Source organism: Bos indicus, chromosome 15, assembly GCF_029378745.1.
Source record: "Bos indicus isolate NIAB-ARS_2022 breed Sahiwal x Tharparkar chromosome 15, NIAB-ARS_B.indTharparkar_mat_pri_1.0, whole genome shotgun sequence".
Taxonomy (NCBI): domain Eukaryota; kingdom Metazoa; phylum Chordata; class Mammalia; order Artiodactyla; family Bovidae; genus Bos; species Bos indicus.
Window position 1 is genome coordinate 47,402,574 of NC_091774.1, and position 69,749 is coordinate 47,472,322.

General features: G+C 46.4%; 3 protein-coding genes across 10 annotated transcripts in view; 1 reads left to right on the top strand and 2 right to left on the bottom strand.

Annotated features, from left to right (window-relative positions):
- Positions 1 to 7,515: 7,515 nt before the first annotated feature.
- On the bottom strand, positions 7,516 to 18,342 carry CCKBR (cholecystokinin B receptor). The gene is made up of 5 exons (XM_019975875.2): positions 18,104 to 18,342; positions 9,917 to 10,168; positions 9,516 to 9,765; positions 9,061 to 9,233; positions 7,516 to 8,936 (listed from the first exon to the last, which is right to left on the bottom strand). Exons 1-5 carry the CDS (start codon positions 18,252 to 18,254, stop codon positions 8,398 to 8,400), a joined length of 1,365 nt encoding a protein of 454 aa, XP_019831434.2. The 5' UTR covers positions 18,255 to 18,342; the 3' UTR covers positions 7,516 to 8,397.
- A 14,406-nt stretch (positions 18,343 to 32,748) lies between these two features.
- Positions 32,749 to 39,145, bottom strand: CNGA4 (cyclic nucleotide gated channel subunit alpha 4). Its single transcript, XM_019974523.2, has 6 exons — positions 38,872 to 39,145; positions 38,639 to 38,740; positions 38,330 to 38,436; positions 37,382 to 38,027; positions 36,262 to 36,611; positions 32,749 to 34,542 (listed from the first exon to the last, which is right to left on the bottom strand). The coding sequence occupies exons 1-6, from the start codon at positions 38,931 to 38,933 to the stop codon at positions 34,082 to 34,084; spliced, it is 1,728 nt and encodes a 575-aa protein (XP_019830082.2). The 5' UTR covers positions 38,934 to 39,145; the 3' UTR covers positions 32,749 to 34,081.
- A 4,450-nt stretch (positions 39,146 to 43,595) lies between these two features.
- Positions 43,596 to 69,749, top strand: part of FHIP1B (FHF complex subunit HOOK interacting protein 1B) — a 33,908-nt gene continuing 7,754 nt past the window's right edge. Inside the window, exons 1-12 of one of the 8 annotated variants that reach the window (XM_070803769.1) lie at positions 43,596 to 43,720; positions 55,814 to 56,142; positions 56,272 to 56,910; positions 57,263 to 57,421; positions 57,618 to 57,704; positions 57,911 to 58,111; positions 61,901 to 61,980; positions 62,188 to 62,393; positions 62,785 to 63,564; positions 66,035 to 66,213; positions 66,373 to 66,535; positions 69,260 to 69,749. The exon at positions 69,260 to 69,749 is cut by the window's right edge and continues 7,754 nt beyond it. In XM_070803769.1, the coding sequence (XP_070659870.1) occupies positions 56,005 to 56,142; positions 56,272 to 56,910; positions 57,263 to 57,421; positions 57,618 to 57,704; positions 57,911 to 58,111; positions 61,901 to 61,980; positions 62,188 to 62,393; positions 62,785 to 63,564; positions 66,035 to 66,213; positions 66,373 to 66,535; positions 69,260 to 69,624 (2,997 nt within the window). In that variant the 5' untranslated portion in view covers positions 43,596 to 43,720; positions 55,814 to 56,004 and the 3' untranslated portion in view covers positions 69,625 to 69,749. Of the gene's footprint in view, positions 43,736 to 55,813; positions 56,143 to 56,271; positions 56,911 to 57,262; positions 57,422 to 57,617; positions 57,705 to 57,910; positions 58,112 to 61,900; positions 61,981 to 62,187; positions 62,394 to 62,784; positions 63,565 to 66,034; positions 66,237 to 66,372; positions 66,536 to 69,259 lie in introns of those variants that run through there. The other 7 variants (XM_070803768.1, XM_070803774.1, XM_070803771.1 and 4 more) reach the window with 7 other exon arrangements.

Below are 69,749 nucleotides of genomic sequence, written 5' to 3' on the forward strand. Positions count from 1 at the left end.
CAGCAGAGGTCTAGGCTACTACCTGGGCTTCCTACGTGGCTCAGTGGTAAATGCAGGAGGAGCAGGAGACTCAGGTTCGATCCCTGGGTTTTGAACATCTCCTGGAGGAGGAAGTGGCAGCCCACTGCAGTATTCTTGCCTGGAGAATCTCATGGACCGAGAAGCCTGGTGGGCTATAGTCCATGGGGTTGCAAAGAGTTGGACAGGACTGAACGGCTGAGCATGCAGGCATGCAGGGCACTTTCGAGGAAAGATTATATTTTGAACAAAGGCATAAAAGGTTGCTCTCTTTGCAAACCCCTCTAAAAGAAGGGATTTCCTGAAAGTGAGATAAAGTTAGGGAATTGGATTTCTTCATCTATGTATAATGTGTCCCCATCTCCTATGCTCTGTTCCTCCTCTGACAGCATACTGAGGTTTGTCTGATCCCTTAACTGGGTTTAAAGGGATTTTTGTGTGTGTGTGTGAGGTATAAATCTTCAGAAAAGGTGAGAAAAAAGAGATTATGAGAAAATTTTGGAAACTGAAAAATAGATAGATAGGTGTCTAATGACTTAGTTGACCTAAGTAAGCAGATATAACAGGGGAAACCAAAGAACTGCCACACCTAAATGGCAGAACCCTCCAAAGGCCTAGGAATTGGTGGTTCAAGATATTTCTGGAAGTTTAGGGGGTGGGGAATAAAAGAAGATTGGTTGAAAGCTGTTGAAAAAAAAAAAAGATTTCTAGATCCCTTAGCTAACTCTCTACTGTTCTTCTCTTTGGCAGAAGACAGGAGATCTGTCTGGAGAAGATAAAATTGAAGGTCCTTCAGGCACATTTGAAGACAGGGATACCATAAAACAATCTTAAGTATCCATATGCACAGTAAATGCCCCATCAAGCCTACTCCCATGCCAAAGTCTTTTCCCACTGGCTCTCCAAATGCTGGAAACCAGGTCTTTATTCTCTCCAGGAAATTGGAGAAGTTCTCTAGGACATCTCACCAGCCAATGAAGAAAGAACTGAAGGTCTTAACATCTGGAGATTCCAACAAATAGCTTAACTATATCACCCTATAAAGAAGCTCCCAGAAGACAAGCTCCATCCACTGCTCAGACTTCCAATCAGCTATCAGTCCTCCACTGTTAAACTAAGTCCTGCCCTACTGTGAGCAGGATGGACCTGTACAATTCCAAATTCCAAAATTAATAGCCACTATTGTAGAGCAAAGGATCAGAAGTCAAATGACTTTGGTCTTCAAAAGCATATCTTCAAAATATAGGTTAAAAAATTCCCAACCTGGAATTCTATATCTGGCCAAACTAGGAATCCAGTGTGAGGGTGAATTACATATATAGATATAAAGACTTCCCTGGTGGCTCAGATGGTAAAGAATCTGCCTGCAATGCAAGAGACCAGGTTTCAATCGCTGGGCCAGGAAGATCCCCTGGAGAAGGCAATGGTTACCCACTCCAGATTCTTGCCTGAAGAATTCCACACACAGAAGAGCCTGGTAGGCTACAGTCCATGGGGGTCGCAAAGAGTTGAACATGACTGAGCAACTAACACTTTCAGACATAAAGATTACTTTCCTAAAGTTTACTTTCCATGAATTCTTTCTCAAGAAGCTATTAGGATATGTAAGGGCCAAGACTAAGAAGCTTTCTTGTTTTGGGTGAAAGACTTAAAAGAGCATCAAAAAATTTAATGATCAACATTAAAAATACTTTGTGCAATATTAAAAATGTTAAAATTTATGCAAAAAAATCCACGATGAACAAAAACATCAAAATGTTAAAGACAAAATCCAACAGGGTTGGATTAAGGTAAAGTGAGTTAGGCCAAGTTGTACAAGTGCAGAGTGGGATCCCATTTTTATTAAACACTCTGATATTTTGTTGGTTACGTACACAGCCTTGTGAAGTGAAACAGGATGACAAAGGGCTGGAATACAGGGAGGTGAATATCACTGAGGATCATCTTTGTGCCTGGATGTCACAATAACAAAAATTATGCTATTATTTTGGAGAAAGAAATGGCAACCCACTCCAGTGTTCTTGCCTGGAAAATTGCAGAGGAGCCTGGTAGGCTATAGTCCTTAGGCTCACACAGAGGTGGACACAACTTAGTGACTAAACAACAGCAGTGATATCTTATTATTTTATTGGGTGAGAAGGTGATATAGGAGTGTGTGTGTCTGGTTGGTGGAAATGAGAGTTAAACCCTCATCTTCCTTGGAGAGTGGCCAATAGATAATACTGCCAAACAGAAGAACCAGAAGTAATATTAGCATGTTATTAAAAGACATGGTAATAAATACTAGGAAAAAATGGATAAGAGATTTGAAAGTAATTCCCTCTGTAGGAGGGGAAACGAGCAGGTTAGAGGTCTGGGGACTGCTGTTTGTCTTGATATCGTAGAATACATGATTCTTTAAACTGTATGTGTGCTCAGTCGTGTCTGACTCTTTGTGACACCATAGACTAAGGTCCACCAGGCTCCGCTGTCCATGGGATTTTTCTGGCAAGAATACTGGACTGGGTTGCCATTTCCTTCTCCAGGGGCTCTTCTTGACCCAGGGATCGACGCCACATCTCCTGAATCTCCTGCATTGGCAGGTGGGTTCTTTACCACTGACCAACCTAGGAATTTCCTTTAAACTATGTGTATATATGACTAATAAAAATATTAAATAAGTAAATCAGTGTTTGAGATTAAAAAAAAAACTCTAAAGTACTCCTCATGGGAAAGGCAGAAGTTTACTGGACTTTATTACATGATGTTATTATTCAGTATTATTTTTATTTTGGATTACTTATGGCAGTGGCTACCAGCATGATCTCAATGCTAGGGTGTCTAATAATCTTCTGAGCTTGTGCATTTCCTTGGAAGACAGCTGCTCCAGCTCACGTAGCCTTCACAACTATATAGCAAGTCATGAAATATCTCCAAGTGAGGGATACCAACAGATGAGGGAAAGTGAGGCTCAGAAATAGAAAGTAACCAGTCAGAGCCAGTCACTCCATAGTTAATGGCATTGGGGCGTACTGGGTACCAGATCCTTCCAGTGAGATCGGTTTTCAGACCAAGTAACTGTTGTTAGCTCTTTACCCTGGAGCTGCGTATTGGTCTCCTTTGGCCAGATCCCCACTTTTGCTGCTAATTCTGGTTTGACCTGCATCACCTTTCAAGTTGGTGGGTGCAGCTGTTCCCTGACAATGTGAGGGCCCTCTACCTCTCTGGGTGCACTTATAGCCAGGCTTTCTACCTCAGCCACCCTATACGCTTCTCTTTTCTGGGATGAACTACAGATCCCCACATATAGGCAGCCCAGGGGCTGGCCTTTAAATTTCCTGAATTGCTGCTTGTTACTTCCTGGAGGGTTGTACGTGTGTGCTTGAGCTCAGTTACTCAGTCATGTCTGACTCTTTGTGACTCCATGGACTGTAGCCTGCCAGGCTCCTCTGTCCATGGGATTTCCCAGTCAAGAATATTGGAGTGGTTTGACATTTCTTATTCCAGGGGATCTTCTTGACCCAGGGATCAAACCCACGTTTCCAGCATTGGCAGGTGGATTCTTTATCACGGAGCCATCTGGGAAATCCATATGCCTAAATTTAGAAGGATCAAGGGATTATCTCTGGTTTAAGGCAAAAAAGTAGATCCCTCCGCACTCCCCCCTCCTCCGGGGATCCCCCCCCTCCTACAGATTGAGTCCCACCTGGAACACTCTGTCCCTGTCCAGGTGGAATCTTTGCACCTGCCTTTCCTTGCCCACGTGCAGTGTTAGCCCTGTTCCCTGACACTTAGATGGAATCTTGTATCCTGTCAGGTAATGTCTTGTGTTCTGCCTTTCCCTCATTACTTGAAGCCCATTTGTTTCACCCTGAGAAATTTACTCAAACCAGCCTTACCATTTAAATAAATGTAACTTCCTCAAGAGCCCTTTCATGTCTTATCTCTTACTACTGACCCGTCAGGTGAGTATTCTGGAGCCCCAAACTGTTTTACTAAGACAAAGCGCCCAATTTGATTAAGACAATGTGCCTGTTTGGTTAAGACAAAGTACCTAAGACAAAGGGCCTATTTGGTTAACTATTTCCTTTCTCAAGATGTGGATACACGGCTGGGCTAGAATTGTTTCCAAAAGACTGAGCCCTACCTAAAGGGAGGTGTTAATCTTCATGACTGGTGCTAGCAACAGACCAAGCATCTGACTGAACAAGTGCCCCATAAGGTTGGGGGACAGTGAATGAGATTCAGAGAACAGGAAGCAGACAGAGAACCACGGTTAGAATCTGCAATAGGGACTGCCGCTTCCAGCATGGCCCCACTTATAGGCATTACATCCCAGCCCAAAGCTTTGACCTCAGATGGGGCCTGCTTGCTTCTCCACCCTTTCCATTTTCTTTTCTTCCTTCCCACCTCTCCTCTCACAGAGATAACTTGAAGGAACAGTCTTTCCTTAAAGAATCCCTTGCTTTCCACTAATCAGACCTGAGTAACCAGATTGTATGGTTGTCCAAGGCTCTGGCTTGAGTTGTCTGTGAGAGTTGTCTGGCACAAGACCCCCTGTGCCTGTTCACTGTGAGACTGTCTCTTTTCTGGTTTGTCCCCATATCTGAGACTTAGCTGGAAACCTGCCTTCTTGGAAGGTTTGAGGGGGATGAGATTTCCAGCACAACCGCCATCCTCAAGTTTTGTGGAACTGGCCTCCCTTTGGTGGCTTCCTTCCAGGCATGGAGATGCTAGAACTGGGGCTTCTGAAGGATCAAAAAAAATTAAAAAAAAAGCCTCTTGATGAAAGTGAAAGAGGAGAGTGAAAAAGTTGGCTTAAAGCTCAACATTCAGAAAACGAAGATCTTGGCATCCGGTCCCATCACTTCATGGGAAATAGATGGTGAAACAGTGGAAACAGTGTCAGACTTTATTTTTTTGGGCTCCAAAATCACTGCAGATGGTGATTGCAGCCATGAAATTAAAAGACACTTACTCCTTGGAAGGAAAGTTATGACCAACCTAAACAGCATATTCAAAAGCAGAGACGTTACTTTGCCAACAAAGGTCTGTCTAGTCAAGGCTATGGTTTTTCTAGCGGTCATGTATGTATGTTAGAGTTGGACTGTGAAGAAAGCTAACCGCTGAAGAACTGATGCTTTTGAACTGTGGTGTTGGAGAAGACTCTTGAGAGTCCCTTGGACTGCAACGAGATCCAGCCAGTCCATCCTAAAGGAGATCAGTCCTGGGAGTTCATTGGAAGGAATGATGCTGAGGATGAAACTCCAATACTTTGGCCACCTCATGCAAAGAGTTGACTCATTGGAAAAGACCCTGATGCTGGGAGGGATTGGGGGCAGGAGGAGAAGGGGACCACAGAGGATGAGATGGCTGGATGGCATCACCGACTCGATGGACATGAGTTTGGGTGAACTCTGGGAGTTGGTGATGGACAGGGAGGCCTGGCATGCAGCAATTCATGGGGTCACAAAGAGTCAGACACGACTGAGCGACTGAACTGAACTGAACTGAATACATTAATATATATTTCTTATAAATCACAATATTGCAGAAGACAATGTAATTCTTCCTATTTTACAGATGAGACTGAGACTCATTGAGATAAGTTGCACAAAATCACACAACTTTTAAAAGGCAGGACCACTGGTACCCAGATCTTCAACGTTTGAAGGAAGGCAAAACAGCTTAATGGAAGGAAACAAAGCTTTAGAGGCAGAAACCTGAGCTCAGTTCCTGTCTCCCTTCTAGCTGCAGGGCCTCACGCAACTCCCTTAAGCTTTCTCAGCTTCACTTTCCTCTTCTGTCAAATGAAGAGAAATGTTCTGGAGAAGAGTTTTGAGAATGAGATGAATTAGTATATATAAACTCCTGTCACACAGAATCAAGAAGCATTGGATTTCACCCCTACCCACTCCATCACTCCACCTTCTAGGCCCAGGCTCAGTCATCTTCCCATGACATCATGCTGTTCCCTGCCCAGGATGGGAAATCAGGCAGGAACATAAATAACTATGCTAGAAGAGAGAAAGCAGTAAGTACTCTATGAGCAGACAAGCTTTGTGAGGATGACCAAGCAGGACTTCACGGAGACAGTGATATTAAAATCTAGACCTGAAATGTTCTGTCAGATCTCCAGAGATGGAAAATAGATGGAAGGACCCCAAATTCCACATCAGGTAACTAGATCGGGCACAGGGTGACGGATGTGTTAAGTATTCTGTAGAAGAAAAGACTGCGCAGTGTGGGAAATGGCATTATTCAGGCTGTGCCTATGTGCTAGGTTCTAGGGTAGCCCTGGACCACCATACTTGAGCTCATATTCCAGGCTGAGAGGCTTGGAGTATGAGCTCTCCGTGACCTCATGAGCTATGAGTACCAGCCCTCCCTTGCTGAGCTCCCCACCACCATCTGACGGACATTAGGAACCTGGGCCCAAGCCGGAAGGACTGACAGTGGGGGAGCCTCTTCAAGGCTGTATCTCCTTCAGAAAGGATGGTGGGAATGAAGATCAGAGAGTGCCGTGAAGGCTGTGGGCAAACCTACTCCCACCCCCTGGAAAAGCTGGCATGAGTGAGCAAAGCTCAATATCTTGCTTTCCACAACTCCGACCAGCTGGGATTCTATTTTTAACCAGTACTGTCTTAGTTGACAGCTTGGAACGCCTTCTCCCTCCTTTTCTTCCTTCCTCCTGCCTCTTGCAGCCGAGAGCCCTGCAGAAAGGATGGATAGGAGCAGCTCAGAACTGGTAAACAGACCACTCTCCTTTCTCACTGCCCTTCACTCCATCCAGTGTTTGTTCCATGTTGTTAGTGGGTGGATTTTAGAGGCATTATTGGCTGTGAAGCTAATGGAGCTTACATCTCAGGGATCCTCACTTGCAGGGATCTCTTCCAAGGCCCTGGACAGTGTCCTAGCAATTTTGTAGCTGTAATTTTGAATTTTTTTTCTTAAAAAAGGGACACCCAATTTTATAAGCTCAAGGCCCACAAAGTTTGGGTCTGACACCAGAGGGTATGGCTTCTCTTCCACCTCCAGCTCAGTGTCTACTTCAATAAGATTATTCCTGTCTTGCTTTAATTTCTTGTATGACCTTGAGCTGCTTTCTTTCTTGTGCTGGGCCTCAGTTTCTCCACCTGTTACAAGATGAAGTGTCAAGGAGCCCTCTCCTAGCATACCACACCTCTGTCTATTTCTGTGCGTTCCCTCGGTGAGATCATCTGTTCTTCCTGGTTTGTCACTGTATGTGTGCAGGGGTGATTTGCTATCTCTGCCTCTCTCTGGGGCTGGATCAGTCTTATGGTCAACAGGGAGACTGATTTCCAGGACTTTCATTTAGGTTCAGCACCCCCCTACCTCCTTTCCCACTGCACCTCTCCTTGTTGCTGGCCAGTAAAAGGTGCTTCCACAGGTAACAGTGCATTAAAAGGTCCGACTCTAATTCTGTATATCTGTTATGTTCTGGCCCCATATTATTACAAATACACAGTGAATAAACTGAGTCTTAACATACAGTGCTTCCTTTTTTCATTAAAATTTTAATAAGCATCTATTAATACAGTACCCTAACAAGGGGACCACTTTAGGACAGTGTGCTTAGGAATGATGATGTGCCATGCGTATTCCACCCCTAACCTTATTCTCAGCTTTGTGACTCTGGTGTGAGGTGGGTCCAGGTTGACCACTCAGAGAGAATTCACACAGCCTCATCTAGACTCAGACCATGGGCTTTTTGGCAGGGGGTCATGCACAGGAGTGAGCAGCAGGGGGAGGGACCTGACAGAGAGGACTCCCAAATCCCATGCCCCCTCACATGCCCCAGAAAAGTCCAAAAAGGAAATTGAGGGGGAAACCAAGTCATTTATCATTTCTTGAAAAAGTCCGGTGAGGGGATTATTTAACTGGAAAGGAATGAAGGGACTTCTTAGTGCAAAACAGCTCGTTGGTCCGGGGAGTGTGAGATTAGGCAGGTTGGTGTTTGCAGCACTGATGGGGAAGGGCACTGTGAGGTCAAACTATGGGCACAGCGGAGCATCTCAGGAGTCATTCCTGTGCCAGGCTCCAGAGCCCTGAAAGATTCAATGCCCCTGCTATACGTGTGAGAGGCAGGTCAGCCCCTGTCGGTTTCCACAGTGTGGAGACAGTCCACGGCTAGGGACGCTGGGTCTGTCCAAGGTCAGTGCCATGGCTCTGTGTGCCAGGCTCAGTCCCTCATTGAGTGCCTCCTTTTCTGTGTGAGGGTCTGGTTTGTTTCCTTAGTGTCAGGTAAGCCACCCTTTCCTGGCCATTGGGGTTAGTCAGTCTCTCGTGTCAGCTGGTCTGCGTCTCTTGTGTGTTTGGACGGGGCTGAGCTGGTAGGAATCCGTCTGTCCTGCCTCAGCCCCGCTCCCGCTCCACCCCTCAGCCAGGCCCCAGCGTGCTGATGGTGGTATAGCTCAGCCTGGACAGTGAGGCGATGGAGGGGGTGGGAGGGTCCTCGTCCGGCAGAGGTCTGGGGCGAGCCCTTGGAGGCCGAGGACAGCAGCGGGTGCAGGTGTCAAGGCAGGCCTGGCGAAAGCGACGGTGCATGAAGCAGTAGACCAGGGGGTTGACACAGGCAGAGGCGTAGCTTAGCAAGTGGATGAAGGAGATGGGCGCACCCGAAAGTGCACGATGTGCGCCTGGGCCGTCGAAGGCGCGCCACGTGTTGGCGCTATACACGGGCAACCAACACAGGAAAAAAAGCACAACGATCACCAGTAACATCCGCACCACGCGCTTCTTAGCCAGCAGCTTGGCCTGGGCAGGCCGGGTGCCGGATCCTGGGCCAGGCGTGGGCGCGGTCAGCGCAGACATCTCCAATGCAGGCCGGGAGCGCGGAAGCTGTACATAACAGCCGTCGCCGTCCTCACCAGCCAGCCGGGTCTCAGACCGGCAACGTCCGTTCGCCTGGGCAGGACCTGAGCACAGACCGTGGGCGGTCAGATTTGGAGGCTGAATCCTTCAAAGCCCGCACATTTCCGCCCCACCCACTTTATGTCCCGCCCCTTCCCAAAGTCCCGCCCTCTCCTGGATTTCACACACCTTGTCCTGTGCCACCGGGCAGCCCTCCCTGACTTCCGACCCGGCTCTGGCTCTCGCTGTCACTGTCACCGTCAAAGCGAAGCCCTAAGTAGAGCTCACGGGAGATAAGCCCGTAGGCCACCGCCATAACCACCCCAGGCACGAAAAACAAGAGCAGGAGCAGCAGTACCGACCTGGAGACAGAGCGCAGACCAGTCAGTGCGGATCCCTGTCCAGCTATAATCACTGATGGAGGAAGACTGAACTGGTGTATCTAGGGCTGGTGACCACGTCCTAGAGGTAGAGGTAGGATTCGGGGTACAGCTGGTAAGGGCTAGAGAACTGGGGAGGAGCCCCGAATGGGGATCCCAGGGTGGTGGGTCGTGATAATTGTTGGAGCAAGATTCTGGGTAATGCTTCTGACTGATGGAAATAAGAGAAGGGAATTCTCAGGAATGGGTAATAGGCACCCTCACCAGGTTTGGCGAACCCGCGCACTGGGCCACCGGTGCATGCATTGCAAGACACGAGGCCCCGCTGGCTGCACGGCAGTGTACACTGGGTAGGGCACCATGAGCAGTCCCGACAGCATCCACGTGGCTACGATCACACGAGCCGCGTGGGAGCGCGTCTGCCACACTCGTGCCTGCAGTGGTCGGCAGATGGCGCTGTACCGCTCGAGGGCGATGGCCACGAGGCTTAGCGTGGACACGCTCACAGACACCCCTAGGAAGGAAGAGGAAAGGGTTACCTAGGAAACTTGCGCTACACATTCCCCAGTGTGACTTCCACACTCCAGACGAAGACAAACCCCTACATTCGGCAAGGACTTTAGGGGAGGAGAGGGCTAAGGGAGGCAGGGCGATTGTTCACCTACCCATGAAGTAGGAAACCGCCTTGCAGACGACTGTGCCGAAGATAAACGTGCCCATGAGATTGGGTAGGAGGGTGAAGGGCATGCAAGCCACAGCCAGCAGAAGGTCGCTGACTGCCAGTGAGAGCAGGAAGGCATTGGTGACGGTCCTCAGACGGCGGCTCAGCCCCAGGACCACGATGATGAGCACGTTTCCTCCAACACTCATCAGAAAGATCACAGCATACAGGGTGACCCTAATGGCCAGCTCCAATTCTGGGTAGGAAAGAGGTGAGGTGGCAGCAGGGGGTCTGGCCCCCACTCAGCTGGGCTGTCCAGTCTCACTTATTCCCAAATCTTTAAGCCCTACTACCCAGCCAGATCCCCTGATTCCCAAATCCTCCCCCTTCCCCACTGGCCCAGGACCCACTCAGTAAATGGTGAACTTGAATTTGTTACCCTTTTAACCTCTAGAAGCCTAGTTGAAGTGGCCTAACTCTACCCTTCCTTAAGAAACCCTATCTGTTCTCAAGCTTTGCTCCAAATCCTTCTTTCTCTTTGCAGCCAAACTTCTTGAAGAGATTATTTGCATCTTTTCATCCACTCCTCAATCTATTACAATCCAGTGATCTCTTCCCCATTACTGTTCATAAGTGTTCATTACACTTCTTTTCATGGTTACTAAGCTTTAACTACCAAATCCAAAGGTCCCTTCTCAGCCTATTCTACTTAATGACCTCCTGGTATCATTCAACCCTGCTGACTGCTATCTTTTGAGACACAGGTCTGATCGTGTCTTTAATGTCTTAAAAAACAACAATAATCACTAAACAGACAAGCCAAAGACCCTTTACCTACTCTCAACTGTCTTCAGCTTGTCATCAAGATTCTCCCAGAACTGGCCTTTTCTTCCTCTCACCTCATTCCTGCAATGCACTCATTTAAGCCACCAGATGACTCAGTTTCTGGGAGGCATCAGGTGCACTCATGACTCTCCTTTGCTCACGTTGGTTTCTCAGCCTAAACTGATCTTTCACTGCTCCCCCACCACTGTTCATACCCTCCTCCCCCCATTGAAAGTGAAAGTGAAGTAGCTCAGTCGTGTCTGACTCTTTAGGACCCCACGGACTGTAGCCTACCAGGCTCCTCCGTCCATGGGATTTTCCAGGCAAGAATACTGGAGTGGGTTGCCATTTTCCTTCTCCAGGGGATCTTCCCCACCCAGGGATTGAAACCAGGTCTCCCGCATTGTAGGCAGATGCTTTACTGTCTGAGCCACCAGGGAAGGACTCTCAATATTAAACTTGTTTTCTGTTATCTGGTGAACTACTTAACCATTGTCATTCAAGACTAGGACTGACTGCTCCCTCCTCTATAAGGCCTCTCTGGAAACCTTATTTGGAGCTAATCTCCCCTTCCTCTGACCCATGCATGTTCCCTACACACCTGTTAGAACGGCCTTTACTTTCTGCCTTGTATTTTAATTATCTATAAACATTCCCTCTCACTCCACAAGCATTTGCAGAGGATTATCTTTATACTAGGCACTGGGGACAAAGATGAACATGACAAATGCCCCGAGAGCTGTCATCTGAGAGCTCACATTCTAGAAGTCTAGAGGGAAACTCAGACATATAAATAGATATCTGTCACACAGTGTGGTAAGAAGTGAGGTTGAAGAATAACAGAATGCTCTGGGAGCTCACAGGAAGGACACGTAGCACTGCTGGGCTAGACAAAGGGCTGACCCCGTTCACTTGTGTCATTGCCTGTTGGGGGGAAGGATTCATCACTGGGCTGCCATATCACAACCAAGACAAAACTGATTTGAATTAAACTGGACCCAGTCACCCCTGCCCATGGCCTCAGTGTGAGGGAAACTGGAGGTTGGAAGGAAAGAGGGCAGGGACAGAGCCTACCAGGTTGGGGAGATGGAAGGGCCCAGAGCTGCATCATTCTCCATAGCCCCATACATTGGCTGACTTTTGCCTTAACTCCCAAATTAAACTGTTTTCCCCCCCATATCAATAGTTACATACTTACCCAGAAGTTGTTGTAGACTTCAAGGAAGTACTATTTACAAGAAATCTCCTAACTGAAATGCCTGCAATGCAGGAGACACAGGAGATGTGGGTTCGATTCCTGGGTTGGGAAGATCCCCTGGAGAAGGAAATGGCAACCCACTCCAGTATTCCTGACTGAAAAATCCCATTGTCAGAGGAACCTGGCAGGCTACAGTCCATTGGGGTCGCAAAAAGTCAGACATGACTGAGCGACTAAGCAGTACAGTACCCTCCCTGAATCCGGGAATGACATTACTTTCTCAGAGCACACAGCAAGTGAGGAGCCGAATCAGAACAGAATCTTGTCTCTACATTTCCAAAATGCTTTGTCTCCTGCTGCTCCCTCACTTCTCTGTCATTCATCACGCTGCCACTACCAGACTCTACCCTGGCATTTCTTACCGTATTATGATGTTCATGTTCTGTCTCTGCCACTAGACTATGAGCTCTTGAGGGCAGGGGCAATGCCCACCTTGTTCTTCAGCATGTCCCTAGCATTTGGCATAATGCTTCCTGCACAGGAGGTGTTAACACCTGCTTGCTAATGAATCTTAACTGGATCTCTGTCACTGTCCACATACACGCATCTGCTCTGCTTCTCCTCATCCCTCCTTCATCTCTGTGCTTCTAAAGCTCCAGCATGCACTCTCCTTGCTGCCTCACTGCCTCTGTTTCTTTGGAGACCCATGTTGGAGAATCTTTTGGGTGGTACAGGGGAAGGGGTCAATAACAGGCTGTGATTTGGAATGTGTTACTTTTACTATTATACACAAACTGTCTATGTCTCATTTAGAAGCTGGGATCCCTCTCTGCAGGGGAGGCTTATGGAAGGTGTGCATGTGTATGTGTGTGTATAGGGGGAAATAAAGAACATTTGGGAGGGGGGATCTCTGTCAGAGAGGTCCTTGGACCCAAGAAAATAGAACAGGTGGTCTATCTTGCATTTTTGTGTGTGTCTCCTTTCAGTTCACTGCCCCTCTATGCCCTTCCCCTCTCCTCCCATCCCTTATCTCTCTAGTTCTGTCATCTCTCTCACATCCTCCTCTGTCCTCTGGATGTTTCTCTTCAACTAGATTTTTCTTTTTTTTGGCTGCACTGTGGCGCCCTGGCAGTGACAGCACTGAGTCCTAACCATTGGACCACCAGGAGTTCCCTTTCTACTAGTTCTTGATTCAGTAACCACACCTAAAGTTTGGATGACACTATAAATTGTGAAAAGCTCATTTCTCATTTATTCATCTGGGGTACAGCCATCAGTGCCTTGACAGTCTACCTGTGGGTGTCATTCTGCTGGGGATGAATATGTGCTAAATCACTCAGTCATGTCGGACTCTTTGTGACCCTATGGACTGTAGCCTGCCAGGCTCCTCTGTCCATGGGATTCTCCAGGCAAGAATACTGGAGTGGGCTGCCACACCCTCATCCAGAGGATCTTCCTGACCCAGGGATTGAACCCGTCTCCTACGTCTTCTACATTGGCAGGTGGGTTCTTTACCACTGTGCCACGCCAGCAGATCAGAAATCAGACCAGGGGACTCAGAAGACTGGAACAGTTCAGTTCTGCTTCTGGTATCTAGAGCATCTGCATTTGTTCTGTCCAGATGAGGGCATACAAGTGTGGGTACAAAAATCCAGATGAGTCACATAAAACAAGAACAGGCTTTTCTAAGAAATGATTCCACAGAACAGTGAAGCTGCTGATGCCTCAGATCCTGCCGTTCACTGGTGTCTTGGATTTGGTTACCCATCACACAGACATCAAAGTAGTACCCATGCTTCTGTGGTGAGCATGCGTATCATCCAGCTGATTGTGAATGAGAGCAGAGTAAGCCTTGGGAATACTTGAGTATTAGAGATGATATCTGGGTGGGTGAGATTGACACATATTTCTGTGGGCAATATCTGGAGAAGGGTAACAGCTATGTGTCTATAGGTAATATCTGATTGAGTGTGGGTTACCTTTAAGTTTAGATAATATCTAAATAAGTGTTGTAACATTTGAATGAGCCAGGGTCTACAGATAACATCTCATTTTGTAGGTAACATCTACAGGAAGCATGGGTTACATTCAGAGGTCTGTATGTGAATGAGGGAAATATCCAGCTGATGGTGGTCCTAGATGACTGAGCAGAAGTAATATGAAAGTGTATGTGGGCAATATTTAAGTGAGTGTAAATATGAGATGTTAACAGATTAGGATGTTAACCTGATTGAGTAAAATAACAGCGTCTGAGTGACCACAGGTAGTATTTGAGTCTTTGCAGGTATTATCTGAATATGTAAGAGTTATATCTATGACTTTATAGGTAATACCTGGAGATGGGTTCCTTAAGTAAGCATGAGTAATATTTGATTATATGTGGATAATAAAAAGTGAAAGCGTGTGTGTTTGATGGATGAGTAACATCGAAATGACAGTGGGTAATATTAAAGTAAGTGTGGGTGGCGTCTGTTTTTCTGTGGGTAGCTTCTTTTTTTCCCATTTTATTTATTTTGTAAATTGCAGTATAATTGCTTTACAATGTTGTGTTAGTTTCTGCTGTACAACAACATGAATTAGCTGTGTGTATATGCACGTCCTCTCCCCCTGGAGCCTCCCTCCCACCCCTCCTCCTTCCACCTCTCTAGGTCATCACAGAGCTGAACTCCCCGTGCTATACCGTAGCTTCCCACTAGCTATCTGTTTTACAAGTGGTAATGCATATCTATCAATGCTATTCTCGCAATTTGTCCCACCCTCTCCCTCACGTTCTGTGTCCACAAGTCCTTTCTGTGTGTAGTTTCTGAGTGAACATCGGAAACATTTAAGTGTATGTGGATTATATCAGAATAATGTGGGTAACAGCCACGTTTCTACTGGTAGCACTGGGTGAGCCTGGGTGAGATGTGTCTGCAGGGGTTATAGCTGAGTGAGTGTGGCTGACAGTCTCTGCCGGGTGTGTGTAGGCAGCAGCATCTAGATGACTTGGGCTCTGAATCACTGCACATTCTGCTTGCTCAAGGTCCCTTACTCTATCAACTAGCCCCTCTTCTGCGCTTCAACCTTCCTCTCTCTTGGCCCATTCCCCATCAACATTTAAAAAATGGTTTTTTCTCTGCAATACATACACATTCAAAAGACAAACTATATGTGCAGGTGCATGTACACACACACACACACACTTCCCCAACCTCATGTTATTTCTAGAACTATCCTGTTTTTTCTTTGTCTCTCTATCTTCAAAACATATGGAAGTTTTTATCTGCATGCCTTGGTTCACTTCTCATAACCCCTTTTCCATGGCCCAAACTTCAACTGACCGTAGTCAGTAATAATACCCTAACCCTAACCCCACAGCTCCTCCTAGGATGTCCTTTCCATTGAATCTGAAGGATGTTATTCTGACCTTATCTGACTTATACTGGCAGCATGTGATACCTTGTTTGAAATTTTCCTTTTTTTTTTTTTTCTTCCTTGCCTTCTTGTCTCTCTAATGGTTTCATCTAGATCTCCTTCATGGACTCCTCTTCTTCTGCTTGGCTTTTAAAAATTGGTCTTCCTCAAGGTCCTATCCCAGGACCTCTTTTTTTTTTTTTTAATCTGACACAATCTTTGTATGATTTAATCTAGTTTCATGGCTTTCATTACCTCCTCTAGACAAACAAAAACCTTTCAAGTCTGCATTTCCAGCTTGTATCTCCCAGATCCTTGGATTTAATAGCTTACTGGGCAACTCCACCTGGATATTTCACTGGCATTTAAACTCAGTGGGTTCCAAATTGAATGGATAATGTCCTCCTTCAAATCTATTTCTGCTTCCTTATTATCCTCCATATACAGCACAACAACCATCTAGTTGTCTAAGTCAGAAACCTAGATGTCATCCCTTGACCTCTTCTTCCCTCTCCATTTCTAATAAATCATCAAGTTCTGTGGATTACACTTCCTGAAGTGTTTCTCCAATCCATCCAGTTCTCTCCATCTCCACTGCCAGTAGCTTAGCCTAAGCCAGTACCATCTTTCACCAGGGCCAATGTAACATAATAGCCTTCAAAGGGATGCCCCTCTGCCCATCTCTTGTCCTCCAATCCACCCTCTTTACTACAGAACTAATCCTGGCAGCACTACTTCACCTTTCAGCAGTTTCCATTGACCTCGGGATAAAATCTATACTCCTTAGACAGTTCCATACATTTTTCTGGAATCTCTCTAGGCTGGTCTTCATCCTGAGTGTTCATTATTCCTCTCTTATGGTACATGTTCCAGGCGCTCAGAAACTGTGATACACTGAACGAAAGTGCCATGGATTTAAACTCCGGGCTGTTTATACATACTGTTCCTCTGCTTGAGATGCTTTTTGCCTTTTCTGCCCCTTCATTTGGCTGACTTTCCCTCAGCTTTTTTATTTTTAAATTTTTCATTGGAGGATAATTGCTTCACAGTATTGTGCTGTTTTCTGCTATACATCACCACAAATCAGCCACATGTATACAATATGTCCCCTCCTTCTTGAACTTCCCTCCCATCTCCCACTGCCTCCCACTCTAGGTTGTCACAGAGTAGTTCCCTCAGCATTTTAATTTTTATTTCAGTTTACCCTTTACCTCCTCAGCAGGCCAAATTTGATTCCCAAGGCTAAGCTAGGCTAGAGGTGCTCCTCTTCTGAGTTCCCACATCCCTCTCAAGTCACGGCCCTCTTTGTCTGGCAATTCCCTGCTTACTTGTCTGTCTCTGCGGCTGAACTGTGAGCTCCTTGAAATAAGAACGGTGTCAGTTTTGTTTTACTCCTGTCCCTAGTGCCTAGCACAATCTCTGATTCAATAAATATTTGTTGAGTGAAAGTATCCAAGTGCAAGAATGAGAGAGTATATAACAATGAGCTGAGAAAGTATTTGATATTTTATGGAGGTAAATAAATCCTTCAATTACAATTTATTCCCACTTTCCCTTCTAGAGCATGGAATAATTTCCTTCTGTTTAATGCTGTTCCCTCTCCTGGAATCCCACTTATTACTTTTCTGCCTCCTGAACTCCAACTTCAAGATTCCCTCTGTGAAGTTTTCAGATCCCATCTCCTTTGGGTGCCCACAATTTTGTCCCTCTTATGGGAATTCTAAATGCTGACTGTGGTTTCTCAAATTGGTTTTTGTCTCTTTCCTGCATTGAAGATGAGAGTCCAGACTGGCTCTAGTTTAGTCCTGTGTGCCTGGCACCTAGCCTAGGGACTATAGTAGCAGCTGTCTAGTAACCACTTAAGGAAAGAAAAGGTATGGGAAGGGGAAAATATGACTGGAGCTGGGTCATCAAGAAAATGTAGATGTTGAGTGACGGGAGGAGTGAAAGTCATTTCCAGGACTGGGTGAGTGAGAGCGGCCTGAGGATGGGAGGGAAAGGTGGCACAAGGGGATGGGATGATGAATGGGGCAGCCAGGCTCTAGAAGGGTGAAACCTAAGGAAAGGCAGGTTGGAGAGGGGGCTTGGAAGGGACCTAGAGACATTACTTGGAGACACCAAAAGAGAGAGGGTATAGAGCCTTGAGAAGAACTCCAGCTTGGGAGACAAGGAGATTTGAGGAAGAGGGCAATGGAGAGCAGATCCCAATCCAATGTCCAGCCTAATTCAGGTTAGGAGATCTCTTGGGGAAGGCAAAGGGTTGGGGTGGGCAACACAGGAGACTGTAATTGTTTGTAATTGACTGTAACTTCCCATTCCCATTGTAACTGCCTCTGCCCGCAGCCAGTCCCCTTCATCCCCCCAATCTTGCCTTTCTTCCTTCCTTTCCTTTCCCAGTGAGGCTCCCTGAACTGACTGCAAAAGGAAAGGAGAGACTTGGAAGGGATTGGCCAGAGGAGGTCCTTGCTTTCCCACTGTCTCTGTCTAGCAGTGGGCTGTGTGTTGGTGAAGGTGATGCGTTTTGGGGGTGACCAAGAGCTCTGGGGGTGGCGAGGGGGCTAGGGTGTGAAGGGACTCTGACCAGGTAGTGTGAAGCTGGGATGGAGTTTTATGAGCTGTGGAGGACAGATGTGTCAGGGGAGCTGTCTGGGGACGGAGGGAGTACTATGAAGGGATAGTGTGGGCTATCCCTTTGAGGAGGCTATGGGGGCCTCTGTGAGTGTTGTGGGGTGCAGTGAGAAGGAGCTCGCGGAGGGGGCTTAGGGAGGCACCCACCTCGTGTCCCGGCTCCGCGGATGCGTGGGGGCTCACAGCTGAGGTTGCCGGTGCCGCTGCCGTTGAGGAGGGGGCCCCCCGAGCGGCACAGGGAAGCCCCCGGCCCGGGTCCGGATCCCAGCACGCTCCGGTTTGGCTTTAGCAGCTCCATTGCCACGGCTCAGCCGCCGCCTCCCAGTGCTCGCCCGGGCGAGCTCCCGCTGCGGCTCCACCTGCTCCCGCCGCGATTCCGGCTGAGGCTCGCGCCCCGCCTGGTTCCCGCCCCCAGCCTTGGCCCCTGTCCCTCCGCTCTTCCTCTGCGCGCCCCGCCTCTGCTCGCCTCCCTCCCAAGCTCGGGACCGCCTCTGTCCTGCCAGGTGACTCTCCGCCCCCCTCTCCAGCTCCTGACTTACCAGCGCCCCTCCGCCCCTCGCCCGGGGGCTGTCTTGCTTCCCGCCCGGGGGGCTGTCCGCACTCCACCCCCTAGATTTCTCCCTTCTTCTCTTAGAGATTTCCTTCCCGTCCACTCCCCTTCACCAGCGTCCCGGTTCCGGGGAATTCTCGGGAGCGTGTGTATCTGTGTGTGTTGGCGAGGTTTGGGGAGAGGTTAGTAGTGGATGGAGAGGTAGCGGGGAGAAGGGAGGCTGGGTAAGAAGGCAGCGTTAAGAGGGACAGGGTAAGGCGCGGCTGCCGCAGGGTTTAGCATCTTTTCCTGGTGGGTCGGGGAACCAGGAGGTGGCCACCGAGACGCTGGGATCACCGGCTGCAGCGCAGACACCTTAGCCCGCGGGAAGCGCCACGGTACCCAACTATGCCGCAGTGGCCGCAGTGACCGTGACACCATCGCTGGTCGTTCCCTGCAGCTCTTTGCCTCGGGGCAGGGGTAGCCCCTGCATCTGTTCCCCGCACCCTCACCTCCTACATCAGGCCCAACACCCAGGCTTCCACGCAAAGCGCCCAAGGAACCCTCCCCAGCGGGCAACGATGTGGAATGGGGCAGCATTTCCGCCCCGCTGGGGAAAAGGGCTGCCTGGAGGAAGAATGACTTGGGGATCGAGGGGCGGCCGGGGTAGCGGCGAGAACTCCCCGGGATAAACAGGAGTGAGGTGGGGTGAAGGTGGGGTATGGTTCGCCTCCCAGCCCAGCGCAGGCTTAACCCGGGAGGAGGCGGCTGACTTTCTCTGTGGTCTCCAGGCAGCGCCCACCCTCACCCGACGCACTGAAGCTCCCTGTTTGTTCTCAGCGCAGGTGTAGCAGCCGGTGTAGGGAGTCAGGTTCCCACGGTGGGGCGGGGGGTTGAGGGGGTTGGGGACTGGAAGGGGAGCACTGGGGTGCACCAGGAACACAGCTGAATGGGGCATGCGCAGGACTGCGGTCGGTTCAGCTACTTGGGTAGGACTTGCCTCCACTAATGTTTTCCCCCTGCTCGATGTCATTCTTCTTCATTCCAAAGAAACTTCAACTAACGGGGAATTTCATTCTCTGGCCTGACAGCAGTAGCTGTCAGAGGTGGGAGTTATCAAAGAGAACATTAGACTGGGGGCGAGGTCTGAGTTTATGGGGAATTCAGAGACTTATCCAGTCAGTCTTTGGAAGAGGACCTGATCCAGCTAGTACTGAGTTTATAGAGGCTAAAGATATTGAAAGAGGATTTAAGCCTGTGGTCAGTGGGAATGTCGTCAACCCAACCCCCCCTCTCCTGGCACTGCCTGCCTTCCCCACCATAGCAGCCCGATTTGCTGTTTGTTCAGCTCCAGCACAGGTGAGGGCTCAGATAACCTGCTGAACTTTTCCCATATTGGATGAAGGTAGGGTGTGGGGGCAGGGAAGCAAAGGTAATGTAGGTGGGAGGGGAGTGGAAATAGAAATAGACTGGCATTCACTTACTCAGCAATGTGCCAGGTATAGGGCTGTACACTAGCTGTCCAATACAGTCTGTGCCAATTTCCCAAGCTAGTAGGGGAAAATGATAGGTAAACCTATGATGACAACATATGGTCATAAGTGCACCCATCAAGATGCACAGATCAGAAATTTACAGATCATCTTGAATGCTGTACTCCCTTATGCTCCTGCACCCCTATGGTGAAGGTTGTGATGAAAAAAAAAAGAAGGATTTAGTCTCCTTTTTCACTGGAAGATAACCCTCAACTGTCAGTCCCTTCAAGAGTTGCCTGAGCTGAAGAAAGCTAGCTCATTCAAGATCAGGTTCCCTTTCTGAGGCATCCTACAGTCAATGACTGATCAGCAGAAAGATATAAAGATTCACTTCCCTTACTCTGACAGAGGACAACTTTGAAAGATGTTCCCAGCTCCTCTCTGGGGTTGACTGAGGTCTTTGTTGGGCTGCTCAGCTTCTCCCTTTCCCCGATCCCACGTTCATCCTCTTTCTTACACAGGTGTTGACTCCGAGAGCCCTCCTTAGTAAACATCCTCCACAGTAATCTCTGTCTTAGAGCCTGCTTCCTGGGGAACATAATAGCTTCTCTCCCATGTTCAATCAATCACGAAGTGCTGTTGATTTTAGCTACTGAGTGTTCCTTGAACCATTATGCTTGTATCTCTACTGACATTGCCCATTATTTCTTGTACTACTCTCCCAGCTTCCTAAGTTGTCCACATTTTAATGGATGCCTCTTTATATCCACCCTCCACCTTGTAACCAGAGTGCTATGTTTGGAATACAAATCTGATTATGCCATTCTTTGGACTTCTGCTGTGGGAATAAACCAAGAATTTTAATAGAGTCTATGAAGTCTTGGACTGCAAGGAGATCCAACCAGCCAGTTCTAAAGGAAATCAATCCTCAATATTCATTGGAATGTCTGATGCTGAAGCTGAAACTCCAATACTTTGGCCACCTGATGAGAAAAAGACCTTGATGCTGTGAAAGATTGAAGGCGGGAGGAAAAGGGGATGATAGAGGATGAGATGGTTGGATGGCATCACTGACTCGATGGACATGAGATTGAGTAAATTCCCTTACATGAGATTGAGTAAGGGAGTTGGCGATGGACAGGGAAGCCTGGCGTGCTGCAGTCCATGGGATGGAAAAGAACTGGACACTACTGAGTGTCTGAACTGAACTGAACTGATGAAGTCTGCATGGCCTGACTACTACTGACCTCTCTAACTACCTTGTTTCAAATCACTATGGTTCTTGTTCTCTCCACTGAAGACACCGGCCTTCTTTTTGTTTAGTTTTCAGATATATGTCTTTTAGTTACATGTCCTCTGCATGTTCCCTCTGGAAGATTTCCTTCCTTACCCAATTAACTTCTACTCATCCTTCTGATCTCAGCTCAAGATCTCAGTATTTCTCAGGGGTGTTTCTCCCTGCTTTCCCTCTTGGGTGGGCAGAATTGCAAGATGATTCCTAATGACTGTCACTCTTGTATGATCTCCTTCCCTTGGGTGTGGGTGGAACTTGTGAATGTGATAAGACATTACTCCTAAGACTATGGTACGTGGGCAAAAGGGATTTTTGTGAATATAATTAACAATGCTAATTAGTTGACCTTATGATAGATTATCCAGTTTGTCCTTATCATATGAATCCCTTCAAAAGACACAAGTTTTCTCTGGTTGGCAGCAGAAGAGGAAGTCAAAGAGATGTGAAGAACAAGATTTGATAGAGGGTAGCTGGCTTGAAAATGGAGGGGGCAATGAGGCAACAAATGGGGGTGGCTGTAGTTAGCTTGAGGATGGAGGAGGGCATACAACAAGTGCCTGAGAATGGCCTCTAGTTGAGAGCCATCTCTGGCTGACAGCCAGCAAGAAAATAGGGGCCACAGTCCTACAACCACAGAAATTGGATCCTGCTAATGACAAGAATGAACCTGAAAGCAGATTTCCCCCGAGAGCCTCCAGAAGAGAATTGAGTCTGACTGACACTCTGAGTTCTGCCTGGTGATAACCACTCTGAGCAAAGAACCCAGCTTTACTGTCTGTGAGCTAATAAATGGATGTTTTTAAGCTACCAATTTCATGATAATTTGTTACTGTAGCCCTAGAAAATAACACACCTCTCATCTCAGGAGATAGCAAATGCAGACTCTTGCAAGCCATGCAAGGAAGAAGTGAGGGCACTGGAAATTTGTTAAGATTTAGAAAACCTTGGAAAGATTGCAGTAGCAACTGGTGTGGAGAGCAACTTTAGGAGTGGGATCAATTGGGAATCCATGACAGTAATTCAGGGAAGAATTGACAGTGGTTTGAACTAAAGTCATGGAAGTAGTGGAGAAGATGGCTCTGAGAGATACTTAGAAGGAAGAGGGACAGAATTTATTTATTTATTAAATGTTTATTTATTTATTTGGCTGCATCCTTGTGTCTTTGTGGCATCAGGCGGGATCTTTTGCTGTGGCACGGGGCTCTCCAGCTGTGGCGCGTAGGCTCAGTGGTCGCTGTGTGCCTGCTTAGTGGTCTCTGGGCATGTAGAATTTCAGTTCCCTGATCAGGGATCGAACCCGTGTCTCCTGCCTTGCAAGGCTGATTGAGAGACAATTTAGAGGCCATTTGTTTGTGGAAAGTGACAGAGAACAATGAAATTTAAAATGAATAATATTTCTGGTGAAAGTTTGATAATCACCTACTGTTCCAAGCATATTGTCTTTAATCCTCACAAAAAAACTACAAATTTGAGCACAATATTATCAATTATCATTTTAAATGAAAAAACTGGCTGAGAAAGAGTTTTAGTAACTTATCCAAAGCCACAAAGCTTTGGATATAAAGGTATAAAAAAGCCACAATTCAAAGCCAGGGAGTTGGGAAATCAGAATTCAGGTGGTCCTAGTATGCTGCTTCCCAGAACGAGTAGAATTTTTATTGTTTCTCTGGTCACCGTCTTCTCATTTTGCAAATTTTTTTTCAAATTTTCTTGATTCATAAATTCTCTTACTGCATCTCTAACTCTGGTGAGTGCCTGTACACACACACACTCACACACACACACACCAACTTTTACTCACAACAAATAACACAGCCCCTGACTTCATAGAGAAAGTAATAGCTATCAGACAGAAGTTCCCACCAGAGAATCTGGTCCACTTTGGACAAGTATAGTTTCAGATGCCTGTCAGACACATAGGTAGTAATTCCAGTAGAAAGCTGAATACATAGATCGTAGGAATTAATGCAAACCATAGAATTAACAAGAGTATGTTGAATAAAGAGAAATGAGGACCAGATGAGAAGTCTGGGAAAGACCATTGTTTGAAGGCTGGATAGAGAAAGATCAACCTGCAAAAGAGCCCAAGAAAGAGCATTTAGAGGGGTGAGGGGAGAACAAGGGGAGAAAGGCATCATAAAAGCAAAAAGAGACACGCTGAATATATTCAAATGCTGCTTCTGGACCAAGATAATGAGGATGAGAAATGTACTCAGAATTCAGGGACCTAGAGAGCCTTGGCCACAGAAAGAGCCATTTTGGTGAGGTCCTAGAGCTTCCCTGATAGCTCAGTTTGTATAGAATCTGCCTGCACAGCAGGAGACCCCAGTTCGATTCCTGGGCTTGGAAGATCCCCTGGAGAAGGGATAGGCTAACCACTCCAATGTTCCTGGGCTTCCCTTGAGGCTCAGTTGGTAAAGAATCTGCCTGCAATGTGGGAGACCTGGGTTTGATCCCTGGGTTGGGAAGGTCCCCTGGAAAAGGGAAAGGCTATCCTCTCCAGTATTCTGGCCATGCGGTCACAAAGAGTTGGACATGACTGAATGATTTTCACTTTTCACTAGAGACAAAAGATGGATCCGATGTACTGAACACTGAATGTGATGGGAGAAAGTACAGCAGGTGACTTTAGACAAGTCTTCTTGAATAGTAGTTATTAAGCAAAAGAAAAAGGGTAGTAACTGGAGGGGGATGTAGAATTAAAGATTTTAAAGATGGAAGAACTAGAACTTTTTTAGTGGCAGATCAAAATACTGCAATGTGTAGAAAAGACTGAAGGAGAGAGAAAGACAGAGACAGAAACTGAGAGGCAGAGAGAAATAGAGACACTAATGCAAGTTTCTTGAGAACAGGCAGCGAAGTATGGAACCCAGTGTACATGTGGAGGGTTCTACTTTTTGATGTAAGTAGAGACTCAATTCAGAGAAGGCAATGGCACCTCACTCCAGTACTCTTGCCTGGAAAATCCCATGGACGGAGGAGCCTAGAAAGCAGCGGTCCATGGGGTTGCTGAGGGTTGGACACAACTGAGCGACTTCACTTTCACTTTTCACTTTCATGCATTGGAGAAGGAAATGGCAACCCACTCCAGTGTTCTTGCCTGGAGAATCCCAGGGATGGGGGAGCCTGGTGGGCTGCCATCTATGGGGTCGCACAGAGTCGGACACGACTGAAGTGACTTAGCAGTAGCAGCAGAGACTCAATTGTAAAAAGCTAGTAGAAAAGAATAATTTTAGAAGAAAATGTCATGGCAACCAGATTACAAGTATATAGATGAAAATGTCATGGCAACCACATTGAGTATGTTTCCTAGATTTTTGTGGTTAAGTGTGGCTTTATGACTACATTCTGGACAGAGGTTGTGGATGGAAGCCTTAAGTACAGCTTCCAGATCAAGTTCTTAAAGGAAAGGAGTGGATTCTCTCTTCTTTGTTGCCCTTTCTTGCAGGTGACTGTGGGTGTGGATAAGCCACCTTCAGTCATGCAGTGACTAGCTTTATTTAACAGGGCAATTGAGAGAGTGTTCAAAGAAATTGAGGATATGAGAGTTTGCTAATCTTGGAAAAGGAGTTACGGAAAGCTGAAACTCCTCTGAGAAGCTTTCCTTAACCCCACACATCTGGATTAGGTGCCTCTTAACCCATAGACTTCTGTAACACCTGTATCTCTCATTCATTATGGTAATTCTCACAATTACATGTCTTTAAAAAATTTATTTATTTTATTTTTAGTTGTTTTCCGTCTTTGTTGCTGCACGCAGGCTTTACTCTAGTTGGGGTAAATGGGGTCTACTCTCTATGGCTTCTCTTGTGGCAGAGTACAGGTTCTAGGGCGAGTGGGCTTCAGTAGTTGGGGCACATAGGCTCCAGAGCGCCACCTCAGTAGTCCTGGCACATGGGCTTAATTGCCCCGCTGCATGTGGGAATCTTAGTTCTTGGACCAGGGATCCAACTCGTGTCCCCTGCATTGGCAGGCGGGTTCTTAACCACTGGACCACCATGGTAGTCCCACAATTAACATGTCTTGTAATCACCCCTTTGCTTGTCTATATTCCAAGTGTCTAGCATCTATCCTTTTCTCCAACAGTTTCTCAAACCACTCCCCACACTACTCTCATTTCTATTTTTTTATGCTTAAGGAACCTTGAGTTGCTTATAATTTTGTGGTGCCTTCCATATTGTTCATCACCTATGTACCTTGCTCAGTTTCTCCCCTCTAACCAAGTGCAGATGGGTAATGGGAGGTGAAGATCAGGAGTTTGTGGGTGTAAATTGTTTCAAGAATATGGTTTGTAAAGAGGAAAAAGTCATAGATACTAGTGGGGTTATCTGGTGGTTCAGTGGTAAAGAATCTGCCTGCATTGCAGGAGACTTGGGTTCAGTCCCTGGGTTGGAAAGATACTCTGGAGAAGGAAATGGTTACCCACTCCAATATTTTTGCCTGGAGAATTTCATGTGGGCTACAGTCTATGGGGTCTCAAAGAGTTGGACATGACTGAGTAACTGATGCTTTCACTTTTTTTCACGGGGGAGGAGGGACATACCATGAGAGGAGGAAGAAGGAAGAGAGATTAAAATGCAACACGAAGGGGAGTCAAACCTCATTGCTCAAAATCAGGAGATTCCATCTGTGCCAGGGATTAAGCCAGCATTTGGAGAGAATGTGAGATTGCTGAGGGCCAGGAAACAGGGGAACGTTAGATGACAGCTGAAGGAGAACTTCAAAGTCAATATGAGTAGACAGAGGACAGAAACCTGGACCCTTATTTCAGAACAAGTCAGAAAGCTAGATCAAGGAGGCAAGTGCAGGAGGCCCTTAAATAGGGCCAGGTTCAGTCCTCAGGGAAGCTGCCTTTCTGACTCAGGCCTTGTCCTGTCAAGGTTGTCAGTTTTCTGTTTTTTGGTGCCTGCCTGTGTGTGTGTGTGTGTGTGTGTGTGTGTGTGTGTGTGTGTATGTGTGTGCGCGCGCATGAATGCATGCATGCATGCACATGTGTGTCTTGCAGGGGGTGCTGGTCCACCTTGCTTGACTCTTGTGGCTTAGAACAATCTACCTTTGCCTTGGAGAAGTTTGAGCCACCCATGCTACTGCTCAAGGTGGGCACATGATCCTTCTTTCAATATTCTATATCACAGTTGAGATAAGAGGGGAATGTTTAAATAAACAATACATCAGTAAATATGCAAGGGAGAGAATGCAAGAGAAAAGCACATAGTGTCGAATGCACAGCCAAATAACCTGCTTGATAAGGTAGGGCTTATTCCAGGTAGCCTGAAGGTCCACAAAACATCAACACTTTCCCTGGGGAGCCCAGTGTTCACGCACGTGGTCAGGAACACACTCTGCCTCCACAGCCCTGACCCTGACACACATGCAGCTGGGATCGAGAGCTAGGAAGGAAACCAGTCATTTACTCCTTGGGGAGCCTGCTGGCCCAGTGGCTTAATCTCTCCCCTGTGACTGTGTGGGTTGCCTCCTCCCCTCACCTTTCAAGGCCTTCTTTTCTCTGCATTTCTGTGATGTGCAGATATGCCTCTCTGCTGAGCTCCTGCCCACACACTCCCTGCCCACATTGAAGGTCCTTCCCTTGGCATGATTAAACAAAGAGGCAATGAGCTGAGAAGACAGACAGGCAAGAACCAGAGCATGTAGGGATGTTGGGCAGAGGATAGAAACCAAGGGAAGGACCAGCCTTCCAGAGCCTGGGGCTTATGCTGTGGGGAGCAGAGCGTACACTGGGGACTGGCTCCCACTGGAAGGTTACATGTGGCTTCAGATGTGGGCTTTCACAGGTAGGCTACAGGGTCCTGGAGACCCCAGGTCAGGGCCTTACTTGAGGGCTAAAAGGGCCATAGGAAGGCTCACCCGGGAGGTTAAACAGAGAAGGCGTCTAGGAATACATTCGTGCCTCTGGGGCCCTGTGAGACCTGCTGGTGGAGGGCACGGCTGAGGACAACAAGCCAAGGTACTGAAAATGGAAAAGCAGTGGCAGACACAGAGAGGGTCCATGCATCCTGGGTGAAAAGCACAAGAGTTTTCAAACTGGGAGACGGCAGTCCTGAATGATCCCAGCCATTCCATGTGCTGCCCTCAACAGGTATTCATACCTTGGGCTCTGATTTAGCATAACTTCCTCAGTAATGTCTTTCAGCCGCACCACTGCTGTCTTCGCTAGAAAATTTGAATAAGGTTTTTCTTAAATCAGTCAAGACTCGGGTTTTAAGATTCCATTTCTCCCTGGGTAATTCTCCCAGCTGTGCAAGGAAAGCACTCCTGAGGCCTGGGAGGGAGCTGGGAGGAGAGAGAAAGAAAGAGCTTCGCCCTCTGCTGGCCAGATTTAGCATTGCCAGCACAGCCCCTAGGCCCAAGGCCAAGGAGGGCTGCACAACACCCATGAGCCCCAGGACCCTCAAAGGCATATTCTTACCTGCTGCGGCGGCTGCTGCTGCTGCTAAATCGCTTCAGTCGTGGCCCACTCTGTGCGACCCCGTAGATGGCAGCCCACCAGACTCCCCCGACCCTGGGATTCTCCAGGCAAGAACATTGGAGTGGATTGCCATTTCCTTCTCCAATGCATGAAAGTGAAAAGTCAAAGTGAAGTCGCTCAATTGTGTCCAACCCTCAGCAACCCCATGGACCGCTGCTTTCCAGGCTCCTCCATCCATGGGATTTTCCAGGCAAGAGTACTGGAGTGGGTTGCCATTGCCTGCTCCCATTCTTACCTGCTAGAGCGGTAAGAATAATGGTCTTAACTATTATTCATTGTTAAGCAGTTGCTTTCTGTCAGGCACTGATAGACAGTTTACATTCATAATCTCATTTACATTTTAATTCTCCAAGCATTTCTTTCAATTTTCTTTCAATTTTGTAGGAGGCTGAATCCCCCAGCTACTAAGTGATGTTTCAGAACTACCATCTGACTCTGATTGACTATCAGCACATTTTGGCCCCAAACTCTTATTTTTTGTGCTTTTAGGCCAGGCTAATACCTGCACTGACTTGGGCTATGCCCTGACCCAAGTTTCAACCCAGCTTGATCATCTACCTCTGATCCAAGCCTCAAGCCAAACCCTAGCTTCACCCGCAAGCTGGGATCCACCCACCTGTCCTCCTGCTCCTGGCTCCTAGTAAAAGAAAATTCAGATCTTCTCTGGATTGGATGGCCAGACTCCCTGTGAATCTGATTTCCTCCCAAGCTGGCTACTTTATTTCCATCTGTCTTTGCCATTAGCAGTCAAACCCTCAGTAAGAAAAAGGTGAAGCAGGGTGGGCTGAAGAAACTCCTGTGGGGAAATGGCTAATTGGAAACACTGAGGAGGAATGTACATCTCAAATCTTAGCCAGGCCAAGGTGTTCTGAGGTTAGTGACCCAGCAAGGGAAATGGGTCCTACAGAGGTGGGGATGGAGGTGGGGTGGGAAGAGCTAAGCCAGAAGCAGCTGAGCTATCAGCAGAAGGGCCCGGTTTTGAAACCCCTTAAGGAATCTGGTCGTGACTCCGGAACTCCTCCCACAGCTGCATGCATGAGGGCAGACAGCTGGAACTAACAGCTCTTCTCCAGAACAGTGGGTGGTCCCTTGTCTAGGTATGTAGCCTTGAGATCACACTTCAGCACACTGGCTTGCTGGTGATTCACAGGCGCCGCTCTGCACCATGACTAGCTCCCTCTCCCCTGGTTACTACCTGGTTACCACCGTTATAGCCTGCAACAGTCATTCTCAAGAAAAGAAGGAGCTTGCCTGGCCTTGGCCTCAAGCTGAGGCAGTTCCATTTCTTAACTCCCTAGAAGAAACAGACAAACCTAGGTTTCATTCCATGTGATTTAGGAGCCCTGTGTTACTGGACAAATTACCTAATCTCCCAGAGCCTTTGTTTCCTCATTTCAAAATGGGGAAATAATAGCATGTTTCTCATAGTTATAAAGATTAGCTGAGACAATGCACTTAGCCCAGGACCTGGCATAAACAGCTTTACAATTTTGTTGCTGTTGCTTAGTCACTAAGTTGTGTCTGACTTTTTGTGACCCATGGACTGTAGCCTGCCATGCTCCTCCATCCATAGGATTTCCCAGGCAAGAATACTAGAGTGGGTTGCCATTTCCTTCTCTTGGGAATCTTCTTGATCCCGGGATCGAACTTGATCCCAGGAATCTTCTTGATCCCGGGAATCTCCTGCAATTCTCCTGCATTACAGGCAGATTCTTTACTGCTGAGTCACTGGGTAAGTCCAACTTTACAAAATCCTATGTAATTTTTTTAGCTGCTCTGTGGGCTTCAGTTTCCTATTTAGAAAAATTAACATAAAGCAATGTAAGTTTCCTAATATTGCTATAAGGACCAAATGAGATAATTTACATATAGCAGTTAAAAATGACTGCATTTGTGCTCAGGCAGTCATGTTTGACTCTTTATGACCCTATGGACTGTAACCTGCCAGGCTCCTCTGTCCATGAGATTCTTCTGGCAAGAATACTGGAGTGCATTGCCATTTCCTCCTCCAAGGGATCTTCCCCACCCAGGGATCAAACTCGTGTCTCCCAAGTCTCCTGCATTGGCAGTGGATTCTTTACCACTAGTGTCATAACTGTGTGTAAAAAATTGGATTTTTCCTTAATTCTCTAAATTAGACAATTGTCATCTAAACATTTAACCACCTATCTTACTGAAAGATTTAATCTCCCTGTGTTTTGTGACTTTCTTTCCATTCTCTCGTCCTCCAAATTTAGGGTCTTATAAAAATATCTGTGGATTTTATGTTGGACAGAGTATCTGGAGACCAGGAGGCTCTGTGGCAGTCGGACCATGTTGGTAATGCAGGTCTGCACCTCATTCACTCAAGCCTGAGCTCCCTCTAGTGGATGCTGCTTTGAGACTCCAGTATGCCCTGGGGCAAAGTGATCTTCCTGCAGTTTCCAAAGATTTGATCCTTAGAGTTCCTTCTAAGCCTGGGCTGAAAGTGTGGTCCAGGCTGCTTTCCTTCCCAGTAGCCCTGTGATAGGTAGAATTTTGGCTCCCATTATCTTTGCCCTCTGGTGTTATTTCTGTGATTATGGCAAAAAGGGACTTTACAGATATAATTAAGGTTAATAACCTGCTGACCTTAATTAAAATATTGAGATTATTTTGGATTATCTGGGTGAGCCTAATCTAATCATATGAACCTAAAAAGCAGAGGTCTCTCTCAGTCTTAGAAGCAGGAGTAAGAGATTTGGAGAATGAGAAAGACTTAACATGCCTTTAGTGGCCTGAAGATAAAGGGGCCATGTGTCAAGGAAATAAAGATCTCAGTTCCACGAACAAAAGACACTGAATTCTTCGAATAACCTGAATGATCTTGGAAGCAGACTCTTCCCAGAGACTTCAGATAACAGCCCAGCCCAACTGACACCTTGATTTTGGTTTTGGGAGGCCCAGTTGAGCCAGAGGACCCAGTTGAGCCACACTATGCTCAGATTTCTGACTCAGAATTGTGAGATAATTAATGACTACTGTTTTAAGCTATTATATTTGTGGCAATATGTTACTTCAATAAAAGAAAACTAATATAATGTTCAAGAATCCCATTTCTTTCCTTAGTCTTAGAGAATCTCCTTCCTCAGAAGTACAGACACTTCTGCTTTTTCAACTCTAAGCCATCACAGACAGCTGGGCACAATTCACCCTTAGGTGAATTTTTTGTGAAAACCTTGGAGCCTTGTTTTTTTTCTTTTTTTATTATAGTATATTGTTATAATTGTTCTGTTTTGTTATTTTTAAATTTATTTTTTTTAATTGAAGAATGATTGCTTTACAGAATTTTGTTGGTTTCTGCCAAACATCAACATGAATCAGTCATAAGTATACATATGTCTCCTCCCTCCTGGGAGCCCTGTTTTTATAAACAAAAGCTAGGGCAGAGAGTTTCTGAACATTTCTGTTTTGACACTGCAATTTGAAAAGCTTTAAGTCTAGGGGATACAAAACTTTAGGTACTTTTTTACGATGAGAGGAGGGATAAAATGAACAAAACCCAAATGAATACCTCTGTGAAGTTTCCTGCCACATATATAAATGCTTAGCCTAGCAATTGACATACAGTAAATTACACTCTTTGGACTAAAAGATTGTTTTTGTTGATGTTTTGTTGTTGTGATTCCAGAAACTTAAAATTGTGTGTCCTGCTGCCCATCCTGGCTCAATTCTATCCAACTTGTTCCCTAATTGTCAAAATGCTGTTTCCCACACAGGAGGGGTGTCAGTCTGCAACTAGAGGGCCTCAACATGGTTATTCAAGATGTCTTGTGGTATAGTTGCTCCACCATCTTCCCATCCTGGAAAAGCGGAGACACCAAAATGCACAGCTGACTCCAGAATTTTGCTCCTGCTTCTAGGATAGGCAAGATGGCCAGTTATCACCCTCCTTGTGCTCAGAATTCTGCCAGGTGGCAGAAGCCACCTGTTCTAGGAGAGCCTTCTCTTGGGACAAGTATGTACATTATAAATGAAAAGCTTATTCTTAGCACCCTGAATCCATCAGAGACCACCAAAGTGGCCTTCATTACCCATTCTAGCTCAGCATGACTGGAGGGCAGAGATGGTAGGAAAACCTCTTGAGAAACTGACACATCTTCCTCCAAAATTGGATCTTTGCCTGCTTCAACTCTCATCTCTGTTTGCCAAATAAATATTTAGGCACCTAAAACCTGGCAGAGTTTTAGCTCTGAGGACCCAGCAATAATCAAGAGACCCCATGCCAGCCCTATGGTTCTCATAATCGGTGAGGAGGATATCACAAAATAACCACAGATTTTGAAATGATCGAAAGTGCAGTGACCCTCATAATCTCTCCTGACACCTCGGCTCCAGCCTCAGTCTCAGTTTCTGTGCCCATTTGAAGAAGTTTTGTTTCAAGTCCTTCGTGTCTGAGTCCCTCTGTGTCACCTGTATCGTGACCAAAAAGTTGGTCGACGTAGAGGACACCAACACCTCTGGGACTGTCTCCATGACAACACATCAGCATATCCTGCCCTCAGAGCCCTGGAGACCCTACCCTACATTCGTGTACCACTTATAATAATCATTCTTGATATTCTGTAACTGATTATTCAGCATCTTGAAATCATGAGAAAATTAAAGACCAATGTTGTTTACATTTCCCCTGTGGTCTGACTTTTGTGGGTGCTTAAAAGTCATATTATGAACCTTTAAACCACAAAACCCAAAATCGGGTTTTGCTTCCCACCTAATAGGAGACGTTCTCACCTAAAAACTTGCTACCACTATGAAATAAAAACTTTGTACCCATATTTTCTTCTTGCTCCTTTCTGCCTCCTGAGCAACCTGGTGCTTCCCCATGTGCTCCTGTATGGCACAGTGTGCTCACTTCCTGTTGGGGACTGTAAGTAATAAATCTTCTTTCAGTGGCATTGATCTCTGAGTATGTCATCACTCAGTCAATGTAATATAAATTTATCAGTTTAATGTTGGTAAATTAAATTCCAAGCACATTTTAAAATACTGCCTGGCACAGCTCACACCCAAAGACTGGCCAGGCCCTGGAGGAGCTAAAATTATGGCAAGGGTGAATATGATTCAGAGATGACATTTGACTCTGCTCCACAGACCCCATAACACCTCTTCTGCCCCAAACCTGCAGACCTTCTTCTAAGTATGTCACAGTTTCTCCAGAACTCCCCAAACACTCATCTCCAGTTGTCCCCAATCATGATACTCTGCTCCACTGAGCCTCCATTCTCCATCCTATGTCTTGGAATGCTGTACAGAGAAGGAGGACTGGATTTCTGCCAGGACCAAGGCCAGCTCTGAGAACCATCATGGTAGGATAGGGCCAGGTTTACAGTCCTGGAAACTATTCTTCCCTTGGAAGAGATCAGTTCTGGGGGTCAGTTCTGAGGGTAAGGTATACCTGGTCCTAGGTTCCAGGGCTGAACTGAAGGAAGGAAAAGGGAGCAGGTATTTACTCTGGCTTACTAAGTAAGATTGAACCCCTCAGAGCTCATGAGGTTGAGGATACAAAACCTGCTGTGAGATGCAATGGTCAGGGTGTATATGTGAATGTGTCTATGAAAACATGTGCATACTTACAGCAGTAAGATACATAAGCTTGCTATACTGTGGCACAATGATTCTTCATTCATCAGTCCTCTCATCTCTTTGAAGCCAGCTACTACACAGCCTGTGCCCCTTGCCCCTGTAACCCAGAATTCAGACAGAACTTATCCTGGCTGGCTCACATTGGCTTTGGTTTTTTTCATCAACCCCATAAATGCTTAGTGAGGAAGCAACACTTTATTGAAGTGCTGTTTGCAGGGTACACTTGTGAACCCCCCATGTGGAGGAGCATTTAAAAGATACCTTGGAACAAGAGGGCTATAGATATGCTTTTGTGTGTTCACAAGTGTGTGCAGATCCATGGACGACATCTGTGTGTATTGATGTGTGACTCTCAGTATACGTGTGTTTATGAGGTGTGTGACTGAATGTACTTATATGGTGTTGGTATAAGACTTATGTAGGTGAGAAAGATGTGTGCTCTGAGAAGGGGAACTCCAGAGCATTTAATATGGATTTCAGTCTCCTGGTCAGTGTGCATATGTGCAAATAGGTATGTGTGCATGTGTGCTTGTGTGCATGCATGTGTGTGTGTATAGTTCTGGTGAGCAGAGGTTGAATGTATGCTACACTCCTGCATCTCTAGGTGGTACATCTACAGACCCAGTTCACGCCCATCTCTGTAACCCAGCAGACAGGATGGCAGAGTTTCTGCAGGCAGATTTCCCTACAAGTCTGGATTCACTTGGTGGTGGGAGTCCTGGGGATAGACATGGGGTCACTCTAGGCCTGGAGGTCCCTCCTGGACAGCTCTGCCCTCTCCATCTTTGGACGTTCCCTCCCCAGGTTCGCCCTCGTCATCAGCCTCCATGAGTTCCTCAGGCATTGGCCACTCCCGGGTCTGCCACTCCAGCCGCTCGATGCGATAGGCAATCTTGAGTGCACCGGACTCCAGCTCAGCCAGGAGTCGAGCGAACTTGGTTTGCAGATCATCGAGTTGCTGGTCTAGGCCTCGCAGCCGGGCCTCCGTGGCCTCCTGTAGGGCGATCTCGGCTGCCTCCGCGTTTACATCCAACTTGTTCATTTTGAGCAGGATCTCACGGCCCTTTTCCTCCATAACAGCCTGGGCCTGCGGGTACTCGCTCAGCACTTCCCGCAGGTCCTCCTTGCTCAGGCAGAACAGGTCCGAATAACCTAGACTTTTGATGTTGGCTGTGCGGCGATTCCCAGACATGTTCCCTGTGGCCGAGGAGCAGACAGGTGGGAGGACAGTTAGTCAGGGTGGGTGTGAGGGGGTATTTTCCGTCTGAACCCGGACCCCCACCTCCACATTTGTGCTTCTGAGCCTCTCTTTCTGTCTCATTAATTCTTTCATTCTGTAATGTACTGGGTGGGGACTAGGCTGTGTGCTGAGTGGGTATCAGTGACTTGCCTCCAAGAGTTCAGTCTAGAGGAGATAGACATTTGATGGAATAGTTACCTAACAGCACAGTCAATGCAGTGTAGATGAGCATCTGGTACTGTGGGAAGACAGGCAAAGAGCCCCAGACAAGCTTTAAGGCAGAGAATTCAGGGAAGCCTGGAGGAACTGATGCCTAGACTGAGTGGGAGGTAACCAGGGGAGGCGGGGAGGGCAACTAGGCAGAGAGAGGAGCATGAGCAGAGGGAAGGAGGTAGGAAAGAGTTGGGTGGTTACAGAGTACAGCAGGCATGGCAGAGAGGCCAGAGTGCAGCGTGTGAGGAGCTGGGGAGAGATGGAGAGAGCCAGGTCAAGGCCCACAGCCCTGGCAAGGAGTCTAGACCTTAGCTAAAGGACAGAAACTACTGAACTATTTTTAGCAGGGGAACTGTATGGTATCATTTGCATTTTAGAAAGCTAATGGTGGGTGGCTGGTGGGAAGATAGGTTCTGAATGCTGCGGAGTCTCGAAGCTAGAAGGACCTTAGAAAGGGCAAGGGAGCCACCATTTGTTGAACTCTTGCCACGTGCCAGGCCCCGCACTGGGAGCCTCACCCATACAGCTCATTTAATTCTTACAAATAACTCTATGGGTTTTGAATATCACCCCTCTTGGGTAGGTGAGGAAACTGAGGCCTAAAAGAGGTAAGTGATTTGTCCAAAGTCAGGTAGATAGGCCAACTGCATACCAGATACAGGGCTTGAGGGGGTCCTTGGCTGACAAGTGTGAGACCTTTAAGACAACTAGAGAGTGGGATCCCCAGGCTGAGAGCACATTCTAGTCTTCGTCAGTGACAGCGTGCTTACCCCTTTTAAGTTTTTCCCATCTCCTGTGGCCTTGGTGTCTTTACCTGTGCTGTCCTCCTTCACAGGCTGATAAGAAGAATAAATGAGCCGGTGTACAGTACCTAGCCTGGACTGGAGTTGATGGAGTAAACCGAAGTTCATTCCTTCTACCTCTCTTTCCATTTGGCTATGAGAAAGCTCTTTCTCATATTGACTTCAAGTGTGTATACTTATCACCCATGTCAGCTTGGACAAGTTCCCCAAATTCTCTGTGCTCCAATTTCCTTGCCTTTAAACTGTGAATAATAGTACCTACTTTATAGAACTGCTGTGAGAATTAAATGAATTGGTACACATGAAGAACTTTGAACAGGGCATGTAGTAAGCATGTAGAGACTATTAGCCATTATTATTACTAATTGCTATTATCTCGGCACTTTTCACTGATCTGTTGGTGCTTTGGGTGAATACTCACAGAGCAAGTCTGCTCTCTCTTCCAAGGACCCAACCTTCTCATGGACGTTGACTCAGCCTCTTCTCAGGGAAGAGACCCTCTGTGTCCTGCCTCTCTCTTGAGCCCTCTAGTGACTCAGGCAAGGGCCAGCTGTCCTTAATCTGTGGGCCCTGAAGTGCCATCTGGTCTCAGCACAGGGTTCTGCTGTCCCCCTTCCCCTCCTGTAGTCCAGTCTCCAGAACAAATGCTGAGGTGCCCACCTTTGATGTTGATGATGCTGATCTCCCCAAAGTAGAGCCCTGCACCAAGCACAGCATACTGGGTGACACCATCGTCCGCCACCACGGCCAGCTGACCCTCTCGGATGATGTACATCTCTCGGCCAATGTCCCCTTTGCGGCAGACATATTCACCCGGCGAGTAGGTCTGGGGCTGCAGCTTCAGCACCAGCTCCTCCAGCAGGCTGGCCTCACAGTTTTGGAAGATCTGTACCCGGCTCAGGGTAGGCAGGTGCACAGACACGGCCACTTCTGCCCGCAACCGCTCAGGCAAGTGCTGTAAGATGGCTACCTCATTGGTCATCTTCTTGTTGATCTGCAGGTGCTGGTACCTGGGGGGAATGGTAGTAGCAGTCCTCACCAGCCCCTTACGTGCCTCCCTCTACATTTTCCATCAGGGTTCTCGGCTCAGCTTCAGCCAAGAACCCAACCACACTGAGCTCTCACAAGGGTCATACGAATACTTGACAGTTGGTTGATAAATATCTTTAGTCCACTATCTCCTAGTCACAGACATATTTTGACCTCTTCTCTCCCATCCAGGGCCTGGAAGCCTTTACACAGTGGACAGAGCCTTAATTCCCGTCAGGCTTTACCCACCCACCATTCCATGATGTCTTGTACCGTTCCACTAAAAATATCTACTTCAGTCACCAAGCCCCATCTTCTTTAGAGGTCTTCTGTTCTATGTCCCTAACTTGGTGACACTTCCCCTTGTTCACCCTACAGTATGGACTCCATGACAGAGTCAACCATCTTGTTGTTGGTCATCCTCTGAGGAGTATTGCTCTTACCTCTTACACCTTCCAGGACCTTCTGAGTTCTACCAGGTGGTGGCAGTTCCCATTCCCTGGGTTCTGTGTTAGCTTTCCTTGTGTATGATTTCATCTCCCTGTCAATCTCTTACCCAACCCCTTTCCTTAAGTCCATACCCAGTTAATGGAGGACATCCTTTTCCAAGTTCCACCCAGTGAACCCTCCAATGAATACCACATCCTAAGTGCCCTGCCTGACCCACCAGGCAGTAAGAACCCAGCTACCTTCCTCAGAGTCTATCCTACACACCTCTTCCTGTCCTGGTCTGGAACCCCAGTATCCTCACCAGTCAATGACTCTCCGCTCCAGCCGGTGGTTGACATGATGCAGCTTCATGTACTTCTTCACCAGCGCGTGGTCTGGGTAGAAGGCTGCATCTGCTGTGTTCATGTTGTAGATGACAGAGCTCATGCTACCCATGATGGTGGCGAAACCCATGACTGCCAGCAGGAAGTCGCCCACCATGAAGAGGTACTCCTCCTCCTGGGCTGGCAGCGGTGTGTCGCCCACGGTGGTCAGGATTAGCGTGGAGAAGTAAAAGCTGTAGAGGTACTGGCGCCGCAGCCGCTCAAAGCCCGGCTGTGCAGGGTCGGGGTACACCCAGACGTCACGCCCGAAGCCCAGGTACCGGGACAGGGCAAAGTAGAGGCAGCTGTTCCAATGGATCACCACAAAAATGTAAAGCATCAGCTTGGCGATGCGGAAGGCGTTCGGATAAGCTGTGCGGGTCTCCATGCGGTCAAAGGCCTCAAAGAGGCGGGGCACTCGCAGAAAGCGGTTTAGCCTCAGCGTGGGTGTGTGTGGACCCAGACTCACGTAGGCAACATCCGTGGGCAACAGGGAAACCAGGTCCAAGAAGAAGCTCCAGGTGCGAACGTAGCGACTCGAGATCCTACCTTTGTCCACCACCAGGATGCCCTGTTCCAAGAATCCTGGTGGAGAAGGGGGCTCAGTCGTGGGTGGGGTCAGGTATGGGGCGGAGTCGGGGCACCTTCCTGCTTCCGGGTACAGTAATGAGGTTGAGGGTGGGTAGGCCAGGGCAGCACAGGGAGACAGTTACAGGGACAGGATGGGTTGGGCCTAACACTGCTCCAGGGTTTCTGGGGTGAGCACTGGGGTATTGTAAACACAGACATGTGACAGTGCTATGAGGGAGGGGGTCACTTTCTTGTTACTAAGAGGCTCTCCTTAGGAAGGGAACGTGGAAGGAAGGTCAGTCCTGAGACTCACTGACCAGTGTGGAAGCGCACCACGATGTCCAGGAGGTAGAACAGGTCACTCGTGTAGTCCAGCACTAACCAGGCCACCAGATAACCATGCTGCAAGTCGGGGAAGCAGGCTCTGCGTGGTAGGGACAGAAGGGATTGGCTTAAGGGATCCTTCTGTGTGTGAGGTATTGTCCCCAAGCCGCTGAGCACTAAACCTGGGCCCTTGCATTGGCGCCGCCCTCACACACACCAGCCCCGAGCAAGGGCCCGCCCTCTTCCTGGGCCTCACTCTTTATCCCTGTTCTCTGCTTAGGGCCCTTCCCATAGCGGCAAACCTGCACACCACGATGATGAGGTTATACATTACTGGGAAGACCATTGTGTTCAGCCACCAGTAGTAGTAATCGCCAGATGGGTCCAGGACTGGCAGAGACTTCCTGTGGGCAAAAGAAGTCGGGTTTCAATTATCCATGGTTCGCTGTTGCCCTTGCCACCCAGTGCAGCAAGGAGGGATCAGGCTCCATCTGGTGAGGCAGACAGATAGACAGAGGGGACCAGGATTTCTCACCTGGCTTTGGTCAGGACAGAAGGGCTGGACTCTGTCGTCTTCACTTTGCTGTCCTGGCTCATGGTTCTGTGGCCTGCTGCCTGGGGATGAGATATCCAGGGCCTCTGCCTGCAGGTGGTTTCAGGAAGTGGGGGCTAGAGCCTGCCTTTCCAGAAGAAGCTGCCCTTGGTCTCCAGCTGCAATTCCTCCCTCTTTGGCTGCTGAAGCTCTTAGCAACGCCACCAGAGCCAGCCGCTACCAAAGCGGTGGAACCTGTGTGGCTCCAGCACTCCACCCTGTCTCCTAGGGCTCGGGTTTACACCTATCCAACTAAACATCTCTAATGAGGTCCTTGGAGACGGTGGGGGTGTATGCCTCAGAGGTAAGGCTAAACCTTGTCTCCCTCCACCTTCCTCAAAGCTGAACTACATAAGGGCTTTCTAGTGGGGAGACTTGGTTGCCTGTGTAGGTTTAGGAATTCATTGTTTTACCTTGTGCAAATTCCCAGCTTGAACCTCATTTTTTATTCTTTTAACATCTATGTACTGTCAGATATGTCAGGTATCAGGTGCTGAACTAGTCTCCAGGGACAGAGAATGCCTTTCATATCAATGTGAGCTCTCGTTCCATTACTTGCACCCTTGTCTACGTCCTTCCTGCTGCATGAGTGTGATGGGGGCCATCCTGTGGCATTTTGGTCCTCATCCCCCTCCTGTTACCTCTTGTGCCTGATCTCACCAGTTATTTCCTGTGTTTTCTAAATCCTTAACCTCTTCCAGTTTTCCCTTTCTATGAACAGGCTTAAACCTCCCATACCAGAAAATAATTTTAAAAAATCCTAAAAATTCTCCCTCAACTTGATGTCCCTTTCACTAATATCATCTTTCTCAAAAAGTCATAATCAAAACACCTGCTATGTGCCACGTCAAAATTATGCAAAGTATTGGGGATGAAAGATGAATGAAACACATTCCTTGTCCTCCATAAACTCGAAGTCTAGTGGGGGAAGCGGCAGGTAGATAGGCAATTATATATTAGTCTGATGAGTACTCAATTAGGTGGGTACACAGAGAGTTATTATAGTGCATAGGAAAGGTCCCACTTGAGACTGGGTTCTGTAGGATGAAGAGGAGTTAGTTAAGTGTAGAGATGGAAGAGTGAAGAGCGCTACAGGCAAAGTGCAAAGAGCACGGAAAGGCACAGAGATTTCAAAAAGCATAGGTGACTAGGGGAACGTCAATTGGTTTCTGTAGCGAATCTGAGAGCCTAGTGGTGAAAGATGAGGCTGAATGGTTGACAGACGACAGCTCAGGGAGAGCTTTGTCAGCCATGTTATAAAACTAATAGCTTATCTAAAGCAATGGAGAATTCATGAAATGTTTTGCACAGTTAAGTGATATGGCTAGATTTGTGTTTTCAGATAGTGTCTTGGAAGAAACATCTACGGTCTACAACAGTATATTTTATTTTCTTGAAAACTGCTTTTCCCATGACTTGTATTGATACCATAATTTCTTGGTTTTCTGTTTGTTTCTTCTTAGTCTCTTTCATAAGCCCCTCTGCCTATCCCTCCTGTTTTGGTGAGGTTTTCCTGGACTCTGATGGACTCTCTTTCTATCCTCCCAACTCTCTGTGGTCAGTCTGGGTCACCCACAGGATCTCCTTTCCCATTTAATGACTCCCAATAACTCTCTTTGAGCTACAGACATATCTATACCACTAAGTGTTCACAGGATTCCCCACTCAGATACTGCACAGTCACCTGTAGCCCATTTGGTCTTTTAACTGAGCTCATTATCTTTCCTATCTGCTCTTTCTCTTATGATCCCTATCACTGGCCTTTCAGCCAAAATACTTAGCACCAGTATTGTTACTATTACAATTGTATAATATTGTGACAGTTTTAAAAAATGTTCAAAAATTCTGATACTCCTTCCTTGTGACTGTTTCAGTCAATAGAGTAAAGCAGGAGTGATGTTGTGTGGCTTCTGAGACTAGATCATAAAAGGCCAAGCAGCTTCCTTCTGCTTTTCTTAGAACACTCACTGTCCAGAAGCTGTCTCAGGATGCTGCCTCTTACAACCTGGCTGCCATGTTGTGAGAAGCTCAAGCCACAGGAATAGTCATGTGCCTGTACTTTGACAGTTCCAGCTGAGCTCAGCCTTCAAGTTATCCCAGTTGTCTCAGGCATCAGACATGTGAGTGAAGAAGCCTCCAGATGATTTTAGTCACCAGCCTCAAGTCACCCCCAGGTGTTTGAATTTTCCAGATGAGGTCCCAGACATCAGGGAACAGAGATAAGCCATTCTTGCCCTGTCTTATTCAAATTCCCAGAATCTGTGAGCATAATAAAATGACCAGTGTTTTACCCTACTAAGTTTGAGATGATTTGTTATATAGCATAGTAACCAGAGGACTTTCCTGGTGGCTCAGTGTCAAAGAATCCACCTGCAGTGCAGGAGTCCCAGGAGACGAGGGTTTGATCCCTGGGTCAGGAAGATCCCCTGGAGGAGGGCATGGCAACCCACTCCAGTGTTCTTGCCTGTAGAATCCCATGGACAGAGGAGCCTGGCAAGCTACAGTCTATAGTGTTGCAAAGAGTCAGACATGACTGAAGTGACTTATCATGCACTCAGTGCATAGTAACTAGACCATACATATAGAAAAGTACATATTTCCTAAGTACACAGCTTGATGAATTCCACAGAGTGAACACAGTCATGTAACAGGCATTCACATCAAGAGCCCCACTCTGCCCTCTTCTAGGCAGCGCTTCTCCAAGGGTGATCACTAACCTGACTCTTAATCCTATCATTTAGTTTTCCTGTGCTTGTATTTGGAGAAGGCAATGGCACTCCACTCCAGTACTCTTGCCTGGAAAATCCCATGGACGGAGGAGCCTAGTGGGCTGCAGTCCATGGGGTTGCTGAGAGTCGGACATGGCTGAGCGATTTCACTTTCACTTTTCACTTTCATGCATTGCAGAAGGAAATGGCAACCCACTCCAGTGTTCTTGCCTGGAGAATCCCAGGGACGGGGGAGCCTGGTGGGCTGCCGTTTATGGGGTCGCACAGAGTCGGACACGACTGAAAGTGACTTAGCAGTGCTTGTATTTGCTTCCCAGGTGGCTCAGTGGTAAGGAATCTGCCTGCCAATGCAGGAGACATGGATTGGATCCATGGGTTGGGAAGATCCCCTGGAGAAGGAAATGGCAAACCACTTCAGCTTTTAATCTTTCCTCTTACTTTTTCTCATATTCATCCAGTCATCAAGCCCTGGTGACCTAATAACCACGTATCCATTTTTTCTACATCCTTACTATTCCAATTTGGATCTTATCAATCTGATCATAACATTTTTTATGGTTCTCTATTACCCCAAGGATGAAAATCTAAACTCCTTAAGATGGTCTACAAAGCTTGGTCCATGTCTTCGACCTCATTTCACAGTGTTTCCTCTGCATGTTCCCTAGGCTCCAGACAAGCTGTACTAATGATAGTTTTCAGAGTACCTCCCACATTTTGTCCATTCTTTCTTGCCTTGTTATGTGCTGATCCTTTCCGCTGAAACTTCCATTACTTTTTCTTTTTAAATACTTTTTCTTTTGAACTAATTTTAGGCTTACAAAAAAGTTGCAAAAATAGGACAGAAAGTCCTTGTAAACTCCTTACTCGTGTTCCCCTGTTATCGTCTTAACTAGAGCACAGTGATCAAATCTAGGGAATTAACATCGATGTAATACTTGCAACTAAACTGCAGACCTTATCTGAAACTTTCATTTCTCAGTCTTACTCTTGCTTGTTTCTAAAGACTGCTCAGACATCATCTTCTCCTAGACGGCTTTCCTAGGCCCCTTTGCTCTTCTTTCCCCTCATTCTCTAAACACTCATAGGACTTGTGTGTGAGGAGTGCTACTCCTCGATGTGTGTTGTTGTGTGATGAGTACTGCTCCTTGATGGCAATTACACTACGTTGCAATTGTCTATAAAGGCTGAGATCCTGAAGGGAAGAGACTGGTTATAATTGACCTGGAATTCTGCCTGACAAGGAGGATCTTACTCCATGTTCCTTGAGAGACTGAAAACGATAGTGCTCAAGGTATCAAAAGGCAGCAGGTGTTGGCGAGCCAACGCAGGGCAGTCATCGCCTGGGTCCTATCCAAGCCCGCAGGTGGTGCAAGAAATGAGCTAGACCACTCGCTGTCTGCCTTCTCTAAGGCTCTGCTTTTCCGCAGGTCTAGCTCACCTGCTAACTCCTCCCCTTAGACCTACCCCCCAGTGTTAGCTCCACCCCCTCCACGCCTCCTCTTCCTCTGTAAGCTCCTTTAGGACCTGTGACCCCGCCCCTACCACGTTAGTCACTCTTTCATCCGGATCTCTGTCCTAAGCCCCGCCCTCCGGCCTTTCCCTGCCTCTTTTAGTCACGTCGCTCTTTAGGTCCCGCCTTCTGCCCTCTGGTTTGACCTTTCCTCCTCAGGCTCCGCCTCCACCCCGCGGGCCTCCTCCTCCCCAGAGGTCTTCCCCTGTGACAAGCGGGAGTCCTTCAGAAAGGCGGGGTTTGCAAGTGCGAGGGGGCGGAACCTGGGGGGAAGAGGCGGTATTCCTTGCTCGGAATGCCGTCGGCGACCCCGCCCCTGCGCTCGGCCGTTGCCAGGAAACAAGCATCGACGCTCTGGCTTTGGCCCTGTCCAGCCAATGAGCTGGCACGCCGCTGCCCAGCGGTGCGTCGCTGGGCGGTTACGTGTGGTGCGCGGGGGCGCGAGTTGCGTGTGGCGCGGGGCGGGGCGCGGCTGGTGCGCCTGAGGAGCGATGGCGGCCTGAACTCACCTAGCACCGCGGTGGCGACCGGGCCTGGTCAGGGTCGGGGTTCTGTGAGTGAACACTAAGTAAGGGCCAGAGGGCCCGGAGAGGCGCGAGAGGGGATGAGGGACTGGGGAATGACGGCACCGGGTTTGGTGACTGCCCTCCTTGTGAGGGGACAGGGTGAGGGGCTGGAATGTGGTGAGGGGCCGGGTGTGAGTGTCTAAGGTTGGGGAGCAAGATTAGAGCCTCGGGTGAGTGGGCAAGTAAGGAGCTGGGTTGTATGAAGGGCCGGGATGCTTTCTGAGGGGCCAAGTGAAAGGGACTTGTGAACACGGTTTAGTGAGGAGCTGGGGCTCCTGTGGGCAGGAGTGAGGGACAGCCCTGGCTAGACCAGAGTGAGGAGGGGTTGAGGCCTGTGCTGGGAGGGAGAATAGAGAGGGCTGAGGCGGGAACATGCTGATAGCTGGTGAATCAGGAGGGAGCTGAGGGCAGGGCATGGAGGGAGGAACGAGGATTGTGAGACCTAGATAAAGATGAGAGGTCGGTTCTGAATGGAGTGTCCTGCCCAGTGAGAGCAGTAGTTTTAGGTTGAGTTAGGATAGCTTGGGTGGAAATGTGCACTTCGCTCTTCTGCTTCATAGGCTCTACATATTCTGGAGGATCGAAACATGAAGATGTCATGGACAATAGTAACAATGATAATGAAAATAATTTTTGAGACTTACTCTTTAACAGAGTCATCGTTGGAATTCCTCATTTCCTCAAGTTATTTCTTGGGACTGAAGACTTGGCGATGTTCCCTCTCATAGAGATTTTTTTTGGCTATGACTGCCTATGTTTGTTTCCTCTTCACCTGATTCTGGGCAACCTTACTCCACTGCTGCTCCTTATCTGTGCTGAGCTGTGGGGCTTTGACGGTTGCCTTCTATATTGGACTAGCTGCTTAAAGTTGCTAATTCTACTTTCATGAAAATAATATGGCTTGTTACATACAACGCTGTATTTAGACTTCCAAACAGGATGACTTACAGTTAAATTAAAACTAATTTATGTACAGTAAAGTACTCATTTAAAATGTACATGTTTTATGAGTTCTGACATATGTTTACATCTGTGAAACCATCACCATTTTCAAGATACTGAACATTTCTACCACCCTCAAAAGTTTTTCTCTTATCCCTTTGAAATCATTCCTCCCTTCACGACATGTTAATTGGTTCAGTTTATTAGCGTTTTACAGGTCCCATGTTCCCTGCCAACCCACATGCACATAAAAATTTTGAATGTTGTAGAAAGCTGGGTTGGCAGTCAGATAATTGCCACTTCCATACTATTAAAATTCCCTCTCTACTGACAGTCTGCCACAGAGCAGATACCTTCCCAACCTCAGGAAGAGGTTCATCTTCCCTAAACAGACCATTCTCTGAGAATTAGGAGCAGCCCAAGTCCCCATTCCATTCAAGAATCTGAGCCTCAGAAACAACCGTCCTGTGGTGTTTTCATTGCTTCTCTCTGAAGACCTAGCAGATTTTCATGGTAGTGGAACCCTTGGCAATCTTACCTAGACAGAACCCTTAAAACTTACATGTATAATGAAAGAGTTTTAGGGCAGTGATTCCTAAACGTTGGGTTAAAAACAGTGCCAGTCCATGGTTAAGTTTTTATCTATTCAAGGTGGAAGGAGAGAAATAAAAACATATGGAACATGAGTTTTCTATAAAGATAAATTTATTCTTAGATTATCATTCCTATTCTTCTAGTGTTTAAGTGCTCTCTCACTGATAAAGTAGTGGTGACAGTAATTGATGGGTTTTAAGAAACTGATCTATTTGTCAAAATAAAAAGTAATGATCCTATTTTAAAAACTTTAAAATCTATTTCCACTGGATCATGAAATTCAGAAATTTAGAGGGATGGTGTGGCTGCTGTATTATGTTGAGGAAGCATGCTGCACATGCTTCCTCAGAATTACTGTTTGATATGGATTGCATAGTGATCTCAGGTTTTGCTGGAATTATATAGTTACCCTGTGAAGTATGTAAGGGCAGGAATTCTTATTTTATAGATGGAGAATCAAACTGGGGAGCCAGAGATCACAGTGATAAAGTGGCAAAGTCTGGACTCCAGATTTGGTCTCATGAGGGTGACTTGGGGTGGAAAATAGTTTGTAACATAGAGTGAAGGTGATGTGGCATAAAAAGCATGTGATTTATAAGAAGAGTTGTGATGACATGGAGGACATTATACTGGCAAAATAAATTTTTAAAAGATTTGTAGTTGTTCTGTTTCCAAAAGAGGTTAAAGAGACTTTGTGGGTGACATAGGTTTGAAGGTTTTGTTTAATAATGTGGCAAAAATAGGAACAGTTGTCCATAATACCTGGGTCACATTGCGATAATGGTAGGTCAATCAAGTTGTATGTCAGAGGGTTCTTAGGGACTGTGCATTCTTGATCGTCTGGAGAAAGCACTAGGTTGGTAAGCTTACTGTTTGCTATACTGAATCTCTGTTGAATTGTAGTGCTTTAAGTGTAATGGATTTTGCTTTATGATATATAGCTGAATGATAGATCTGAGAAAATGAAACATAGATGAGGATGATGATGTAGTGCTGGGGTCCAGCCCCGTCTGATCCAGGGTATTCGAAGGAGAGACGGCATCGGCGATCATCAGGAAACAATAGATCAATTAAGCGTTAATTAAAGGTATAAAGAGTGGTTAAATAAGGATAGCTCAGTGAGGAAATTCAGTGGAGAAAAGCGGCTGCAATAAGGATAGCTCAGTGAGGAAATTCAGTGGAGAAAAGAGGCTGAAATAATTCAGCCACAAGGTGAGAGAAAGAACGACATGGGGAGACCAAGTTTCAGTGAACAAGGCCTGCACTTTATTTTCCGAAGTAGTTTTTATACCTTAAGTTATGCATAGAGGATAATGGGGGAAGGGGTAGAGTCATGCAGTAAGCCAGGCTTTCTTCCTGCAAACTTATCATATGCAAAAGTTTAGGTGATTTGCATCATCTTCTGGCCTGGAGGCCTGTTAACATTTTAAGACCCTTTCTTCAGAAAACTTATTTTTCTCTAAAGGTGATTAGGCAGACGCCACGATCCAAAAGCATTAAAGTTGCATTCCTATAGGGCAAAGGTGTGGTGGGCTACAACAAAAAAGAATTAACTCAAGGGTCCAAGGTTACAAACATTAAAGCTACTATTTACACCAGTTATATTAATCAATACACTGCCATGGACACAGCAGGTAAGGGATATGGAGACTTAGCAGCAAACATTGGCCCAACAAGTGAAAAACCCTTTACCAATAAAATTTCTAATCAATCTTTTAACTGCTCAAAGGACTCTGTATTTAGACAGTTTAGAACATCTCATGCCTCTCACAGTTGGGAGGCTCTGAGCAGTCACATGTGGCCGGAAAAACCTATTCAGGCAGGCTAGAGGATTTCCAAAGGAGTTTGTAGGTTGAAACACTGTCACACCCAGGAACTTTATTAACTGGAGCTGTAAGTTAACTCTTTTTTTCAGAGAGAGGTAGTGGGGGACAGCCCCCCATAAAGTCAGAGGTGTAGGTGAGAGCACAAAGCAGAAAGTAGGCGGACTCTGGTTTGGGGGATAGATGCTCGAGAATTTCCAGGGGTACTCCTGAGGCTCGATCCCACCTTTGCGTATGCCGAGCCTCCTTCCTCCTGACCTTTGCCACGGGCGGAGTTCCTCACGCTGGCTCCTGGCGGTGATAGACTTCCAGTTGAGCTATTCCAGATCCTGAAAGATTATGCTGTGAAAGTGCTGCACTCAATATGCAATATGCAATATGCACTCAATATGCAATATGCCGGCTCCCGCCAATGTAGAGATAGAAACATGTTTGGAGTGCTGTGTGTAACCATTTATTCCACCTCTGCTGTGTGCCAGCACTCTGCTAAGTGCTGGGAGGACAAATTCATTCATTTATGAATTCATTTATTCATTCAGCAGATACTTCAGCATATAGTCTGCCCTTACGATGCTCACATTTTATGAGATAACAAGATGTCAATAAATAAGACCTGGTCCTCTGTATCCTCAGGGAATTTGCAATCTGATTGGGAGAGGTGGACACATGAAAAGATAATTTCAATTTAGAGAGAGAATGTGAAATGTAAAAGTATATCATAATTAGATGATTACTTCTCTGTATCTAGTCTTAGTTTCTATGTTCCGGTCATTTTACTCAGTGGTCTCCTGTATATGTTCACAGGTATCATAGTTAACATGTTCAAAACAGGACTCATTGTCTTTGCTTTGAATGTCTTCTTTTCTACCATATGGTATATAGCAGTCCAGGCAAGGACTTCAGTGTCATCTTCCATCTTTCTGCTCCTTTACCCCCTCTATGTAGTCAATCACTAAAATCTTAATACATTTCCTTTTATAGTCTCTCTGTTTGCTTCATCTTTTCTGTTATAGCTTCACAATTAAGGCTTTAGTTTACTTCCTTCTTGTCTCTTATCTGGACTTTTTCCCCCTGATAGTCTCCTGCCTTCGTATTTTTTTTTTTTTTTTGTCATTTAATTTTTATTTATTTTTTTTACTGGAGTATACTTGCTTTACACTGCTGTGTCAGTTTCTCCTATACAGCAAAATGAATCAGCCATACATATATCCCATCTTTTTTGAATTTCCTTTCCATTTAGGTCACCATAGAGCAGTAAGGAGAGTTCCCTGTGCCATAGAGTAGATTCTCATTAGTTATCTATTTTATACATAGTAGTATATATATCAGACTTTCTCTTTTCTAATCCGTCCCTGGAATGATCTTTCTAAAAATACAAATTTAATGGAGCTCTTTATGCTTAAAATTTTTGGCTGTTTGTCTTCTGTAGGATGACATCCAAATTCCTTAATATGGCATCATTTGGCCTCGACTCATGACTAGCCTCATCTCCTACCACTCTCCACTCTGTGTTCTAGCTTGAATAAATTGTTCACAGCTCCCTAGCAAACATGTTACTTTTTTAAGCCTTGAAATCTTTGTAATTTCTCCTTTCTCTTCTAGGAATGCCTTTTCTTCTCTGCCCAGTGAACTTTCCTCATCCATTAGGATCTTGTTCAGTTGTACCTCCTCTTTGACTTCTTTGTCACCCTGTCCCACAAAGAGGGTGGAGAAAGCTATGTGCAACATGGGATTTACTTTGGTAAGGGGAGTCAACATGTGATAGAGTTCACGTTGTGAGTTATGAGGGCTCTGCTAGAGTCAGGTGGGGAGATGCCTGCAAGAAGCAGAGGTGGTACTGGGGAGAGGAGGAGTGAGTTGGGACCATACACTGATATCCCATTTGTTTTATAGGTATAGGCTGAGCGATAGACAAGCAGAGAGGATATGTGTAATCTCAGTTCTAGATTGTAGGCTCTTATGAGGTGGGGTTTGTTTGTTTTTTCCTTTTGTATTCCTATGAGGTTTTAATCAGATCTTCCCACTTAAGCATCTAGGGTAACAGCACATTGCTGCCTGTTAGGTCAGTAAGAGGCAGAGCCTAGGAAGAACATTTGTAAGGGGATGAGAAGCCTTAACTTCACTGACCTGTTCTTAGAAGGTTGTTTGGTCTCTCTCTGTCAGCTGTAGGTGTTACAGGTGTATCCCTGCCCCCAGCTCTCTCCCTCTCTTTGCCTCACCCATGGCAAAGGTTCATAAGTGGGGCTGAGCCACTTCCTGCCTTGTTCCTGCTGTTGGTGGACACTCTTGCTGAGTGTGCCTGTATGTCTGAATTGGGGGCCCTATGGTGAGTACTTGGCTCTGGCCATTTGGGAGGTCTGAAAGATCAGCTCCTTTTTTCCCTGTGACTGAGCTTGTAGGTGAATTTGGGAAGAGAGGTCTCCTTTTCTGTAGACTTTGCTATGGGAGGAACAGGCACAGTCATAGGGTGGTGATTCCATTCTCTTCTTTGTCTTGTTCTGAACTTTTCAGGGTTAACAAGGAGTGAGGGAGTCTTATATAGGTGACAGGAACACTGAACTTGGCTTTCTTTTAGGCTTTTGAAGTAGGTGAAGAGGATCCAGGTTAAGTGTTAGCTTTTGAGTTCTGAGACACTGATTTAAGTGTGGTTCTTCTCTTTGAGGTCTTTGAAAATAAATGGGGGTGGGGTAGGGAGGGAAAGTCCTGGAGACCAGTTCCCCTTGGGTCTGTGATTAGTGCCTTATGTTAGTCAAGCAGTGGAGCAGAAGTGGTTCCCCAGGTACATCACAAGGTAGAAGCTGTTTGTTAGTCTATGGAATTAGGTTCTGGAAGCTGGAGGCAGTTTAGTTTTGGACACATTAAAACCTTACTTTGCTGAGACTGGTTGCTTGGCCCTTCTTCAGCTCCCCTGGGGATTCAGTTTGAGGTGGTGAGGATGGAAGTGTCAGAGTAGGTTAGATCTCTCCTTTCTGTCAGAGATGAGGATCTCTGAGAGACGGAAGACGGAAGTGGGAAGGAAAATGTCGTTTATAGAGCACCTAGACTTCTACATAGGTTATCTTATTTAAATCTTAAAACAGTAACAATATATATTTCATCAGGAATTTGTGGATGAGGAAACAGGCTCTGATGTGTGATTTATTTAAGGTCATGCAGTGGGAAAATGGTTGAGATTCAAACCTTTGTTTGAGGGACTCCAGAGTTCATGCTTTATTTACTACTATGGGTTATTCTTGCTGGACCTTAAGGACCTCTATTCGTTTTCAGTCCTCAGATGAGGTATGTCTGAGGAAACATTCTGTAACCAGTAATGCTGTTGTATCAGTCAGGGTCCTTGAAGGTAGCAGATGGCACAAATTAGGTTTGGAAAGAATTTAATGATAAATGGGCTGTCATCTCTTACAGAAAGGAGAGATCTAACCTACTCTGACACTTCCATCCTCACCACCTCACAGTGAATCCCCAGGGGAGCTGAAGAAGGGCCAAGCAACCATTCTCAGCAAAATAAGGTTTTAACGTGTCCAAAACTAAACCGCCTCCAGCTTCCAGAACCTAATTCCAAAGACTAACAAACAACTTGTAAATATATACAAAGGCATGGGCAGAGTTTAAGGAAACTGACAAAGGATGATGCAGTATCCCGGGGCTAAGAATGTGACAAACGACAGGTCTAGGAACAGGGGAGATTTCTTCCCAGTAATCGCACTTGCTGGCTTTGCCTTCTCCAGCCCATGACTACTTGGGATCTTAAATACTAGGAGAGACGCATAAGTACTTTTTCTAGTGCATCCGTGCTGGTGATCCAAATCAGTGTGGTTGTGTTTGATGGCTTATAGGAAACCATGTGGGGTTATACACAGACTGAGTATCCATTCTGTGGCACTTCCATTTTCTCCCCTCGGCTCTCTCCCTCACCCCGACTCTCTTGGGTGAGTGAGGGAGGGAAGAGTAGTTGGGTAGGGGGTAGTATTAGATATTAGCTTTCCTCTTTTTGTTTTCAGATTTACTGGAAGTGGCACTCATCCTTTATATTTTACTGTTTTCTTCCTTTCTCAGAGAAAGTGGTGTACTTCTTTTTCTCAGACTAGTACTATACTTGTTTTTTTTTTTTTGGTCAGGTATCCCCTTCTGATTTATCCACAACCTGTTACTTTGTTCAGACTTCTTTTCCTCACTTGACAACTGCCCTTGAGGCTCCCCATCTGACCGGCTAAAATCAACTATTTTTAGTTTTCATTGTTTTATCTCTCTGTAGACTGTGCACTATGGACAACCTCCAGTTTCCTGAAACTTCCTTTCCTTGATTTCTTGATTATGTTTATTTCTTGGATTTCTCCTTCCATTTCTGGCTACCTTCACTAGTCTTTTTTAAAGACTCCTCCTTTGCTTTTTTAAATCCTGGTTTTCCCCAAGATGTCACCTTTGGCTCCTTTTGTGATTACTGATCTCTTCGGATGATTCCATCCCCTTACTTAGCTTCATCTACTACATATAAGCTGGTGACTCCTGGATTTATAGCTCTAGTCGTGATTTTACTCTTGAGCTTGAGTATAATTTCTACTTGCTTTCTGGACATCGTGGATATCTTATCGGTGTCTAAAAACTTAACATGTCCAAAACTGTACTCATTCTCTTCTAAAACACAGTTCCTTTGTTGCGTGTTCCTAGTCTGTTAGTGGAATTACCTTTTATTGAGACTCTTATACTTCATATTAGGGTCTTCTGTCATCCTCCATTCATTTGGTAGATCTTATTCTACTTCATGGTTAAGTTAAATCTGGAGGCTGATTATCTGCATTTGCATCTCATTCTTGCCACTTACCAACAGGGTACCTTTGGCTATTTAACCTTTCTAGGCTTTGATTTCCTTGTGTGTGAAATGGAGATAATACATCTATGGTTTTTATTAGGCTTAAATGAGCAATAACATGCAGTGCTTAGAATGGAGACTGGCACATATAAGTGCTCAATATGTGCTAGCTATTATAATTTTTAAATTCAGCATCTTGTTCCACAAATGTTTTTGAACGGCATTTACTATGTTGGCATTGGAATTTCAAAGAAGAATGAATGATATGGTCTCTTTCGTCAAGGAGCTTGCTATTAGTGACAGATATTATAGGTGTAAACACTTTCATTATCACAGGGGACATGCTGTGGGACATAGAGGTGAATCTCAGATTTACCTTTTCTAATTCTGCTCTTACGACTTTAGTTCATACATTCCTTTTTTAAAATGGACTATTGAAACAGATTCTTATAAATTGTCTACTGCCATTAGTCTCTCTCTACCTTGTACTGCTAGCTGACATATTTTTAAAGGCAAATTTGATCTTACCATTTTCTTGTTTAAAAAGCTCCTTTATTCATAAATAAAACTCCTCAGCATGATATTCAGTGATATTTATAACCTTCACCCATGTTTACCTTTTAACTTAACATTGTCCTCTCTTCTCTAAATGGTCTGTGTTTAAGCCACACCAAACTTGCAACTGTTCTTTAAATTTACTATGTTCTTTCACAGTGCTGTATTTTTGTATATAATGTTTTTAATATGAAGACTTTTTGCTCTGCTCTCCTTGTGACCAGTATCTCATTGTTAACGTTTTACATCAGGTATCACCTCTTTTCTGGAATCCTCTTATAGTTTCCAGGCAGATTTAGTTTCTTTCCTTAGTGCACTCATGACATTTTTGTAAATACCTCTTTATAATATTTATTGAAGTTTTTGTTTATGCTCCCCCAACTGTTTTTATCCATCTTTGTATTTCCAGTGCTTCCTTAGCACAGTGCCCCAGTACTGGTATGATGTACACTGAATTAATCAATGAGTGGGCCCTGCCTGCTCTTTAGGACTGGCTCTTCCCATTATGTCTTTTTGGGGAAAAAAAAAAAAAAAGACTTATCTTTTGTTCTCAAGAAAGTTTCCTTAAGCAAGCAGAGTTACTGCCTTTTAGTTGTGAGCAGATAGTGGTGAGAGACTGTGTATCTGGGTAGAAGGAGGTGGTGGTTAATGTAACTGGAGGGCAAACAGTGTGGGTCTGTTGGCAGGTCTCTGGGTTCCTTTAGGCCTTGTTGAGTATAAAAAGGAAGGATGATTGAACCATGCCTTTCCTCTGAAGTTGTTGTTTTTTTGCCTCTGAAGTTTTTATACTCAGGAGGTATTGTTGAGAGCCATTACTGCTGAGAGGGTGGTAGATGTGATGAAGAAGGAACTGTGAGCCATGGCTGAGGCCAACAGATGTTTACCACGATGGTATGGTCACTCACCTAGAGTCAGACATCCTGGAGTGTGAAGTCAAGTAGACCTTAGGGAGCATTACTGCAAATAAAGCTAGTGGAAGTGATGGAATTCCAGCTGAGCTATTTAAAATCCTAAAAGATGATGCTGTTAAAGTGTTGCAGTCAGTATGCCAGCAGATTTGAAAAACTTGGCAGTGGCCACAGGACTGGAAAAGGTCAGTTTTCATTCCAATCCCAAAGAGAGGCAATGTCAAATTCAAACTACCATATACTGTACACATTTCACATGCTAGCAAAGTAATGCTCAAAATCCTTCAAGCTAGACTTCAACAGTACATGAACTGCAAATTTCAGATGTTTAAGCTGGATTTAGATAAGGCAGAGAAACCAAAGATCAAATTGTGAACATCCGTTGGATCTTAGAAAAAGCAAGGGAATTCCAGAAAAATGTCTACTTCTGCTTCATTGACTATGCTGAAGCCTTTTACAGTATGGATCACAACAAACTGAAAAATTCTTCAAGAGATGAGAATACCAGACCACCTTACCTGCCTCCCGAGACACTTGTATGCAGGTCAAGAGGCAACAGTTAGAACCGGACATGGAACAATGGCCTTGTTCAAAAATGGGAAAGGAGTCTGTCAAGACTGTATGTTGTTACCCTGCTTATTTAACTTATATATGCAGAGTATATCATACAAAATGCTGGGCTGGATGAATCACAAGCTGGAATCAAGACTGCTGGGAGGAATATCAACAACCTTAGATATGCAGATGATTCTACTCTAATGGCAGAAAGTGAGGAGGAACTAAAGAGCTTTTTGATAAGGGTGAAAGAGGAGAGTGAAAAAGCTGGCTTAAAACTCAACATTGAGGAAACTAAGATTAAGGCATCCAGTCCCATCACTTCATGGCAAAATAGATGGTGAGAAAGTGGAGGCAGTAGCAGATTTTATATTCTTGGACTCCAAAATCACTGCAGACAGTGACTGCAGTCATAAAATTAAAAGATGCTTGCTCCTTGGAAGAAAAACTGTGACCAACCTAGACAGCATATTAAGAAACAGAGACATTACTTTGCCAACAAAGGTCTTTCTTGTCAAAGCTATGGTTTTTCCAGTAGTCTTGTATGGATGTGGTGGCAGAGGATGAGATAGTTGGATGGCGTCACCAACTCAGTGGACTTGAGTTTGAGCAAACTTTGGGAAATAGTGAAAAACAGGGAAGCGTGGCATGCTGCAGTCCATGGGGTCACAAAAAATCGGACACGACTTAGTGACTGAACAACAGCTCTTTCTCTAATGTGGGTGTTCTGTCACGTCCGCAGGAGTGAATGTTGAATGCATCTGACAGGAGTGGGTATATGTGTGTTTATGGGAGTGTATCCTTGTATTTTTTTCTAGAATTAAAATTCTTTTGCTTTTTTGATTGGTTCTGAATTTTTACCTCTTAAGATTATTCAGCAAGTTAAAGATCTGTTTGTGTATTTCCTGTTGGGTGGGCTTCTAGGGAGGGACCTGTAATAGAAAAAGGTTTCTTCCTCAGAAGTCCCAGAGGACTAGAGTCAGATCTAGACTGGATTTCCTGATAGTTCATTGTTTGTTCATTCATTCATTCATTCATTCATTCACTTGAGCATCTATACATTCAGCAGATAATTTATTGATCTCTAGGTACTGGTGATGCAACAGAGAAACCTTGTCCTCAGTGAGCTTACATTGTAGTAGGGAAGATAGATAAATGAATAGACAAATATTTTCAGAAAATAAAAAAGTGTGCAGAAGAAAGGATTAGAAAGCTAGAGAGTGAAGGTGGGAAAATGCAGTTTCGATAGAATTGTTAAGTAGAGGAAATGGCATTCAGAAAGAGTGATGTGAACAATGTGAAGATCAGGAAAAGTGCATTCCAGACAGAGGAAAGAGCTAGTGTTCAAGAAAGGCTCCTATGAGTGAAGTATGAGTGAAAAGGGGCATGTAGGAAGTTATACAGATTAGATTAAATAGTGCCCTAGAGGCCAAGGTAAAGGACTTGGATTATTACCAGTGTGATAGGGAATCATTGGAGGGTTTTCAGCAGAGGAGAAATGTAGTATAATTTATGTTTTAAAACTCCAGTTGCTGTGTGGGGAATAGATTCTCAGAGGGCTAAGACTGGAGGCATGAAGACCAGATTGGAAGCTATTGCAATAGTGAGGCATGTTTGGAGGGTATAGATTATAGGCTGATGAACTGGATATTGGAGGTAATAACAAGAAGAAAGAAGGATGATGCCCAGGTATTTGACCTGATCAAGTAGGTGAATATTGCTATCATTTATTAAGGTGGAGAAGGCTGGGGAAGTAACACAGGTTTGGTGTTCGAATGAGTTCTGTTGTACACGTGTTGACTTTCAGTGGAGTGGTGGTTCTGAGTTCTTCCTGTTGGGTGGTAGAAAGAAGCAAACTTCTGTTAACCTCTCTATTCTTTCTCTTTGAATTAGATTTGTAGGCCTGGATTGGGCAGTGACCTCTGGGCTCACTGTTCCAGCCTGGTGTATCTTCTGGCTCCATGGACAGTTGTTGGCTCCTACAGACCGGATGAAGCAGACTAGAGACACAGGTGGAGAAAACCTCCAGCTGGCAAGTTCTCAGAGTGTGACTCTCTGGCCGCTGGCCGTGCCCAGCCTGCCTTATGGAGAGGATGAACTGGCTGAGCAGACTGGCCTCCCGGGGCCCTGGGCACCGTGTACCACAAGGGGCCAGTCTGCAGACCCCTGTCATGGCTGACCCTGAGACTTGCCTCATGGTTTTCAAGAATCACTGGTCCCAGGTAGGAGACTGTATACCAAAGGGCCCAGTCTACTACCTGCCTGAGTCCCTCTAAATTTCTGTGTTCTCTCACCTTATCATCTAGTCACCTTATTTTAGATTCCTTCTCTTATCTGTCCTGATTCCCCAGGTGGTGCGAATCCTGGAACGGCAAGGGCCTCGGGCAGCTCCTGGGGGTGCTGATGATCTCAGTGCCGTGCGCAACCACACTTACCAGATGCTGACACTCCTGGCAGAGGATCGCGCAGTGCCCTTGGTCCCCACAGCTCCTGGGCCCCTGCTTGAGTTTGCTCTGCGTGAGGATCTGCTAACCCGTGTGTTGACATGGCAGCTTCAATGGGATGAGCTTGGGGATGGGGTTGAGGAACGGCGGGCTGAGCAACTGAAACTCTTTGAGATGCTAGTGAGCGAAGCTCGCCAGCCCCTGTTGCGGCATGGTCCAGTTCGTGAGGCTCTACTGATCTTGCTGGATGCCTGTGGCCGCCCTGTGCCCAGTAGCCCAGCACTGGATGAAGGCCTGGTGCTACTTCTCAGCCAGCTGTGCGTGTGTCTGGCCCGGGAGCCTTCACTGCTCGAGTTCTTCCTGCAGCCACCTCCTGAACCTGGAGCTGCTCCCCGTCTTCTCCTCTTTTCTCGCCTTGTCCCTTTTGTCCATCGAGAGGGCACCCTGGGCCAGCAGGCCCGCGACGCCCTACTCCTGCTCATGGCTCTATCAGCTGGAAGTCCCACTGTGGGCCGCTACATCGCAGATCACTCTTACTTCTGCCCGGTCAGCACCTCCTGGGATGGGTGTAGGGTATGGTGTAGGCACCTTCCTATTTAGGAGGTGTGGAGGGGCTATGCACCGGGGCCCTCTCCTTTAGCAAGTAGCCCCCTGGGTTTGAATGTAACACCTGGAATTGGGGTGGGGATGAAACTTGGGCTTATGTGGATAAGGCAGGTATGAAGGCTTTTCATGGGCCAGTGTTCCCAGGTGATGTCTTGGCACCTTGGGTAACTAAATATCTGCTCTGGTAATAGCTTTTATCCCTGTTCCATAAAACTCTGGGTTAATAGTTCCCTGTTTTCATTTTTTATATTGTCTGTGCCTTTGGTAACCTGTCCTTGGGGATGGCCCCCAGGTGCTGGCCACAGGGCTGAGTGCCCTGTACTCGTCACTGCCCCGAAAGATTGAAGTTCCAGGGGATGATTGGCACTGCCTGCGACGGGAAGATTGGCTTGGAGTGCCAGCCCTTGCGCTTTTCATGAGTTCTCTAGAGTTCTGCAATGCAGTCATTCAGGTGGGACTGGGGTTCCCAGGAGCTCTGGCCCTTGCTCATCTGGGGAAATGGGGTGGGAGAAGGTGCAATCTCTGGAGTTCTGATTTTCTTTCAGCTTGAGGGGAGGGTGCATATATATATATATTCTAACATTTTGCTCCCTTTCTGACAGTAGCACCCTTCAAAATCCTCCATCCTCTTTTTTGTACCCATACAGGTGGCTCATCCTCTGGTGCAAAAGCAGCTGGTTGATTATATCCATAATGGGTTCCTGGTGCCAGTCATGGGCCCTGCCCTGCACAAGGTGAGAGTCATGGTGGCAAGGCAGATTAGGGGATTAGGCTGAGGAGTGGTTACCTCAGTGCCAGGACCAGTGTGGGTGGCAGTGGGCAGGGTACTCCTCCCTTTTTCCCTGTCTGTTCCTGGTACCTCCTTAGAACTTAAGGAAAATGGCTTTGTGTATATGTGGGGAAGCCCTAAATTTCCGAACTTTACCTTCCCTTCGTTCAGACCTCTGTGGAGGAGATGATCGCCAGTACCGCCTATCTGGAACTTTTCCTACGGAGTATTTCAGAGCCCGCCTTGCTCCGTACCTTCCTGAGATTCCTGCTGTTACACCGGCATGACACCCACACCATCCTTGACACCCTTGTTGCCCGTATTGGCAGCAACTCCCGGGTATGGCCCCTACCTCTGTCCTGGCTTACCTGGGTGAGCCATCTCCTCTCTCCAGCCTTTGTTCTGGGAGGGTGTTTCTGCCCTTCTTTGGCCTTTGTCTCCAGTAATCACTTCAAAGTTGGGTGGCATTTTCTTTCTAGTATTAAACTTTTAACTATTTTGGGAACATTTTCAATGTGCTTCCCTGCTTTTGTAATATCTGGATATACACAGGACAGTTATATTTTATGAATGACTTTGGCCACTCATGGCTATAGGTTTTGCCATTGTGCAGCACTTGTAATATGGCATTGACCTGAGAGTCTCTTCAGCTGTGTAGTGCTCTGTGGTTTGTTGTGGGTGACTCGAGATCACCTCTTCAGGCTCTGAGCCTGCTTTATAACTAGTGTGTTTACCTGTACTTCCTTTTGAATTTTCTGTATTTGAACTGCTGTAACTTGGGGCACCCATCTGCCTACCTACCTAGTAACATTCCTTCCTCCTGAAGGTTTTGATCGAATGTTCAGTGTGTTCACTATATTGGTCTCTGGTACTGAGGATATAATGGTAAGCAGTTTTTGCTGACTTCATGGAGCTTCCTTCACAGAGTAGGTAGAGAAGCAAACACATAACTGAAATAATTGAAAGTTGAGGTCATTTTTTATAAAAAACTGGCTGCTTAGAAAACAGAGAGTGAAAGTGATAGTCATTCAGTTGTATCCAAGTCTTTGTGACCTCATGGACTGTAGCCTGCCAGGCCCTCTCTCCCTGGAATTCTCTAGGCAAGAATACTGGAGTGAGTTGCCATTCCCTTTTCTAGGGGATCTTCCTGACCCAGGGATCCAACCCAGGATTAAAATTTGAAAATGTGTTGGCAGGTGGATTCTTTACCATCTAAGCCAGTAGGGTAATCAAAAAACCTCTCAGAGGAGATGACATTGAACTGAGACCTAAAGGTCATGAGGGAGCTAGCCTACTAAAGAGCAAGCAGAAGAACAGTCTAGGCAGAGGGAGCAGTGCTTGCAAAGGACACAGTTGGGGAGAGGAAATGAAATGTATTTGAGAAGATAAAAGACCAGTGTGATTGGAGGTGTAGTGAGCATGGGGAAGAAAGGAGGGAGAGGTAGGTAAGATTCAGATCATGCATGGCTTTGTAGACCATGGTAAGAAGGTTAGATTTTAACCAATAGAAATATATATAAAATAGGAGTAAGTTGTCTAAGTAATAAAGACCTACTGTCCTTCTGGGGGAAATAAAGCATTTGTTTAGCCATGCACTTTATGGCATTTATTTTGGCTCTATCACCACTTTTATTTCCTTCTTTTATTACAAATAATTGAAGTTCTCTGGGTCTTTGTGTTTGAAGTAGAAGTTCTTGGATCACTAAGGGTTCTGGAAAGTTGTTCCAGTTACCTGAGATACCTGGTAGCAGGGTTTGAGGTAGGTAGGATTTCTGGATAGCTATGTTTTGTATATTTGACATTCTCCTGAATAGCTAAGTTTAAGGTATGTGTGAGATTTTTAGACTGACTCTGATTTGACCAGAGTTTCTGAACCAAGTGTACACCCTAAAATTGGAAAATGACAATAACTACAACAACAGATTCTAAGCTCTGCCTTAGGTCTCTTGAGTTATATTCTTTGGAAGTAGGCCCAAGGCATGTGAACTTTTATAATACTCCAAAATGTAAGTATGATACATGCCTTAGCTTAAGAATTATTGGTATAAACCAATAGGAAATAGTTGACAAAGCTTTAATTTTACAAAGATATTGAAAAAGTTTTATTTCTAATTATGCTGAAGTTCGACCATTGTCTTAAATCTATTTGGCTTCATAGAATGTCCTGTTCGTGTTTTGAGAATGTTGATTTCCTTCCTAGGGTTGATTTTTTTTTTTTCCCCCCTGTGCTGGGCTCTGTCCATCTTGTTTTTGTCTTAATCTTACCCTAATTTCTTTGATTCTCCCTCAGTATCTTTAGTCTTTAGCACATATTTCTGTTAGTATTGCATTTGGTCCTCTGGTTTCAGGAGCCTTTTGTGGTCTTTGGGTATTTATTCTTGGCTCTCTGTTCTTGGAGGAACCAAATCTGTTCTGATTTCAGGATTCCCATGTTAAACATGCAGGTGCTTTCCCTTTCCTGTGTTTGGCCCTTTTAAGCTTGATTCCTATTGGCCTGATTTTGTAACCACTATAGCCTGACTTTCATGGCTTAAGGTGAATAATGCTGCTAGCTAGTCTGAGTACCTGAGTATCTGTATTAGTTTCCTATTGCTATCATAACAAATTATCACAAACATAGTGGCTTAAAACAACACAAATTTATTACCTTACCGTTCTGTAGGTCATGTATCTGGTACTGACCTTACCCTACTAAAATCAAAATGTCAACTGGGCAGTGTCTTTTCTGGAGGCCCCAGGAGAAAATCCATTTCCTTGATCATTTTAGTCCTTGGTCATATTTACTTAATTGTAGTTAAAGGACTGAGATTACTATTTTCTTGCTGGCTGTCAGCTGGGAACCATTCCCAGCTTCTAGAGACCAGCTAAATCCTTGACTTATGACTCCTTCCACCCTCAAAACCATCAGTGGTGGATGGAGTCCCTCTCACGGTTCAAATCTCTTCCTTTTTGACCCAACTAGAAAATATTCTTTGCTTTTAAAGACTCATGTGATTTAATTGGGCCCCTCTGGATAATCCAGGCTACTCTCCTCAACTTAAATTCCTTAATAACCTTAATCATGTCTGCAAAGTCCCTTCTGACATGTAAGGTAAAAAGGTACAAGATCTGGAGATTAGGATCTGTACATCTTTGAGGGCCGTTTTTCTACCTACCATACAATCTTTAATGAGTCTGAGTGTTTTCATTAAAACTCATGTTTTAATGAGACTGAGTGCTAGTTAAAATGGTCAATTTAGGGTAAATATCCATGCTGACTAAAATGTGAATTGCTATCTTATCTCTTTCCCACCATGACTGGCTTTTAACTTCCCCTCAGTCATTTGGTAAATGATGAACACCTAGACTGTGGAGGTAGTGCCCTAGACTAAGACCCAGTGTTTGTCTTCGAGGAGCTCAAGTATACTTGTCATAAGGGAAGTACGGAGACAGCGCTTGGGGATTCAGCGGAGGAAGGGAGAACTTACATGTGTCTGCTGTCTTTGCCTGGCTGGAGGTGAACCACCCTTATTGCTTTCCTAAAACAAAAGATTTCCCTTGTTCTGGACCCACCTATTTTTTCCTTTTCCTGTCAGCTGCCCTTGAACTTTTCTTTATCCTACCTTCTCCGAGAGACACTGGTGTTGGAGAGGTGACTCACACTCCATGTTCACAGCCCCCACCCACTTCCCAGTTGGGATTCTTCCAGGTTCCCTCTGGTTTCTTGCTGGTAGGCATTCAGTTACTATGCTGCTATAGTCTGCTGACTGGCATTCACTTAGTTATCATGTTGTGTTGTCTCCTGTTAGACATTCACTCAGTTCCAGTATTTCCTGGGGTCTCTTCATGGGTATTCCTTCCATTTAAGTGTTGCTAGAATCTCTATTGCCAGGTATATATAGCCAGAGTTTGATGACAAGTATGTGGTCTATAGAAATGCATTAAATCTGGCACACGGTTTGTTTCTATCTGTAAATAATGATGTCTTGACCACAAAGATAGTGTAATTATTTGTTTAATATTTGAATGATTGTTACATGCCAAGCCCTGTGCCATTGTTGTTTTAGGAGTGGTTGCTCGGGCCTCAGGTTGTGGGGGGCGGTTCCCATTTGTTAAATATCCTGAAGGGCTGAGAGCTCTTACAGTGACTCATCTCCGCCCCATCCCCCCCCACCCCCCCAGCTCTGCATGGTGTCTTTGAGTCTCTTCAGGACCCTTCTGAACCTCAGCTGTGAGGATGTCCTGCTGCAGCTGGTTCTCAGGTAGCTGTTGGGGCAGGGCTGAGGGATGGCTGATCCTGAACCTTCAGGGCTGTCAGTGCCTTGTGCACTGCTGGGGTGATGGGTTGCATGGGGGTTGCTTGTGCATGTCCTCTTGAAACCTGGCTTAGCCATGTAGTTCCACTGATGTTCTCCCAAACCCTGTCCTTCCTTCCTGATCTATCCTTTCTTTTGTGCTCTCTTTCCCAGGTATCTTGTCCCGTGTAACCATGTGATGCTGAGCCAGAAGCCGGCTGTGCGTGACGTGGACCTGTATGGACGAGCTGCAGACAAGTTTCTCTCCCTAATCCCACGCTGTTGTCGGCACCATGCCTCCAGCCCACCTCGTCCAGAGCATGCCTCGTGGGCACGAGGTGGGCCTAGCAGAGAGGCAGGGAGAAGGGAGGACACAACGGGTATGGCCTGGGTCCTGGGTAGCCTAGCAAGAAGGCGGGGCCAGGGTGGAAGGAGGGAGGTGGCCGTGAGTGGCATTCCATCTTTAGGGAAGTTGGTGAGAGGTGTTGGAGGGTGGATCATTAACTCTACCAGAGAAATTTAGCTTCTGAGCAGAGCCGTTCCTTTTCTTCACTCTGGTCATGCTCTTCTGTTTCTGTTGTTTTCATGGTGATGGTGGTGAGGGTGGTGTTGAATGAGGAAAAGCTTAATTTGAGTGGTGGAGAGTCAGCTGTCTGAATCAGTCACATTTCTGCTGCTCTGTTGGCTTCTCTTGTAGTTACCCATGTTGTGTCATCCCTCCTCCTGCACCTCTGTCTCTTTGATCCCTCTTATGTTTTTTCCCCTCGGCAGGCCCTGGAAGCCCAAGTGTTGACTCCTCTTCTGTGGTGACTGTACACCGGCCCTCCACACCATCTCGTCTAGCCCTCTTCCTGCGACAGCAGAGCCTGGGTGGCTCCGAGTCCCCAGCCCCAGCCCCTCGCTCACCAGGGCTTGCTACGTCCCCAGCCTCCAGCCCTGGCCGCCGGCCCAGCCCTGTGGAGGAGCCTGGTGAGCTGGAAGACAATTACCTGGAGTATCTGCGTGAGGCGCGCCGTGGTGTGGACCGCTGTGTCCAAGCCTGCCGTACCTGGTCTGCCCCCTATGATGGCGAGCGGCCCCCTCCTGAGCCTAGTCCAGTTGGCTCCCGGACTAAGAAACGCAGCCTACTGCCTGAGGAGGGCAGGGACAGTGCAGGGGGAGGGGAGGAGGAAGAGCTGGGGAGTGGCGGGCTGGCTGGGGGTGCACGGGAAAGCCTTGGCCACCTGCCCCCTCCCCAGCTCAATGGGCTGCCAGGACCATGGCCTGAGGGGGCCAAGAAGGTTCGTCGGGTGCCAAAGGAGGGAGCTGGGGAACCACTAGAGGACACTTCTGAGGGCATGGCAGGACTAGAGGGCTTTGGGCAGGAGCTTCGGGAGCTGGAGGTGGCATTGAGCAATGGGGGTGCTGGCTCTGAGCCCCCTCTAGAGCCTTCACTACCTCTTGAGGAGGAGGAGGCCTACGAGAGCTTCACCTGTTCCCCTGAGCCCCCTGGCCCCTTCCTCAGCAGCCCTTTGCGGACTCTCAACCAGCTGCCAAGCCAGCCCTTCACTGGTAAGCTACTTAGCCTAGGTCTTCTCCTTTGTGTACTCTTTGCATGTTCTCGACCTGTTTGTGCTAGTTTCTGAGACTTCTTGGCCATGTCATTCCTGTGTACTTGCCTAGCTCCTCATCCATTTTGCTTGGGTCCCCTCCAGATACATATCATGTCATACTGTGTCTCTGTGTCTGTCTGTACGTCTTCCATGCTTGTGCTGGTTTGAGTATTGACTTTTGTCTGAGCCTTATATGTCTGTCCTATGTGCATGTTCCAACTCTTCCTCAGTCTGGCCGTTTCCTGGAATGTGTGATCAGGATATTTTGTGTTTGGTGTTTCCTGGTAAATCACAGTAATACATCTGAACCATGTGGAAGACATGGCCTGTCCTGTTTGTGAGGCACCTGTAAATCATGCCGTTCCATGCTGTTCCCACCAGTGTATCTGTCTGGGTGTTGGGTCTCCTGTCAGCTCTTCTGTGGCCCACAGTCAGCTCTCTGATGTAGTTTCCTTCTTCAGCCCTGGCCTCCTTTCTCCCAGCCTCTTTAGAGAAGGGCTCAGTTTCAAGTTTCTCCTGTTTCCTATCCTTGTACCTTGCCTTGACTGCTCGGTAAGCCTTTCTAAGGGTTTATGGGTAGTGGTAAGAATTGCAGCAGGTAGAGTGAAATACTTCTGGGTAAATTAGATCAGTGACATACCACAATCAGGGAAAATGACAGCGCTGGCCTTGACTCCTCCAGTTAAGTTCTTTTGGTTTCTTCCAAAGACCTTGGGGTTAGACCTGGCCTGAGTGGCTGGGCTAACTGCATTTTGTTTTTGTTTGACCCTGCTTTACCCAGCCCAGCTTGCACCTGGCTCTTGTCCCTCCTCTACATACCATCCTGGGGGTTGTTGGGGAGACACTTCTGGGAAGCTGTGTAGTGATTTGGACTAGACATTCCTTGAGTTAGTGTCCCATCTATGTCTTTGTTGCATGTAAATCACTTACTGTGATGCTGGTATATTGTGAGAACTCAGCATGTGGTAGTTCAGGATTATTATCTTGGGCGGATGGCAGATAGTAGTTGACCAAGGCGCCACATGTCTTCCTCACATGTTTGTAGTGAGGTTATTGTGCATTGATCAGTACAATCAGTACACGTTCTAACTGGGCCTGGGATATACTGCCACACTGCTTGCACATCATCAGGGCTTTTGCTCTGAAGTAATAACAACTCTTGCAGACTATAGAGAATAGGTGTATTCATTTACTTAGCCTCTGCTTTGCTCTTTCCTTTTCTATGCCACTAGAAGGTGGTGTGCAGGTTTTACCACTTTATTGAAGTGTTAACTGAAGCTCTCTGTCTTTTTTCTTCTTCATAAACTCATCTGAGCTTTTTGTCTTGCAAAAAAGTCCCCTGGAGATGATAAGGGATATCTTAGGACCTTGCTAAACCAAGAGTTGATTTAGAGCTAAGGCTAGTCATGTGTGTGTGGAGTGAAGACTGTTCTATGATCTTTTTCAGGATTCAGTGTCTCTTGCCCTTCATTGTTCTCCTGGCTTAATTCCTAGGGCAGTTCATAGGCACAGTCCCTTTCTCCCACAAATCCCTGACCAGATAGACTGTGATGGTTCTACTGTACTAGTGTTGGTGACCTGGCTCAGTTGAGGCCAATTCTTCTAGAAGGTCATTCTAATCCCTTCTGCTAGTCTCTTTTCCACCAAAGAGTCTGTCCTGGATCAGTTTTCTCTGGCCCTGAACTAAGCTCTTTTTTTCCCTACAGATTCTGTCTTACCATTTTCGTTCCCAGTTCTTGAACAGACCTGATTATTCCTTTGGTTCTCCAAAGATTTCTCCCCTTTTAAGTTGATCAATATAGTCACCTTCTTTGCCTTCATTTTGCTTTCTTGTGGCTTTATTTTTGACTCAGGTCTAGTGTTATTCTCTGTCTTGTGTGTAACTTTGTTTCTTCTTTTGGTTCTAATCACTTAGTCACTTGTTCTTTCTTCAGTTGTTCTCTTGGGTTAAGCTTTTTAAAAAATTGAGAAATATCATATAGCTTATAGTTATTATTGAATACTTAAAATTTGCTAGATTTTGACCTAAATGCTGTGTATCAGTCTCTCTTTGATCCTCTTAATAACCTTGTGATGTGGGTGTTTTTCTTATTTTAACAAGTAGGAAACTGTGCTTGGAGAGTTTTGATTCATCTAGTAATTTTACTAGTAAATGGTAGAGCTCAAATTTAATCAAGTCTGTCTAATTCCAGAGCCTGTGGTCTGGCTCTTCATCTAGAATGTGTATAAAGCTGGCATCTGGCCTTCTTGTGGGTCCATGTGGTGTCTGCCATTTTATCTTGTCCAGAATAGGTGTTCACAGGATATTTAAACATTCCCAGAGACTGAAATACAAATAATTTTCACCTAGTGGGGGATCTCGTTTTGGGGAGGAATGTGTGTGACGTGCACTGTGTTCAGGCCTTGTATCCTTGTGCCCACCTCCCCAGGCCCCTTCATGGCTGTGCTCTTTGCCAAACTCGAGAATATGCTGCAGAACTCCGTCTATGTCAACTTCCTGCTGACGGGGCTGGTGGCCCAGCTGGCCTGTCACCCCCAGCCCCTGCTCCGCTCTTTCCTGCTCAACACCAACATGGTCTTCCAGCCCAGTGTCAAGTCCCTGCTGCAGGTGTGCGATGCATGCGTGCATGGGTGCGTCCAGGCTCCACAGTGGGCCAGGCCCACAGCTGGAGTAGCCCTGGGGGTGCTGGGAACAGGCCCGGTGGGGCTAGATAGGACTGTGTCAGTCTGAAGCCACCCAGAAATGTCATGAAGTTGTGCTTCATAGGTGCTGGGCTCTGTGAAGAATAAGATTGAGAGCTTTGCAGCCTCCCAGGAGGACTTCCCAGCACTGCTATCCAAAGCCAAGAAGTACCTCATTGCCCGTGGCAAGTTGGACTGGACCGAGGGCCCTGCAGCAGGACCTGCCCCCCGCCGATCTGATTCCCTAGGTGAGGTCTACCCTGCCACCGCCTCCCCATCTTCCCTAGGCAACTAACTAGCTCAGGTTAATTGAATTCTTATTAAGGTTGAAGCCTTGTGGTGAGAACTGGAGAGTTGCAGAGAGTGGACTCTTGATTTTATCTTCAAGTTTCTGGTCAGAGGAAAAATAGTTGTGTCCACTGAGAGCCAAATCAACAGTACCAGCAAAAACTACTCTAGAAGCTGGGGACAGGCAAGGGGACAGAATAGTTTCTAGATTGAGATTTTTTTTTTTAGGTTGCAATATTGTTAAAGTTTGGTAAAGGATATGACATTTGACATGGGTCTTGAGAGATGGGTAGGACTTGGGTGGCAAAGGAGTGGGATGACTATTATTTGTTCAGGAGATAGCATGAACTGTTTAGCTGGAGCAGGGAATTTGGAAGGTGGTGGAACAGTTGGTAGTAAGGCTGGGAAGATATCATCACAGCAGAAGGTTCTCAGAGTAGAAGTTGGGATAGGTGGAAGTTGTAAACTTTTAGGCAGTGAGATACCAATTGGAAGTCCTATATGTGGGAGTGGAGAGATAAGTATGTAAGTTCATGTGCTAGGTGCATTGAAGTTAGGAGAAGATGGAGTCAGAAGAGCAATCAGGAAGCGTCTGCCATAATGCAGATGTGACCTGTGAGGCTTGAATTAGAACAGTAGAAATAGGAAGAATTTGATAAGGTGGAAGTGGGAAAGAAGTATTGGCAGAGTTTGGCGAGTAGTTGTGAGATATGAGGAAGAAGGAAGAGTTATATATGAAGAGTTATATATGATGTTTTAAATTTAGATCTTTTATCAGCAAGTATCTGAGTGCTTGAGCTTCCTAGGTGGTGCTAGTAGTAAAGAACCTGCCTGCCAATGCATTGGGCATAAGACATGCGAGTTTGATTCGTGGGTCGGGAAGATCACCTGAAGGAGGTATGGCAATCTACTCCAGTATTCCTGCCTGGAGAATCCCTTGGACAGAGGAGCCTGGTGGGCTACAGTCCATAGAGTTGCAAAGAGTTGGACATGATTGAAGTGATTTAGCACACAGTGCATCTGCGTGTTTGCCATGTGGTGTTGTCTTTGGTACAGGAGACTCATGGAAGTGCAAGATGAGATCTTTACTTTCAAAAAGCTGATAATCTAGATGGGGACTAGAGGATTGTCATAACTGAGGGAGCAAGGTCCCAAAGGTGGTGGAAGTAAGTAGGATCCAGAGCACCAGGGAAATTTTTTCCCCCTTTGAGGCAATTGAGAAATCAAGGGAGGAAATTATATCTACCAGTGGAGTTTTGAGATGTAGAGGAAATTTTAGGGAATTGAAGTCATCCTTTATTTGCTAATCAAAGTAGGAGGCAGAATAATACACTGAGCAAGAAAGCAGAGGTAAGATGAGGGCTTTTGGAGGAAAGTGTGTAGGTTGGGAAGAGTACCAGGAGGGTTATTATATAGCTGTGAAGGCCCAGTTGAAGTTTCTTAGCATGATTTCCTCATGGTCTAGTGCCAGGAAGTAATCTTGCTTCCATAGTCCTGGTACTATGTTCACTGGGATATAGAGGTAAATAAGACAGAGTGTAAGCCCTTAAACTCACAGATTAATGTTTGAGGAGAAGACATGAGAACAAGTTATTGAAATGCAATGTGATAGGGCAGTAAAATGAGAAGTTGGTGGAGGCCAAATTAGAGGAGAGTTGGGGTTAGGGGGATTAGGCCAGGGATGAAAACATCAAGGAGAACAAAATTAAGGCAGAAGGGGCTACAGAAGCATGAGAAGAGCCTGGAGGGTTCCAGGGGGAGCAGATAGATGTGGATGCCAAAGCCAGGGGCTCTGTAGAGTCTCAAGAAGAGGTGGGAGGAAGTGTGTGAACCTGGTTATAATGGGCTCTAAAAGCCACATTTAATGTATCTGTTTAGTGTATATCTGTCACCAGTATTAGAGGGAGAGAATGGGAATGATATCATGATCTGGAGACTAGATCCCCAGAGTCTAGGCCCTAGGTCTTGGACAGGGACAAGAATACATCCAGGGCCAGCAGTGTTGGCAGGAAATTAGAGGAGAAAAGGCAGTATTTTCAGTGGTTCATTTGAACTGACATGTAGTTGTCTGGCCACAACCAGTGGGAGGATAGCTTTGGTGGTTATAGGAAAGGAATTGGTGGAAGGCCAACTGGTAGCACAGGAGAGTATATCTTGGAGGGATAACAGTGTGTGACAGATCTGATAAAGTCACTGAACTCTGATTGCATATATAGCCCCTGTGGGTATTGAAGGAGCAGAGGATGTGGCTGAGGTGTCATAGATGGGCAGGGGGAAAGGGGAAGTGTTTGACTCCAGTACAGGAGCGTGCTGGGCAGCAGGAAGTAAGGGCATGTTACAGATGGGGGAGAAAGAGCTTAGTGATCTAGAATAGTGATTGGAAAGGGAGGAGCAGTAAGAGAATCCCTTAAGGTAAAGGGACCTGGAGAAGGGAGTGGTCCTGTCTGAAGTGTCTGAAGGGTTGTGAAGTGTCTGAAGGGTTGACTGAGCCTGATGGTTGACTGGTGGGATGGCTGGATAGAGGGAAGGAGGCTGAGCAGGCAGCACTTAAGTGTTAAGAGTCCTAGTTGAAAAGTTCATGAACTTGGGAGGTGGGGGTAGGGTGAGGTGGGGAACTCTCCTCTCCCAGGCCAAGGGATTCTGCCTGACCTCAGCACCTTCCCGACACTCCTGTTTGTTCCCAGTGAAGAGCCGGAGGCCGTCCTTGGGGGAGCTACTCCTGCGGCATGCACACAGTCCAACCAGGGCTCGGCAGGCGGCACAGATGGTTCTCCAGCCTGGGAGAGATGGTGGCGCAGGACTTGGCCTAGGTGGGGGCTCCCCTGGGGCTTCGACGCCGGTCCTACCCGCCCGGGGTGGGGCCCCTGAGCGCCAAGGTGAGGCTCTGCGAGTCAAGAATGCTGTCTACTGTGCAGTCATTTTCCCTGAGTTTCTCAAGGAGTTGGCTGCCATCTCCCAGGCACACGCTGTCACCTCGCCTTTCTTGTTGGATACTTCCGAGGAGGGGTCTGGCCCTCCTGTCTCAGGCTTCGGGCCCCTCAATCCTTAACTTTCTTCCATGGACAATCAGGGCCTTGAGTGGCCTGGGCTGGGGCCAGGGTGTAGGCTCCTTTTTATGTTTGGAGGCAGTGGCAAGAGGACTTTTTAATTTATTTCTGATGAATGTTTTCTGGA

Coding starts and splice junctions, on each gene's coding strand:
- CCKBR (XM_019975875.2), bottom strand. CDS start 18,254: ATGGAGCTGCTAAAGCCAAACCGGAGCGTGCTGGGATCCGGACCCGGG. Junction 10,169..18,103: donor CCGCGGAGCCGGGACACGAG/GTGGGTGCCTCC, acceptor TTTCCTACCCAG/AATTGGAGCTGGCCATTAGG. Junction 9,766..9,916: donor GGCGGTTTCCTACTTCATGG/GTAGGTGAACAA, acceptor CTTCCTTCCTAG/GGGTGTCTGTGAGCGTGTCC.
- CNGA4 (XM_019974523.2), bottom strand. CDS start 38,933: ATGAGCCAGGACAGCAAAGTGAAGACGACAGAGTCCAGCCCTTCTGTC. Junction 38,741..38,871: donor TCTGTCCTGACCAAAGCCAG/GTGAGAAATCCT, acceptor TTTTGCCCACAG/GAAGTCTCTGCCAGTCCTGG. Junction 34,543..36,261: donor CAGCATCATCAACATCAAAG/GTGGGCACCTCA, acceptor CCTCGGCCACAG/GGAACATGTCTGGGAATCGC.